At 45.5% G+C, this 72089-nt stretch overlaps 1 protein-coding gene across 3 annotated transcripts; it reads left to right on the top strand.

Moving 5' to 3' along the window:
- Positions 1 to 15569: 15569 nt before the first annotated feature.
- Positions 15570 to 69068, top strand: LOC126525109 (uncharacterized). 3 transcript variants are annotated; one of them, XM_050173167.3, is made up of 7 exons: positions 15570 to 15767; positions 33294 to 33332; positions 36674 to 36766; positions 37135 to 37219; positions 43574 to 43608; positions 52646 to 52735; positions 66866 to 69068. In XM_050173167.3, the coding sequence occupies exons 4-7, from the start codon at positions 37186 to 37188 to the stop codon at positions 68105 to 68107; spliced, it is 1401 nt and encodes a 466-aa protein (XP_050029124.2). In that variant the 5' UTR covers positions 15570 to 15767; positions 33294 to 33332; positions 36674 to 36766; positions 37135 to 37185; the 3' UTR covers positions 68108 to 69068. The 3 variants fall into 3 exon arrangements, 2 of the variants coding, with proteins under 2 accessions (XP_050029124.2, XP_054923514.2); XM_055067539.2 differs by having other exon boundaries at positions 33294 to 33356; XR_011893472.1 differs by lacking the exon at positions 66866 to 69068 and adding an exon at positions 54624 to 54702 and having other exon boundaries at positions 15573 to 15767.
- Positions 69069 to 72089: the final 3021 nt, after the last annotated feature.

Here is a 72089-nt window from a genome sequence, read left to right as displayed (position 1 = left end):
ACGACGGAAACCACACGATTTTTCAAGTAGCAACATCCGCGTGCCTCTTTCATGCCTTGCTTGAGCCATAAAAACAAAAAAAAAAACCTCACGAAGAGCAGACACTCTCCTAAAGCCCAGCTGCCCAATTGACTACTGCTCCACTGGCGGCTGACGTGGCTAAGTGAACCTTGCTTCCCGTTTCGGTTTTGAGGACGCGCACTTTCATGGAAATTTCATTGCCACACATTCAGCGGAGCTCTCCTCTGCGCGATGTGCAGTTTCATAAAATGTGAAAATGTTAATTTTGCTGAATAAAATGGCGGTTGCGGGCTTTTTGACCGTTCTTCCATTGTTGTGTCACCAAGTAAGCAGCAGTAGTTTTCGCATGAAGCTCCTCCGGAGGCATTACCTGGAAAAAGGAAATTACAAGGATGTGCGATCTTGGTACTTGCAATTTAGAGGAATACCTGCTTGTAGAGGTGAAATGTGCGGAAGCGGGAATTGGCAACATTGCGAAAAAAAAGGTAACTCGCTTTTTCTTACATGGTGGAGAAAACACCAGACGCATCTCAAATGCCATACATAAATAACTACAAATACGTGTGATTTCAATTTGTATTCCGGGGTATTGGGCGCCAGTAACACGATTTAAAGAGAAGGCACGCCGTAGTGTGGGCTGCAGATTAATATCGATCACCTTGGATCCCTAAACGTGCACCCATTGCACGGGGCAAGGGCTTATTGTACTTCATCGCCATCGAAATGCGGCCGCCGCGGTCGCTATTTGCTCCCACGACCTCGCGCTTGCCAGCGCAATACCATTGCCGCTAAGCCACTGCAGCGGGTATTTCTGATTTCCATGCCTTTCCCCGTTAACTGGGCTTTCTTATTGCTATTTAAATTTAGTGCCGGGAGACTGCGCGTCTTCAACACCAGCTGGCCCCAGTCGACCTGGTGCGACACCATGTGGTGGCGACAACGCTAGTTCCCAGCCACACGCTCGTAGGATGCGTTTTACGCGCCCTCTAGACAAATGCTTGGGTACGAAGCGTGTTTCACTTGTTCAGACGGCGCAATGTTATAGGCACAAGTTCCTGGTTTTTGAGCTCATCGATGTTTTTGTGCGCTCTCCTGGCGCAAGGAACACACTCCCATGTTATTACTTCTGGCAATGGCCCGTAGCGTTCTCGATACGCGTCAGTACTGAAAGTTGTAGGGGGTTCCTAAAGAGAGTCACAAAATTGGTTCCGTAGGATTCAGTCAACGCGAGTCTAAAACAGCTCCACAGCGGACGACCTGTCTGATACTCCAACCTAACTATCGCTAGCTGCATGCTGGCCGGTGCGGCTAGCGTGCCCTGAAAGTAGCGAAATAAGCTATATAGTTTTAGGTGGGGGGAGGGGGCGCATGCCTAGAAAGCAGCACAAGCTTGTCCCACTAAGACTCAGTACACGAAAACAGCGCCACAGTGACTGACCTGTCTTTCGATAACTGCTTCACAGCTGTCGGATCGACAAGTGTGCCCTAGGATTAGATTGTTTAAGATGCAGCGTAGGCTGCCATACAAAATTCCTCACCATGCCGTTGTCAAATACCACAGTGGTGCTGCGTCGCAGAGCATCAGGGACGCAAAAACACCCCGAGAAAACAGTTTGAAGCTTGAAGTTTATTTGTGGAAAAAGCTAAAAAGTGAAGTTTGTACCTGCTGCACGGTAAAAAAGAAAAATTACAGTACGCCTAACCGCCGACCACTCACATGTGCAGCTGCTCTAGCTCGCTTCTCTAAGTAACGAGAGGAAAAATATACAACTTCTTCTATATGAAAAGCTTTTCGGTTTAGCTGGTACAAATAAAAAAAACACCCCGCATTGCACAAACATGCGAATAAAAAAAAAACAGGAACAGTGCAACACAGGACGAGCGAGTAAACAGGACTGACCACTGACTAGCAAGCAAATGCTTTATTTGCAGAAGCAGCATATAAAGACAACATGAATATGACAAAGAACATAAAAAAAGGATAACAAGGATAAGAGTCAGCTATCCTTCATAAACTTCTCTAGTCAAAGGAATCACTTTCCACAAGGACATCTGTGAGATTTATATTTGCTTATGGCGGCCAATTCTTACTCGTTTTGCCGTTAACATTGTATTCTCATCAAACGCTTGCTTTCTTTATTACCTGACAACAAATACATGTTGGCCACTGATTGACCGCCCTTACTGCAATTTTATTCATAGAAAACGAGCATGATAGAAATTCAAAATACTAAGGGTAAAGTGTAGGTATTCATGTAATGTGCATATGAGACCTACTCTTTACAAACAACCTCATATTTTGCACTTCGCCACACCCAGGTTTCGCAATACTACATATTCAAACACGGCGTTGGGGGCTCCATGTTCTTGTAGCGTCGCGGATGGTGACCATACGTGTCTATATATGTGTATTTATAAGTGATTTGGCAGACTGATCGACTCATTCATACAATGGCATTGTGCCCTTTGTGTACTCTGCCTTATATAGTGTGTGACTCCGCATAAAAGATCACTTTATGATCAGCTCATTGTATTGTCTCTTTCCTCTGTCCCATCAAGTTTATTCAAGTTTATTCATCAGCGATGCCAATGTGTATCAATCAACGATGTCAGAATTGTATACAAAGATGGTACTACACAGGCAGCCCCAAAGTTAGAAACTGTCAGGGGGACTCCCGTACCCGGACAAAATAAAAAAAAAATCGAGAAATAGATCTAGTATTGGTTAAGGTGCCTTTAGAGATAACTTGAAAAAACTAAGGAACAGTGCAAAAAACAAGAAAATATAAAGATGTATAACAAGACAAAAATTGCAAGGAAAACTTCTGTATTGGACAAGCAATGTGAGTTTACAAAACAATAAAAATAGGAGTAATATAACATGTAGTATTATAGCTAAATCAATTATTATTACCATCACAAAAGTCAATTGCTAGAATGAAGACAGTTGCTGCAAAAATATTGCTTAGCTTGCTTCTTGAATACATGCTCTGTGGAATACGACCGCACTCGGTCGCCAAAGGGTAATTTTGTGTTTCTTGTTCAGCCGCGGTTCTATCAATGTTTGTCGTCTGTAGCGCATCCTAAACGCCATTGATTCTGAAAGAAATGTTGTATATATATATATATGTGTGTGTGTGGGGGGGGGGGGGGGTGAGAATGTTGGTGAGCTGGGAAACGCGGCAGTTTGAGCGGGTCCCCATGTAAACGGCACGCCCTCATTCAGATGCTCAGTAAGCGGTCGGGAAATCACTGCGACGTCTTTAACACAGCGTCGGAAGTAGGAGCAGAGTCCTACAAAACTTCGGACGTCTTTGACAGACTGAGTACAGGAAAAGACGTGGCAGTACGAATTTTCTCCGAGTCTTGTTGCATACCGGAAGCGTCAGCGAGGTGGCCCAGCACTGTAATCGGCCGATGACCAAAGTGACACTTCGATGAATGTAGTTGCAGCCCAGCCTCGCGGAAGACTTGGAGAGCAGCTGATAAACGCTCAAGGTGTGTCTCAAATGCAGGTGAAAATACGGGAATGTCGTGTAGGTAGCAGAGGCATGCTGACCATTGGAACCCTTGATGCAAAGAGTCCACCATACGTTCGAACGTTGCTGGGGCGTTGTATAGACCGAATGGCATATCTTTAAATTCATATAAGCCACCAGGGGTGACGAACGCGGCCTTTTCTCGGTCCTTTCCATGCACAGAAATTTGCCAATAACCAGAACGAAGGTCTATTGATGAAAAGTATTTGGCATCGTGGAGACAATCGAGGGCGCCGCAATGCGAGGCAAGGGTAGATGTCTTTCTTGGTAATGCGGTTTAGATGACGATAATCTACGCAGAAACGCCATGTGTCATCTTTCTTTTTAACAAGCACCATGGGCGACGCTCAAGGGCTCGACGAAGGTTCAACAATTCCTTCGGCAAGCATCTTGTTCACTTCATCTTGAATAACCTTACGTTCTGAAGCAGAAACTTGATATGGCCGGCGGTGAATAGGACTGGCATCACAAGTATTTAGGTCATGCTTAACAATTGAAGTCTGGCCCAATTGGCGGTCGTTGAGGTCCAAGATGTTTTGGTAGGAACCCGAAAGGCGGCACAGAGCTGCTGCTTGTTCAGGCAATAGTTCCGCAGCAATCATGGGGCGAAATGTTGCGTCAAGGCAAATAGCATCCTATGGACATGGAGGCCTGAGTAGGAGGCGTGAGAACCTTCCTCAGTCGACCATGCAGGTTACAACTCATTATGGACACCTGGGCTCCAGTATCTATTAACGCCGTCAAAGCGAAACCGTCGACGAGAACTTCAAGTAAAATCTGATTCGTTGGGAGCGTCAATGGAGGATTTCTACACGACGGAGATAATGCAGCACGACCCCCAGGAGCTGCATGGTCTAGTTTTCCATCCGGGAGAGTCCATAATTCGTCGGCGATGAACAGCGGCGTGGCTGGGGCGACGGGGACCGGCGACACCGAGGCGATGGCGAGCGAGCACGACGACTGCCATCGACGGAAACGTCACAGGTAGGAGGCATACGGCGAAGCGAGCAACGGCCCGGGTAGGCATATGGGCGAGGAGACGAAGAAAAGAAGCTCGAATACGACGACGACCACGAAGTGCGGCAGTCGCGTGCGACGTGGCCAATGCGGAGGCAACGGAAGCAAGTGGGCTTGCAACCGGAGTTCTCTACCGGTAGGGTTGCGGTATCTGGGAAGGGAATACAGATCCTTGTGAGGCGTAGCTGTCGGTCACTCGTCAGGTCGGGAGACGGAGCAGGCAGCTGGAAAATTGAGGTTGGCAAATTCTTGCCGCACAACCGCCTGAATGAGAGAGATCGCTGGGGCTGGTTGGTCAATGATGGGGTCAAGTGGGCGTGCAAGGTACAGCGCAGGAGTTGTAGCCTCGAGCTTGTGGCGAACAATACGGGTGATGCGCTAACTCAAGGGTGGTGAAGCGGTAACGTCGATGCACGTCACAGCCGTGTTAGGGAGCCGGGAGAACTGTGCAGTGACGCGACGGCTTTTGGCGAGCTCAAAGCGGCGGCATTCATTGACAATGACGTCGATGGTGGACACATTGTTGAAGACCAACAAGTTGGACGCGTCGTCCGCGATCCCCTTAAGTACGTGGCCGAATCTGTCAAACTCTGCCATCTTGTCTTCGACTTTCCGTCAAAGAGCGAGCAGGTTTTGTATGTACGAGACATACTATTCAGTAGAAGACTGAACGCGGGTAGCAATCTCTTTTCTAGCAGCCAGCTGCCGACAGGTGGGATCTCCAAAGAGGTCGGTGAGCTTCTTTTGAAAGCGTCCCAGCTAGAGATCTCGTCCTCGTCGGTCTGGAACCAGACATGCGGAGTTCCTTCCAAGTAGAATAGGACATTCGCTAGCATAATGGTAGGGTCCCAGCATTTGTTCTGGCTTACACGCTCATACAGGGTGAGCCAGTCCTCAACGTCGACAATATCTTGGCCGGAAAATATGTCAGGATCGCGGGGATTGGTAACGGTAACGAAGGCTGCAGTCGGGGTCGCAGGAATAGAAGGAGACGAGGTGTCGTCACCGGGAGCCACGCGGAAAGAAGGACGGTGCGGCCAGTGCGGAGCTCCGGGGCGAGGACGGGCAATGAAGGATTAAACGATGTTTCGCGAAGGAAGGATTGAGGCTAGAGACTATGTACAAAGTATATTTGCAAGGGCTAATTGCAGTGCACGCCAGTTCAGCGGACAGCTCGAGAGCCAGAGAGCGTTCGCCGTCTTCGTCGGGGCGCCCGCGTGCATCGGCTACAATAAACACGCAATATGCATGTATCAATATATATATATATATATATATATATATATATATATATATATATATATATATATATATATATATGTTACAATACTAGCCTAGCAGACGGGCATGAACAATTTCTTTTCCCTACATAAATACATGTGCGAGCTACACAAAGAATGAAAAAACAGCAACGTTCAACAAAATACAAAAGATAAGGTAGATAAGGTATACAACAGAACACTAAATAAAGCAGAATGAAATGAACAACAACCGGGGCATATCATAGACAAAGCAAAAACGTGAAATATTTGGGAACAAACAAGTGCATACATTTTTTTCTAGGTACTGTTAGTTTAACATAAAGAGAATATGGAACAAACATGAGAAGTCGTCAATAATCTCTTGTGATGAGCTCCAGTTGTGAAACGAACAGGGTTAAAGAGTTTGTCGTTGTTAATGACGAGTTAAGTTCATTCCATTCTCTGATTACCCGAGGAAAGAATGGAGAATATATATATATATATATATATATATATATATATATATATATATATATATATATATATATATATATATATATATATATATATTGAGATAATACGAAGCCAAGAAACACTGACACTAAGGACAACGCAGGGGAATGTACTTGTGCTTAATAAAGGAAACAAAAAACGATCAATTAATAGCAAATTGAGGATGAAATTGAAGTGGATTTTTTACGCACTTTCCTTTCCCTTGATTTATTGTTTCTTTATTTCGCTTATTAAGCCCAAGTAATTTCCCATATGTTGTCCTTGGTGTCACTGTTTGTTGGCTTCTATCATATGACTAATAAAAACTGGGCCATTCGCTCAACTACCGTTCAACTTGTTTAATAGATAGATAGATAGATAGATAGATAGATAGATAGATAGATAGATAGATAGATAGATAGATAGATAGATAGATAGATAGATAGATAGATAGATAGATAGATAGATAGATAGATAGATAGATAGATAGATAGATAGATAGATACGCGTTGGGCTTCATGCTCGCGACTGTTTGTTGCTACACAAGTTGTCTATACAGTGTCATACTCTAGTACTTTGCTTTATTTTTTGCCTGGTAAGAAATATTCACACTAATTAAAATAGGTACCATCATGAAGCTTGTGCGGGTAGATTCCGATAATATGGTTTCAAGTTGCCGGATTACCAGCCAAGTTAAAAACTGACATACATTTATCAGCATAATATATCCAAACACTTCTTAATATTCTACGGAAGCCACCACTGATATAGAGTATAAACACATACCAGCTTGCAAATAGGTGCTAGGGCAGTTTCCTAAATGCCTAGATCACACAATCATAAACCGTGATGTCCTACTGTTGCTACTGATCTGCTACTGATGCTACTAATTTGATACACTCTACCTTAGTTCTTGGTTGTGATGACATTGCCAACCCACACGGCAAAATTTTGATATGGTACATCAGAGTGCCAAAAATGAACGGTGATTTGCTGGAGAGGACAAGTGTCCAATACGCATGTGGTCTAGATTCCGTGATCAATATTTAAGGGCCTCAGATCTTGGTCTCGCACGTCGCATGATCGATGTTCAAGTTATTTTAAGCCTTTTGCTTAGGGTATGCGTACGGGCGGGGACAAAATATTCTGCTCCATGTATGTGATTGGCAGAATACCGGCCAGCGAAATCTCATGACATCCGGTAACTCGTAAATGCAGCAATTATTGAAATTTTGGAAGCCGCATTTCAACAGCCAAAAATTACCGCAAGGCGGGCTTCTGCAGCCTTGGTGGCACGTGTTTAAATAAATTGACGAGCGATGAACCAGTGCCACCACCTTTTACAATGCGTGCCTACTAAATTTCCGGGACCCAACGGGTATTGCGTAGAACATCGCCCACGTGAGACAGTTAGCATCTATTTATAATTCATCAATCGTTTTAAGGGTGAAACCGTAGAGCGCCTTGAGGCAATTTCCGAGTGTGTAAATATGGCTGCCTATAAAGTTTGACAAATCCTGTCATGCGAGTTTTAGCCTGTCCTCAAAATATCTCTCTACCATTTTGCGAGGCGCTTCTATTGTCTACAACATACTGTCCTCGCCTATATAGCCAAATGTTAACGTCCTGTCAACCTGCTCACGCGAACTCCTTCGAATGTGTCTTTTTAAACAAAAGCATTTCTAGGCTCATGGTGAAGTTTGTGCTAGCAGACCTAACTACAGGAGTGTCCGCCGAAGCGTCATCAAGCCATAGGAAGAAAGGTTAGAGAGAGATTAAAGAAATCAAACGGATTAATAGTGACAGTTAGTGAATGATAACGTTATAGTAGAGATTGGCACTGGTTAATAATGATTAGTAATGAGTATCAATTACTTGTAATGACCACTAATGACTCCGAAATGACCTATATGTCTAACGACGGCTTGCAATGACCACTATTCATACAAATGACTAAGAATGCTTACTAGTGTGCAGTAATGACTAATAATGACTGAAATGACTTGTAATGATTAGTAATGAGTATGAGATGACCAATATTTCTAACGGCAACTTGTAACGACTACAATTGATTAGAAATGACTAAAAATGCTCAGTAATGACTAGTAATGACTGATAATGGCTGAAATTACTTGTAATGGCAACTGACGACTACGATGTGACCAACATGTCTAACGATGGCGTGTATAGAGACCACAATTGATTACAAATGAGTAAATATGCTTAGCAGTGAGCACTAATGATTAATAGTGACTGAAATTGTAATGATAGTAATGAATACTAAAGAACAATATGTGTAACGAATAATTGTAACGACTACAATTGATTATAAATGACTAAGCATGCTTACTAATGAGACGAATGATAAGAGGAGGAAAAGTAGGCTTTCGCCCTTCAGTTCTTAAGAGAGAGCTTAAGAGTCCCTGCATTTTTTTTCGTTCGAGGTAATTCTGACGGCAGCTGTAGGCTGCAGGGTAACGCTACGGTAACGGAAGTCTATTGGAAAGGAGGGGCGACGCTCTCAACATCGCCATTTACGCCTGCAGGTGCCATATTTTTCAAAAATGATTGTTGCGTCGATAGCACATGGCCCTAATAAAATCAACGTAGCGCGCCAGGAACTAGAGATGGGCACCAGACAGAAGATAAGAGCGCATGGGCACGACGAAGCAATGAAGACGGCAAAGCGTACAGCTGCTAACTCTATCGCACCGGTCTGGCGATCGCCACAATTATTTGTGCCGCTCTATTCTGTCGATTTTCAGGAACTTGATTTGCAGAATTCGGTTCATTCATACGAGAAAGCGTAACCAGCCAGGAGGCGCTGCACCAGTTTCCGCGTGCAACTAAAGTATGCTGTCGCCGTCTGGTAGAGATGCCACGTAAGCTCTACAACATTAAGAAAGATAACTGACGGGCGCCTGAACCAACGTTTCCTATAGCACGAGGCGTCCAGCTAAGCTCCTTCCATGGGTGTGCGCGCTGCCAGGAACACATCAGCATACCCATTGCAGAAGGCATGTCCTCAGTCAGGTCAGGAGTCAGCCATGTGTGCCTGAAGACGAGCGGTAAACATGCTGATGCGAAATCGCAGTCTGTGCTGCTGAAAACAGTTTCGTGCACCCGCCGGACTGGGTTTTACAGGGATGCTGTTTACATGCCATGTTACAGAGCTGGTTGCCCCAAAGTGAGCCTCTGCTTGAAGCGACGGATATAGAGTGAGTGGTGAGTCTTGGTGCATGTCTCATGAGAAAAGACAGAGGAAACAGTTTCCTCTTGAGTGCCCTGTCTGGAAATTAAAAAGCGGGTCCTCGCGTGGCGGTAGTAGTTATTGATTGATCGCTTGTTATTGTGTCATGACCAAACGACGCTGTTCTCTGTGAGACTTTGCAAACCTCTTTGAATTCATGGTGCAATCCTTGCATTTCCGGAATCAATGGACGCAAATAGTAGCAATCGAAGAGGAAGGTAGAAAGCGAAATCACTCTCATAAGCGTTGAAATTCTCGCTTGGTCCTTCGCTGTTACGTATTGGTACGACAGCAGCGCGGACATTATTTATACGTAATTGCTCTTATACCAACAAGTATAATGCACCTAACTTTGTGTGATTCCGTTTGCGTGGAATATGAACAAACTCATGCTTTGTAGAGGCTCAGTGTATACCTGTTGCCTGAGTTAACCGATAGCAGGCCCTAATTATCCATTTTTTGAAACATTCCTATTTCTCTGCGCTAAAAAGTTGACTTTACACAGATTTGAGCATTGTGCAAGCGCAGTAGAAGCGACGCCTATTTTGTGCAGCGGAAATCTCAAGCTCGCTCTGTCTAAATATAAACAATACAGAACTCATGGAAGATGACAGTTCAGGAAGGCTGGTGATGGATGTAAATTACTGGAACAAGGACGTGGCTTATTTTGCGTTTTGACACTCACTCACACGTCCAAGTAGTGAACTTTGTGCATTGATTTCATGCATCACGCGCATTCGATGCTGAGATATGACCAGGGTTCAATATTAAAGTAAAGCTTTCCTTGCCTAATGCCCCGGCGTATTGCGTAGGCTGGCGACTTGCGGTCAGCCGCGTCCACCTTACGCAAACCCAGCTGTTCGACCACCAATGTTATGCCTTTGATCGCACCTGTCTTGTGCCAAACTAATCCATAAATCATAGCATGCAAGCAAAACATAATTTGTCGGCTCATAGGCTTCTTTAAAGCACACAGATCTACCTGTTTAACAATATCACGTGAGAGACAGGGTAAGTTTTCATAATTTTGCTGCGTACTTGGGCTACGGGATTCTTTAATCACTGGGCGTACACGACACTAGATATAGACACACTCGGATGCAACGGGTATAAAAGGCCGTGCAGGGAATGCTTAAATGTATTGTAGGTGTGCCTTTGTTCTCTTACATACACCTGTGGTGCGAGCACCATATATAGCCGTCGTTCTCGTGACATTGCCGTATTCACGTCTCACAATGTGACTCCGCTCGATGGGGTTGTAGCATTTGACAACATATAGCTTGCGAATGGCGCAATGTATAAATTTAAACGTTGCCTGGCGTCAAAGTTGTGACCTGTGCTGTGCATAAATGTGAACATTGGAAATGGTTGCATGCTGCAAAGGAATAAAAGTAAATGCGATTGTAGGCATCGCTTGCAGCTGTACAGTATAAACTAACCCGCTCCGCTAAACTTTTGTTTTACATAGATTCCAATGTGTGCGGTAGCTCTACGCATTTTTTGTATTTTCACAAAGCCTACTGACAAAATTAGCTATTTCGCGTTTTATCTGACACGAAAGCGCCTTTGCATAACACCCGGGAAACCACGGTCCTGTTCGAAATATTCTGTGCTTGCAACTTTCTTATTCGAAAACAACTCATGAGGTGCACTTCGTGCGTCTTACACCACCATATACATCTTAATCTTCATTTATTGTTTACTTCAATGCAAGTAAAGACACAGCACGGAATGTTTCGAACGACTTTCAGATATAGATGACATGGACGAAAATCTTTAAATTGACAGGGGAGAAGGTAATATTTGCGCACGCATATAGCAGCGGCTACAGCTGCTCTTTCAAAAGAGTGATACAATCTGATATAAAGTTTTGTATTCCTGTCGACACTGTATGGTAGGCGAAGGATCAGAGGAAGAGTTATTTCACACGGAATGGTATTATCACATAATACTCGAAACAGCAACGCGACGGTCAATGAAGCTTTCTTTTTCGAACAATGCGAACAAATTTTTTTAGCACGACGATAATAAAATGGTTGAGAGGGTAACAAATGTATGATACACAGGTGCCTTTTAAAGCAGGCTTTTACTGCGCTTCATGACAGAGGAATATCTTTTCAAGGTGTGACTTAACACGTGCGATTTTTTTGGCGTGATAACACCGATTAATAGTCATCGTTTAGCCGTTGTTTGTTTGTTCTTTTTGTTTTCTTATCACAGTTAATGACGCTTGTATAAGTAGGACATGTCGGGTTTCTAAAATCTTCAGCCATTCGAATAAACGCTAAATTGCAAGCCGCTTCCCAAGAATATGCACCCGATGCCCCACGTCCGGAGACGCAACAAACGGACAAGCGACCTTCAAAAGAAGTTTGCCAGCTGCAACGAGGTGGTGTACGTAGACGTGGTGTATGGCGGTTCTTAGTTGGTGGAGCGATTTGTCTGGTTAATTCCGATAACGAACGAGACTCTAGCCTATTAAATAGGTGCGGCGTTCCCTGCACCTTACAACCTTCTTAGACGGACAAGCGGCTCCTAGCCGCACGAAACAGAGCAATAACAGGTATGTGATGCCCTTATATGTCCGGAGCCGCAGGCACGCTACACTGAAGGAAGCAGCGTGTCATTATTCCTGTCTGAAAAAAACTGAGTAAACCGTGGAACTTCTTTCGGGATTGGGATATGGGCTTGCAATAGTTCCCTTGAGCGAGGAATTCCCAGTAAGCGCGAGTCATAAGCTAGCGTTGATTACGTCCCTGCCCTTTGTACACAGCGCCCGTCGCTACTACCGATTGAATGATTTAGTGAGGTCTTCGGACCGATGTCCTGCGTGGTCTTTCGTTTGCGCCGGTCTACGTAGGCGCCGCGCGCTATGGGGAGCGGAGAAGAGCACACGCGATCACGGTTGTAGACCGCACAGGTATGTATGTGCCTCGCGAGCGCTACGGTGACCCCGGGACACACGGAGATGGCCGAAGAAGCCGCATAACCCTAGCACTCGCCGCGGTGCCCAACTCTGCAGTCGTGATCAGCGACTCGCAGGCGGCAATCCGCGGCTTCGCGCGCGGCCGCGTCTGCCGGGAAGCGGGCCGCATACTGAAAATTTTTGACGATGGCGACTCTACATCGCTCTCGCAACCCCAAAATTCTATGGTCTTCTTCCTCTAGCCCCGGCACATACCGACGTCCCGCTAGCGGGCAACGAGGCAGCCCACGCCATGGCTCGAGGTCGTACACGCCGAGCCGCCGCAGAATAGGTGGCCGCCGCCTCCGTCCCCGAGAGCTGGGCATCGGCTCAGCCGGATCGGGACACTAAGACAAAAATGCAGTAATGAGAATTACAATAGGTGTGTGCCGATCGCCTGACCACGTTCAGAGACCTCACCCAATTCTAGAGACTCGAAATACACACATCCCCGCCACCGCACGATAAATTAAACACGAAATATGCCGTAACCTTATGCTTGCTCCAAACACACACATATCCCAGCCCCGCCATCTTACATCACTGCTACCCGGGCATATACCCAACTGATGCGTGTAAAGCGTGCGGACAGAGAGCAATGCTACGACACATGCTCTGGGAATGTGCCGACAACAACGATACTGAAACCACCTCCGTTCGCGACGCGTCCACAACCGCGGCCAGCGTGCAGGAAGCCTCGAGCTCACTTCTTCCCGACGCCGACTTAGTGCGAGGGCCACCGGGGAGATCTTCTCCATCGGCGTCGCCACCGCTGGGTGGCGGCTCTCAAAGGTTCGCAATCTGAAGACCAGCTCTCGGCCGTCCGCCAAAGATGCCGCCCGAGTCCTAGGACTTCGAGCCGCCACCTGAGCTCACTACAACAAATACTGCCGGACTATTTTAATAAAGTTCCTTCTTCTTCTGCAAGTAGTGCCGTAGCCTGTCTTTTCTTGTGTCTTAGACTGTGTCCTAGTATTTAGTGCTCTGAATTTAGCCATGCTTCCTCCACCCGGAAGTCTGATAGCAGATTTCAGCTTAGATGCCTCGCAATAATTAATTCTTTGCTCGTGAGGCTACCCATGCGACCATCCAACATACGCACAGCGGGAAGTATTCACCTCGTAATGAGTGCAAAGGAGGTGCGATGTTCAGGACTTCCCTGCTTTTTCTTTGAGACATATTATTGTCGGTACAGTGGCACGGTGCAATGAACAGTTCGCTGGTGGACAGCAATGCTTGCCAGGTGCTTCGCCGTTACGAACTAAAGGCCCGTTTATAGTCCGACGTTATCGGCGCGCGGGCGAGCGTCGTTCGCGGTCAGTCACGCTACGTCGGTTGCGCTGCGCCAGCCGAGATGCCATCCCCTCTATACTTCAACGCGCGCGCCGTAGGCTGCTATCTTCGGAGCATGCGCAGATCGTTCGCCAAGTCGCGCGCCGTCCGCAAAAGCCGTCAGCGGAGTTGTGTTGGCGCCTTTTTCTTCGCGCGCAATGCATTGTGGGTCGACGCGGTTGGCGGCGCCGGCGCGCGAATGGAGCAGGAGCCAAATATGCGCCGAGCTCGTCGGGGCGCGCTGGCAGCCGCCGGTTACGTCGGCGCTGCAGTGCGTCGGACTATAGAAAGAGTTGTTTTCGCCAACGTAACGTAGCGCGCGCGCGTTACGTCGGACTATAAACGGCCCTTAAGGGCAAAAGCGTGCTACCTGAAGTGCTCTTACACATGTTCCGCTTGTGCGACACCGCCAGGGACACGGGATTACACAATGCCATAAATAACACAGTTTGTGTGTGCCACACGCTTGGCCGGATAGGGTGAGACTAGGTGCCTTCTCGCGAGTGCGTACGGTTGGTATATTTCTTCGCATTACCGAGGATGTTGGCAAGTGCGCTGGACCTTCAATAAAGCGGGCTTCTTTACGACTGATCTCCTGCATACAGCTTTTTTTTTACAGTGACGCTGTTTATGGTTAGGATCTGGAATAAAGCTAGCCCGTGATCGTTGACAAAAACAGATCATAATTTTGGGCATCCTGGTGATAGTGCATGAAGGGTCCACGCTCAATTGCACATACTCATGCCGGCTAGGGGACCTGTAACGCGCCCTTGAACTACCCTTTTCACACGTGGGACACAAAGAGGGTCCCAGGCACAAGGCGAACAGATGTTTTTGAAAAAAATATTTACGCAGCTTTTTCGAACAGGATTATTAAAAAATTCTAGGGGCCAGCCGCGCAAACGCGCTAGTGCCACTGCTCGCGCGTTCGTCGTCGTCTTCTTCCATGGCTGGCTCCGCTGAGGAAACAATTATCATCATAAGAAATAGCTCGAGTGTCGTCGCTTTTCACTGCTGGCTCCGTTAACGGTCGTCATTCCAGCGTAGAATTTCACATCTCTTCTGTTGTTGCAGTTGGGAGGCCGCGTTTGCGAGGCTTTGAGCCATCGGTAAAAGGAGTATGAAGCATTCATTGTCTTACGTGACGGACACATTATTTACAAAGGTGATGCGCGAATGTGTTTACGTACCTATATCGCCACGATGACCTCAGATTAGAACAGTAAATGTGTTTGTACTTTTGTTCAATTTTCTGGGTCATCTCTGCGTCCTGCACTAAACAGCTTCGCTGGTGTTCCATATTCACATAGTCAAAGGAATCTTAATTTTTTTTATTCTAAAATATAGCTGACCCACTGCTTATCCCAATAATTATGTCCACAGTAAAAGAAGTGACTAATAATTTGGCTTCTTTTAAAGATTGCATTCTTGTGGCACTCGCGAGGAAGTTTCATGCTCATCGCTGTTTAAGTGCCACTACGAATAAACGTCCCTCACGCGGAAGTTTCACACGCATCGCTGTTTAAGTGCCACCACGAATCAGTGACCGACAATCATTGCTATCACCACCCGTTATCAGTTGGCCATCTGTAAACCCTTGCTCTGCCGCAAAGAGATTTTCTAGCCGTCTCAGCGTCCCGCGGGTACTAGCAGCCGATAACCCTCAAGCACAGAGCCCTCGACGAAGATAAGTGTTTCCTTAGCAACATTTGTGCATTGGTATATGTATTTCTGTGGTAAGTCGGTAGCCACTGGGCCGTTCGCATTGTCAGACGACGGCTCCACAGGCGAGCAGCCGGTGGAATAGAAGAGGACACGGTTGCCCCGAACAAGTTCGAGCTGCATGGATATAATCACAATTACTGCTGCTTTTTTGATAGTTGCCATCAATACGAGCGCCAGACCGAAAAGTAAGTGCTTGGGTCGTAGAACTAATGAAATTATTCGGCATAAGATGTGCATTTCAATTCTAGACGCTGTTTTCGCGCGTATAGTTAATGCTTATGAGAGCACACACTACATTTTTTTTTCTCTAACGAGTCTGTAACGTACTTTCCAGACATAAATTTATGCTTGGTGTATACGAATGAAATATTTGGCCATCAGATATGAAAGCACACTAAATGCATCTGCAATATTTATTTATTTATTCATAGATGCATACTGTATATCCCAATAGTGATTTACAGGAGGGCAAAAAGAGACTGATATTTTAGTACAAGGCAAAAAATAAATGAAACATTATACAACCAAATGTTGCGCAATTGACGGCAGTAAGGCATACAAGAAAATCTACAAAAGTAAATTGCAGAGACAAAATGACATTGACATATTCTTTTACGGGGACAAAGGCAAAAACTTAACCCCGTTTTAAAAATGCGACGCGATCAAATCGCTTCCAAGTAATTTAGAGACACGAGCTAAAGTTGTGCTGCTCGTAATGGAGAGGATCAGGTTATTCCATTCTCTGATCGCTTGGGGAAAAAGCGAGAATTTGAGTGCATCTTTGTGGCATTTCTAAGAAGCAAGGATATTGCAGTGTTCCTGGCGGCTAGTTCTTGTTGTTCATTGCTTAATATAACAGAACTTGTCTATATTTAGGTGGTTGTGTATTAGTTGGTACATTACCTTTAAGCGTGCCCATTTAGCCTGGCTTTTTGTGTTCAGTAATCCGGCTTTCTTAAGCAGTTCTGTGGGCGAACCTGTTTAATTAAATTATTAAAAATGTCGATAAGCGCTTTTCTTTGAACTCCTTCGAGCTTGTTGGTTGTCTTCTTTTGTGTGTATGGAAACCAAGCAGTGTTTGCGTAGTCCAGGATGGGTCTGATAAGTGCAATATATGCCAGTAACTTTGTGTCTGGTCTTGCTAGCTGTAATCGTCTTCTTAGAAAAAAAAAAGAACAGCCTTTTTAGTGCAGGTGGCCTGATGTATTGAATATGTGAATTCCATCGTAGATGTTGTGACAATATGACACACACGGCTTTATGCTTCTTAACTTTACACAGGTTACTTGAGTTTATGGTGTAATTAAAGTTGGATTAATGTATTTTTCTAGTTATGGATAACAGAGCGGAATTTTTTTTCGTTGATGTGCATTTGCCAGTAACTTCACCACACTGAAGCATCCTCTAAGGCTGTACTAAGGTGATGTGGTCATCATGGGAATTTATTTGGTTGTGCAGAATGCAGTCGTCTGCAAACAACCTGCATCCGACATTAACAGATGAAGGCAGATCGTTCACAAAAAGAAAGAATAATACTTGCACCAAAACGCTGCCCTGCGGTACACCAGAGGTCACCGCTACGACTGAGGATTTCACATGATTTAATTCTACGAAATACGATCTGTCTCTGAGGAAGTTATTGCTCCAGTCAAGAATGTGTCCAAGATAAAGCAAAGTTTTAGAATAAGTTTGTTTATTTATATTTTATTTACAGAATACTGCACACTGGATCGGTCCAAGCAGGAGAGCGTACATACATTTGTTAGTAAGCACTATGCCTTAGGATCAGCAACAATGTTGAAGTTACAATTCGCATCCAGAAAATGTAATAACAAAACTAAACAAGGTTACAATGCAAATACACTTTGTGAGAGTACATGCCCCAAACACAGGTACATAGACAAGGGAGCCCACTATGCACAGTTAATAAGCAATCATAATTTCTAACCACATATACATACACATATATATATATATATATATATATATATATATATATATATATATATGTTATGCAACTCCCGATCAAAACGTATTACAGTATTCTCCGGATATTGTAATGTTCATGCAAGGAAACTGTAGACATGTCCACGATAGCTTATGGAAACAAATGCACATATTGCAATTACCAAAACGAGTACTGGATATACTGACAAACTGCGTAATATCGCGATACCATAAAGGGCTAGTCTGGTGTCTAAGTTTAAATTGGCAGGTGAAGTTTCTTTCGTTAACGTAAAAGTAATACAGCGTGTCGCACTTCTGCATGTGATAATGAATACACAGTGGACCTGGATTCTATTCGTCGCAATTTGCTTAGGCACATAAAATAAGAAGTCTTGGTCAAAGTTTACTACCATGTCTGTGGTATACCATGGACTATGACACTTCCGCATGAGGTTATTTATACATCTTCATTGTCAGGTACAGAAAAAGACATTCGTCCATTTACCTAGTCCGTCCGGAACCGCCATATTATTTCATTTCTCAGCGCGGTGGTCACACAAGCAGGCAGACGCAGTAAAATTTAGAGCACTGTGTTACATAAGTCGCCTAGCAGTTTTCCGTACTCTTACAGCACATTAATTCAATTTGAAAGAAAGAGGCTTTCGTAATGGATAATGCGCTACAAAGACCACGGCTGTTTATCTTTTCTCAGCCCTCTCCGAAATCAGTTCACTGACCATACCGCATTAACAGCCTTCACTTCTCAAATGTGTAGGATTTACGATACTGAGCGGAATACCATTAGGCATGAACAAGTACACTGGATACACGAAGCGCTGACTTCCAAGTACAATTTTACTTATATATCTGCCGAGCGGTTCACCACAATGTATAGTGAAATTGTGTTATAGCAATTTCTTCAAATCTCCATTGTTCTCGCCAAGTCAAGCAAAGCTACCGACGTAACCGTTTGTGGAGTATGTGCTCGACTATACGCTGGACTATTTCTCATTTTATATAATTAAATATGATTTCGTTCATTAGTGGCTGCTATTCGGAAGGCTATTGTGCAATTGTTTTCAGAGCCAACGGTCTTATTTGGGCAGGTCGTCATCATCTAGCATACACTTGCGCTATATTTTGAAGCCATGAGGTAGTGATTAGGGCGCCAGTCTTGGAATCAGGAGGTCACTCGTCGAAATCACAGCATCACCAGAAGCCCGTTGGTGAAATTGGCACAACTCTCTCTCCAGCTAGCGGCAAGGCCCCAATTGATTGGACGCACACTTGGAGCTGCCGACAACTCCGCAGCGTCCATCTTCAAACCGCATTAAAGTAGTCCTGTACCACTTGGTGAAAAAAAACACATTCAGTGTGTAGCATACAATGATCTGACCACCACAGTCAAGTTTTCATATAGCCTCTTTTCGAACACATGCCTTCTCATCGCACGTATTGAAACTGCCGGCACCTTGCATATGTCGTCATACGCAAGGTTCTCGTAGCTGCTAGTGGCCGATAACTGAATTCAGCCAAGAAGGGTGTTTGGATCAGTGTCATCTTCCCTCTTTTACTGTGCGTAGTTATTGAAGCAAATAACTAAACACGCTGAAGCAAGGAAACATCTGCGTCTTGAACTCAAATAAAAATTATACACTTTTATAAAAAGCCCACTATCGGCTGCACACACTCGACTGCACTCGCCCACGTAAGAAGGATACCTTGTCAACATTGCTCATCGGTGTCTTGCCTTAAGGTCTTACTAATTCCGATTAGTCTTGAACACTCAGCTTGCCTTGGATCACGCAAAACTCAAGCCGAGTACGCTATGGCTGCCTCGCCTCATGACAAATGGCGGTCATCATCTGCAAGGGAGGCGTGCCAGCTCCCGCTCACTGCCGGCCAACGTTGCTGCCAGCCGCTCCCAGCAGACATCGCCTAATGTAGACACATTTTCAGGCATCGGCTAGCACTGAACTATTGAAACCACCCTAAAGAATTATAAATTTCGATTTTTATGAGGTCCTTTCTTGGCAGACCTTACCTGCTCGTTGCCTTGGTGCCTTACTTCCCACTTCAATTGCTGCTTCTGAAGCCAACTTTGTTACAGCCTAGTTACTGTTTCATTCATTACCTCTATGTCATCTTCATCTCTGTTCTAAGGTGGTATAATTGTTTGCAAGTACCAGCCTCAAATGGTCTGCTATAACCCCCTCACTAGGTGTAGATTGACCTGTTTCTTCATGATCAATTTTACTATTCTTCTTTTTAAATTGAGGTGAATCCTTCATCTCACTAACCTATGATCACTGCACTTTACGTTACTTAACACTTCTACATCCTGCACTTTTCTGGGATCAGAAAAAAGTATGAAGTCAATTTCATTTCTTGCTTCGCCATTAGGGCTTTTCCAGGTCCACTTTTTGTTTCTCCGTATCTTGAAAAAGGTGTTCCTCATAAGAAGCTTATTCCTTTTCGCGAATTTCGCCAACATCACTCAACGAGTGTTCCGAGAATCGGCGCCAATCGCTTGTTCAACAGCCTGCTCTTCCCCCACTTCTGCTTTAAAGTCGCCCATTGCTACAGTATACTGAGTTTGTACTTTTCTTTTAGAACTGAGCTTGAACAGCACAAATAAAACAAAGACGCGAGGAAAAAATACCGCAGACAAGCGCTGACTGCCAACAGCGACGGGGCGAGCGACGTGGCTAATGCCGAGCCAACGGAAGCAAATGGGCTTGTCGTCCGGAGTTCTCCACTCGAAAAGGTTGCGGTGTCTGGGAGGGGAATACAGATCGCTGTGAGGCGTAGCTACTGTCACCAGTCGGGCGTCAGGTCGGGAGACGGAGCAGGCTGCAGGAAAACCTAAGTATTCAAATTCTTGCCGCACAACTGCCTGAATGAGAGAGGTCGCTGGGCCTGGTTGGTCAATGGTGGGGTCAAGTGTGGCTCGATGGAACGGCGCAGGACTTGTAGCCTCGAGTGCGCGGCAAACAATACGTGTGAAGTGCTCGTTCAAGGGTGGTGAAGCGGTAAGGTCAACGCAAGACGACGTCGCTGCCGCGTTAGGGAGCCGGGAGAATCGTGGAATTACGCGCCGGCTTAGGGCGAGCTCAAAGCGGCGGCATTTTTCAACAATGACATTGATGGTGGAGACATTGTTGAAGACGAACAAGTTGAACACGTCGTCCGCGATCCCTTCGAGTACGTGGCCGACTTTGTCAACCTCGGCCATTTTCTCGTCGACTTTCCGGCAAGGAGCAAGCACAACTTGTATGTACGTGACATACCATTCACTAGAAGATATAACTCGAGTGGCAAGCTCTTGTCTAGCAGTCAGCTTCGGGCCGGTGGGATTTCCAAAGAGGTCGTTCAGCTTTTCCTTGAAAGCATCCAAGCTAGAGATCTCGTCCTCGTGCGTCCGGAACCAGACACGAGGAGTTCCACCCAAACAGAATAGGACATTCGCTAGCGTAATGGTAGCGTCCCAGCAGTTGTCTCGGCTAACACGCTCATACAGGGTGAGCCAGTCCTCAGCCTCGGCATTATCTTGGCCGTATAATATGCGAGCATCGCGGGGTTTGGTTACCGTAATGTGCGTTGCTGTCGGGGCCGGAGGAGCAGAAGCATCTGAGGTAACGTCACCGGGAGCGATGGCCGAAATTAGGACGGTGCAGCCGCTGCGGAGCTCCGTGGCGAGGACGAGGAATGGCACCCTTCACTAAAATGTCACGGGACCGAAGGAGTAGGCACTGGAGACAATTTACAAGGTATATTTACAAAGGATAACTGAAGCGCTGGCCGGTTCAGCCGACAACTCGAGAGCCAGAGAGCGTTCGTCGTCTTCATCGGGGCGCCCACGTGCATCGTCCACAAGAAACACGCAGTATGCATGTATCAGTATATTAGCATCACCACCACCATTAGCATCGTATCGTGCTACTTGTCTTGTGATGTGAAATGCGTGCCGAGTAGCGCCTATACTTGCGCCGTTTGTATTGCAGATGCATAGATAGTGGTACAAGGTACAAACGGAAGTTTTGAAGAAGAAAAAGAAGTGTAGGTAGATATATCACTATTTATTTATTGAATAACATGTATGGTGTACCTGAATAACTCAAGCAGGTTAGGTGACTATTTGTCCCTGTGCCGTTTCAAAGGGAATGCTATAAAATCATAATAATCATCAGTAGCATCGCGTCATGCCATGCGACACGCGATGAGACATGCGCGCCACGTAGCCTTAATACATACAAACTTTGCATTGTAGTTCTGTTATATTACAACAAGTGACCCGGCATGTAGCAGTTGCACATAGCAGTTGCATGCTGAATGTAGCTGGACGTGGTTTACATAGCACGCTAGGTGGCTATTTGTCACCACCTCTTCAAAAGGTCTGCGAAAAACCATCACGAGCATCATCATCAGCAACAGCCATGTACCGTGCCAAGGGATGTGATATGTGCTCCACGTAGTCTGTGTGCCTGTGTTTACTCTTCGGTACACATTATGTAGTGCGCATTTATTATGTAGCATTCGCATGTTTGCAGATGATTGGTTAATATACTGCAAAGTTACTAACACATCTGGCCACACACTCATCCAGAACGATCTCAATAATGTACAAGAATGGTGTAATCGCTGGCTAATGAACCTAACTCCAACAAATGTAAACTCGCGTCTTTCACTCGCAACCCTAACCCCCTCACATTTACCTATTCCATTGCTGATGTTCCAATAGACTCAGTCCAATCATTTAAATACCTCGGTGTCATCCTATCTTGTGATTTGTCTTGGCGCTTGCACGCTACTAACATCGTCTCAGCTGCTAATAGATCACTGGAATTTCTTAGGCGACATCTGCGTCATACCCCACAACACATAAAAGCGTTGGCCTATAAATCATTTGTAAGATCGAAACTTGAATATGCTTCTCGCATCTGGAATCGGCATCAGATTTATATAATAAATGCACTTGAGGCCGTGCAAGATCGTGCTACTAGGACTATTCAATCTTCATATTCCTATGATATCAGCATTTCGTCGATGAAAGCGAAATCTGGGGCCCTATAGCGTAAAACTATTCGAATATGTTTCTATTCCAATCTCCTGACGTCAAATTTGCGTAACCACCGACGCAAGCACCGGGCGGTCACCCGCAGGGTTGTCTGAACAGACCAATCAAACGCTCTCCTCGTTCATATGAGGTCACTTTTGTTTGCTTGAAAAACGAATAACATTGCCTACAATGAGCGGCTTGTCGTATCTAATTGGCTGACAAGAGGCGAGGAGAACGCTCAAGTGCATAAGGATTCACTGGGACAGAGCCAGTGCACTGAAAATCGATAACCGGATGAAGAGGGTGGTGCCGGCATCTGCGATTGGTCGGCTTTCCCTTACTTAGCTTGTGGTGGCTGGTCGAAAATCACGGCGGCATGCAACGGAAGCTTAAGAATGACGCTAAAACTGACCCTCAGCAAAGAAGTGTTGGCAGAATGAGCTGGTAAACGTGCCGAAAGGGCTCGAAAACGTTACACGGCCACGCAAGAAGTTTTATTATACGCAAATACACCCATGCTCTCCGGCAGGTGCGAGTAGCCAGCGTCTCAGCGATCGGCGGCAGCCATCTTTTATTTCTTTCGGAAAGGGGCAGCCCGCGGCTATTCCGAAGAAAATTCAGTTTTGTTCGGTATATCAATGCATCTTTATCGCGTATACGTCACTTTGACGCGGTGAGTTTGTGCGCTTTTGTGACGTCGCGTTACAAGCAGGTGAAGTGGGTGCAGCCTGAAAAATTTTACCAATAGCCGAGGCCTAATGGCGAAAAGGGGTCGAATCAGAAATAACTGTTTTTCTTTTTTCTGTCAGATCAGCCATAATCAGTGTGTACACATCATTTCAGATGGGGAGGTATTACGGTTTTCGTGACGTCGCGTGACAGACAGGTGAAGTGGGCGTGGTCGAAAAAGGTTTTTGACCAATCGTGGAGGGCTGATAACAGAATTGGAATAGAAAAGTTTGGAATAGTTTTACGTTCTAGCGCCCCTGGCTTCGAAACGCTTTCTTTCCGTCGACTGGTTGCCGCCCTCTCTCTCTTCCGTTCATTTTTTTTCAGCTCCCTAAATCACCCACCGTACATCACGCCCCCTTCCACATATCTCCTCGCACCGGTCATCCGCTTCATGTTGCACGCGCACGTGCCCGGACCACCACTTTTCAAGCATCATTTTTTATACGAGCATCAAGGGACTGGAACGACCTTCCAGACGCCATCGCAGCCATCACAAGCCCATCTGCCTTTACTGAAGCTGTTGTCACCCATATCTCAAAATGAACGCCTGTTTCTAATGTTTATTTTATTAACCACCCCTTATGTAATACCCCTCCAATGGGGTTTTTAAGGTAATAAAGTGAAGTGAAGTACGAACCGCTGCTGAAGAAGCGAATCGTAGAGCTACGCGCGCGGCTGCAACCAGGTGGCATCGGGCTCAGCAGAATGCTGTACAGAGAACAGGACAAGCCGGAGCTCTTTGTCCACACCGGGTGGACTGTTCGGATTGTTCTCGTGAAAACGATGTGGAGAGGCTTCGCCACGAACCCGTTGTAGGGCGTGGTGCCGAATTTGGAGCTCCTGTAGAGCCTGTAGTGTCAGTTTAGATAGTTGTCTGCAAACTAAATAACGCACCAACTTAAAATTTTGAGAAGAGGTGGGAAAAAGTGTGACAATAAGCACGGTACTTTTCAAGTCTGCTTGACAAGTAGACGTAAGCTCAAATTTCTTAAACCTTTGTTTTTGTCCTGTATGACATAAGACACGCTTCAAAATCTTTTCAGCTAGCCTGAAGGGGTAAAAAGTTGCACATAATTGACAATTTAAGGCAATGAGGATAATTTAATGGTTACCTGTAGCGACAGCTTCAAGTGTGCAGGTTAATTATGTACATTGCAAGCAATTACTGAATACGCATGTTCTCTGAAATCCCACCCTTCGTACAAGGCATGTAGTTGCATTTGTCCGGTCTCCTCCGTTCACTAGGTGAAGCACGGTCTTTATATTTCGTTGCAGTTATTTATTTATTGCACCCTCAAGGCATACAACCATTACACAGGGTAGGGTTAATCTTTCAGTATAAATACAGGCATTTGCACGTACACAATTGAAACTTTCAAAAATGGGAACGAATGCAATTCCTAATGACAACGAAAATTAAAACACTGTCATGCAAGGCTTGTACAATAATTACGCCAAGAAAATACTATTGCAGCCGATAAGGACACTAAAAGATGAAGTTTCCTACGGACATGGAGAACGTTTACAGCAAAAAAAATGATGGAATGCGTTAAATTGCGCTGGCAAGAGTTTCACGAAAATGGTGACAGTTGGTAATGCTAACTAAAGATGCGGGAAGATGGTTCCAGTGAAGGCTGGTTTTGGGAAGGAAAGAGTGCGAGTATGTTACAGTGTTTCGGTGAGCGACATTGACGTTGTGGTGGGGATCAACTCGAGATGAAACAAAATTAGGCAGTTCAATCAGTCGGGTTCTAATCATAATCATTCGGAGTTTGAAGCATATTATGAGATAACGAAAGATACATGTTTAATCTGTGCATGTTATTTATAGGCTCAGTAGAAAGTTGTCTGCTGAAGCGTTCCAGAGTGTCGCACTGCGGTTAACCGCGATGTTTCACATGTTTGTAAAGCAATTGCACGCGACACAAACTTCGAACTTAGCGAAAATAGAACGAAGGGAAAGCGTATCGTATAGCGAAAGCGTATTGCATAGCTCAGAATGGGAGCTAGGCACTACGGTTGCCGGTTGTAAGAAATTGGCGTCAGTAGCTTCTCATGCAAGAAATGGGCAAGTGTATCTTTTCTCAGGGGACGATAAGAATGCGTCAGTGGTCTACTGTTTCGGATCGCTTCGATTTATGTGCGGAACCTACTAACGTGATCATAATACGCCCCACCAAAAAAAGCATTGTCAGCAGAGAATTCCCACGCAATGCGATGAGGTCACGGGTAATCGCCGACCTCCATTCCCCGAACAGCGTCAAATACAGCGCGAAGTTCACGAGAAGCACGCTTAACGCACCGAACATTGTCAGAGTTAAACATTACAGGATGTCCACGACGTCCAACCAAACGCCGGAAAGCCTTTAAATACCTGCCGATGGTTGTGCGCAAGATAAGCTATAGGAGAACAGCATGCTCTACCGCGCAAGTCGACACAATGTAGCATTTCTATGGAGGCTCACTGTTCAGCTATACCGCTTCAGTGAACTCCACACCCTACGCTGTCAAACGGTTTCAACGCATTGACTCGCTCCGCAGCTAGCGACGCCATTGGAGGCGTGGCAGGCTTTGCTCTTAACCGTGGGCACAAAGTACACCACCCGACCGCTCTTTACACGCACTGCTTCGTCTTCGTCACCCAGAAGCGCTCTCGGAGTTCCGCGATGGTCGTCCCGACTCTCCGAGTGAAAAAAGCTTCGTTGGAAAGAACGTTGCGACGAGTTCAGTAGCGCTGCAATTACTGGGAAACAGGTTCGGGTGCTTGGTGCCTTCCTAATGCACGACAAATATCTAAAGAGAAGCCTGCGTTACAGAAGCATTACGTTTCGATGAAACGCGGGGCATTTTATCCGCAACGCTTCCCGAAACTTTCACCTTCTTTGTCTATATAAGAACACTTCCCGCTTTCTTTCCCTCTTCCCCTTCCCCCAATGCCGAGTAGCTGGCTAGTAGCTGGCAATGTCGGGTAGCTGGCCTCAGGCCGACCTCTCAGCATTTCGTATTATTAAACTTCTCTCTCTCTCTCTCTGGTATTAATTGATGAACTTTTTATTTATCTCTTTCCACGTGTGATATCCCACTCGCTTGGTGTCCTCCGGGAAATAATCGAGACAGTTTCTTTACGTTTCATTACAACAAGGGTCAAGTTGTGGGTGAGATGTAGACAAAGTTCCAAGTTGGAGGATTAGTTGGAGACTTGAAAATAAATCGCGGCTGTAAGCAATCCGGAACATTATGAGGGTGCTATAGAAGCGACGCAGAAATTAGCGCGCTGTCCTGGCGGAAAATGATATGCCACCGATATCAAATTTAGCCATTGGGGGTTGAACAGTATGGCAAACTTCTATGCGGAGGTAGATTCTTACCTCATAGGTACATAAATCTTGCTAATAAATTTCTTAATAAAGTGTTAGAGAGCCTCATACCCCTCTATAGGCTGTTTCTCAACGTCCCGAAACGGCTCTAAATTACGCCAGGTTTGTATTTCGTGGGAAAAGGAGCCGTGGACTCATATAAGCGCATTATGGGACAAAATGTTTCACATTCCAAGCCAAATTAGAGGAGTTGAAAATAAATACTTAACCTTCTTTGTTTTCTGTTTTTTAAGCGGCATACGACGATACAGTTGGTGTCTGTGGCGTTCTCAGTCAATTACACCAGGCACCTTTTTTATATTTGGCCAAACAAGTGGCCTGTTATGGCTAATGCGCAGGGAAAGTTCGAATTGTGGGGACTAGCGGCGGCCTTCGCAATAAATTACGTATTCGAGGAATCTAATGCCACAAAAGTTTTACGAACAACGCACAACTGATAGTACTGCCCTAGGTGAATCAAATTAAGCGATAGTAAGGTAGCATGTGGGGGACACAATGACTAATGTTTTGGAGGAGGAGGAGGAATGAACGTTTATTGTAAGAAACAGCGAGAAAGTGTCCTTTCTTCGCCCTAGGTGGGCGGCTCTCTTAGTCCAGAAAGCCGTTGGCTAATGCTGCAGCCCGGGCCCGGTCCACCAGACTTCGCTGATCTTCCAGGCTCTGTGCCTTTAACATTGCCTCCCACGTTTCTTCGATCGCTTGTAGCGGTTCTGAGGCATCATCTTCACTGTTTTTCTCGCGGTGCGGGCACTCCAACACCATGTGTGGGAGCGTGTCTGGTACGTCACAGTACCGGCATAGGTATGACAATTTGGTGGGGTGCATTCGGTGCATGATAATTCCATGTACAAACGTATGTGTTTGTAGTCTGCGGAGGGCGGTGGCTTCTTCCTTGCCTAATTTTGGATGAGGTGGAGGATATTGTCTTCTTTCCAGTCGGTAATGTTGCAATATTACGGCGTAGTTGATGGGAATGTCCTCCACCCTCGTCGCTTTCCGGAGACCGTGTGGCAGGAAATCCCGGCTGGTATGCTCTCGGGCGACAGCATGTGCTGCATCGTTTCCTGCCAGGTGTTCGTGGCCTGGGGTCCATGCGACGTAGGTGTCGGGTAGTTCTTGGTGTCTTGTTATTTCTTTGAGAATCTTCACTGCTGCGGCAGAAATTCGGCCTTTTCGTAAGTTTCTACATGCCGTTTTCGAGTCGCTCAAGATGATTGCTGTGTCTTTGCATGTGGCGATGCCGAGGACAATGGCCACTTCCTCCGCCGTTTCTGGATTTCTGGCCGGTATGGTGGCAGCGATTAGCTCCTTCCCATGATTGTTGGTCACGGTAATTGCGTACGCTCTTCTACCTGGGTATTTTGCCGCATCTGTATATCTCGTGTTGGGGTCCTTTGAGTATTTCTTGCTCAGCGCTCTGACTCTTGCTTGTCTTCTGTCTTTGTGGTATGTTGCATGCATGTTGCGAGGTATTGGAGCGACTGAGATAGAGTCACGAAGAAGTGGCGGCAATCGAGCTTTCGCGTCTGAGTCTGCTATGAAGTGTTCGCAGTATTCGAGCTTGCGAAGTACTGCTCTGCCTGTTTGAGTCAGCTTAAGGCGTTCCAGCTGGCTGGCTCTGTGCGCTTTGCTCATTTCCTCCCAGGTGTTATGGAGGCCAAGTTTGAGGATTGTCGTGGTTGAGGTCGTACTGGGGAGTCCTAGTGCGCTCTTGATTGCTTTTCTGATGATGATGTTGAGTTTTTCAATTTCAGCTTTCTTGAGGAGTAGATACGGGGTGCCATATGTGATCCGGCTTATAAGGAGTGCTTGGATTAATTGGACGGTTTCTTGCTCTTTAAGTCCTCTTCTTTGGGTGGTTATACGCAGAATGAGATGGGTTACTTGTGTTAGGGTCTTCTGAAGCTTCGGAAGTGTAGCTGCCCCAGAACCGCTTTTTTGTATTGTGAGGCCAAGGACGCGGAGGGAGCCAACTTGAGGGATATCGATTCCATTGAGTCTAACGTTGGGATCTGGAGCGACGTAGGCTGGTGGTCTTCCCCGGGTCCTTGCCTTGAGTATAAGTAGCTCTGATTTTTCGGGGGCGCACTGGAGACCGCATTTTGAGAGGTACTGTTCTATCTGATCGATTGCCTCTTGGAGAGTAGTTTGCTGTTGGCCGGTTGTGGACGCTTTTGTCCATAACGTTATATCGTCGGCGTATATTGCATGGCTTAAATCTTCGATGCCATCGAGTCGTTGTGGGAGCTTAATCATTGCGAGATTGAACAGCAAAGGTGGAATGACTGACCCTTGTGGAGTTCCTTTGTTGGGCATTTAGAACTTGTCGCTTCGGATGTTGCCTATACCCACAGTAGCCATGCGATCTTTGAGAAAGTCGTCTACGTATTGGTAGGTCCGGATTCCGCAGTTTGTATCTTGGAGATTTTGGAGGATTGCTTCATGCTTCACATTATCGAAGGCTCCTTTTACATCTATTGTTAAAATAGAGAACTTCTTGTGGCGCTCTAGGTGGTCTAAGAGGTCTTCCTTGAGCTGTAGTAGTATATCTTGTGCTGAGAGGAGCTGTCGGAAGCCAAACATTGTGTCGGGCATGAGTCCTGAGTCTTCGAGGTATGTGGTGAGGCGATCGTGAACCATGTGTTCGAGCAGCTTTCCAGCGCAGGAAGTAAGGGAGATTGGTCGTAGGTTGCTGATTTGCAGTGGCTTGTTGTGTTTTGGGATCATAATTACTTTTGCGTGCTTCCATTCTGCTGGGAGCACACCTTTTTCCCAGCAGTTATTCATGTAGTCGAGGAGTCCATTTAGGGCCTTGTCTGGGAGGTTTCGTAGGATCTTGTTGGTCACCTTCTCATTTCCTGGCGATGTGTTACGGGTCAATTTGGCAAGGGCGGCATGGAGTTCAGGAAGCGTGAAAGGGCTATCGAGGGTGAGATTTGGTTCGCCTTTGTACGGTCGGGGATCGGTAACCTTGGGGGCATTGTCTCCGACAAGTTTACGCTTGATTTCTTCCAGAATTTGTTTGTCTGTTCCTGGATGGGAGTTAATGATTTTCTTGAGGTCATGTCTTTGCTGGGTCTTGGTTCTGGTGGTAGCTAGAAGGGCTCGCAGTATATGCCAGGTCTTCTTCGTGCTGAGTGTGCCTTGAAGTTGGTCGCACAGTTTATGCCAATTCTGCCTGGTGAGCTGATGTCCGTATTCTTCTGCTTGCTTTGTTATGTGAGCGATCCGTCTCTGCAGTTTGCGGTTAAGTTTCATCTTTTTCCACCGCCTCAGTAGTCCTCTTCTGGCATCCCAAAGATGTAGGAGGTGAGAGTCTACGGCCGGCGTGTCCATCGTGAGTTGGATGACTTTAGTGTGCTTCTCCGCCGTCTTGACCACTTCGGTGAGCCACTCTTCAATGTTTTCGATGTTTTCTTCTATGTCGTGTTCTCGGAAGGCCTTCCAATCCGTCAGCTTTGCCGTTCCTGTTCTACTCGGCTTCTTATGGTGCAGGATTTCAAGCTGAAGGATGTGGTGGTCGCTGCCGAGATTTTCTTCCAGTCGGGTCCATTCCGCCTTGGATATTCCTACTGTAAAGGTGAGGTCGGGATTTGTATCCCTGGACACACTGTTGCCTATTCGGGTCGGTAGTTTAGGATCATTCCAGAGGGTGAGGTGATTTTGTTGTGCCGAATCGTGCACTCGCGCTCCTTTCTTGGTCGTGTGCTGGTAACCCCATGCTGTGTGGGGGGCATTAAAATCCCCCATTATTACGAGTTTATGTCCTTTAGATAGTTTTCTGGCTTGCGTGATGAAGTTTACAAAGTCGGATAACGGATCCTTGGGTGGGCTATATAAGCATAGTACGTATAGTCTTTGGTGTGTCTTCTTCTCAGGTAGCACTTCCACTAGGGTGTGTTCCACGGTTGTTCCCTGAATTGTGTGATCCTGCGTGGTCAGATTTTTCTTCGTCAGGATGGCTGTTCTGTGAGATCCGGTGTGTGTATCATATCCCTGTATGCGCAGATTGGTGTAATAAGTTTCTTGGATAGCGATGATATATGGTTGTTCCAGTTTGGTCAGTTCTTGGAGGTTTGTTCTTTTGGTTCGGATAGAGCGACAGTTCCATTGCCACAGCTTCATTGGGAGTTGTGGCTATCTCTTCTTGGTATTACTCGCCATCTTGTTCGATATCGTTCTCTTCGCCCCGGGCCATGGATTCCGGTCTGGCTGCATTGTGGAGGTCTTTACGTGCTTTCTTGCGAGCCGTGTCGGTGTTGTTGAGTAGCTTTTCTACTGTGGCTTTCGTTACGTGGTTCTGCTTGGCATAGGACATGAAGTTGCTGAGGTGTTAAAGGGTAGCATGGATAGGGGCCAGCTGAGCGGTGATGTGTTGCAGGAGCTGTTGTGTTATCTCCTTTGCAAAAGTGGCCATGGCCTCCTGTATCTGCTTCCGCTCCTCCATTGTTACGATTTCCTTGATTCTTTCTTCCGTAAGGGGCGGTGGGATGTTTGGCATTCCTTGAGGTTTCGAGGCTTGATTGGCGGTGTTTTGTTCTTTGCACCTTTGTATGAGCTTGTCAATGAGGGCTTGCTGATTTTGGAGTTGTGCTCGCAGGTCTCGTTCGGTTTCCGTGGGTTCTTGTGCTCGTGTGTTTCCTCCTGCAGCGTCTGCATACGTGACTCGCTTTTGTGGGTTGCGTGTACGGGATCCAGATCGTGATCTTGACCGGGGTCCATCGTTTGCTTGACCACTTGTTGATTTGGAGTCACTTCTGGATCTGCGTGTTCTCTGTACTATCCTGTGCGTGGACTCTGCACTATCCGAATCAAGAAGTACCTCTTCTTGATTCGGATAGTGCCGGAAAGTCTGAGTCTGAATTTGAGTTCCATCTGCGTTGCTGCTCTTGGATCTTGTTTTCCCATTGCAGTCTGATCTTGCACGGTGGTGGATTTGGTTTCAGTATATGTCGGCACCCCTTCCCTGCTGTCTCATGGGGTTGTTGACAGATTTTACAACTGGGTTGGCAGTCATGTTCTTCCGGTTGATTTTCCATCCCGCACATGTAGCAGAAGTTGATAAGGGGTTTCGGGCAGATATCTTGCCGGTGCCCTAGTTCTCCGCAGGCTCTGCAGTATTGCACAGATTTCCTGTATGGTTTGCAGCGGTAGTCACAGCATTTATATATGATGTTGTGTGGGACGTGCGGTCCGTCGAAGTAGATGAGTGCTGTTGACGATCTTCCCAGCAGGCGTGCTGCGAGAACCGTGTATCTTGCGGATACTCGTAGCCCCTGTAGTAGTTCTTCTTCGCTCGTGCCTGGCGGGATGTTCTAGAATACGCCTTTGCTGATGCCCTCTGGGGTCCTGACATGTGCTTTGACTTCGTAAATGGACCCTCCAAGCTGGATACTGGTGATCTTGAGGAGCATGTCGTACGCTATGTCTTTGTTTGGTGTACTTGCGATTATTATATTCTCGGCATGTTGCACTTGAATCCGGATGTTGTCGTAGAAGTCTTTCTGGGACAACTTGCTAGCTCGGCCGATGGCATGTGTCACTGCCACCAATGTCCATTTGGAGAGTTGTAATCCCGCCTTAGGTCTGTAGATGATCTTCGTGTCGTCCACTGGCAAAGGCGGAAGTCTCGGTTTTCTATAATGTGGCACGTTTCCCGCAATAGGTGTTGTTGCTCCGGCTTGCTGCGTTCGTAGTTGGTCTGCTTCCTCGGCTGTGGGTTTTGTATGCACCTGGGTCTTCTTGCCTCTCCTCTCCCATGTGTGCCATTTTTCCTGGATGTTTATCGCCTTTCCGCTGTTCACGTCATACGTCCACTCCGCTTCCAGTTGTTGCTGCTCTTGTATCGTCTCCACCTGCATTTCAATGCTGCTGTTTTCCTGGCTCAGTTCTCGTGCACTTGCTGCGTCGGATGCGTCAGTCATTGGTACACGGCGGCAGCGCCGAGTCGCTCTCGAAGAGAGCGAGCGGCGGCTCACGAGCGCTCACGAGCCACGGTATACGCTCCGCGGGTCACGGGCCACGCGCGTTCGGCTGGTCGCTTAGCCTTGTAGGGTTAGCTCCGTTAGCGTGGTGTGAAACCTTCAAACGGCAAAAAATGACGAGAATTCTACGTACCGCTCATAAACTTCCAAACGCTTCCGTCGATGCCACAGTTTCGATGAATAAAAGCAGGTGTCCGGAAAATTGCCGAAAATGCAGGAGCCCATGCGAAGTGCGTCAGAACTGCTTAGCCCCCTAGCGGGAGTCCTCTAATGTTTCGGAAAAAAAATTTGAACGAATTACTACTTATATATACATTTATTTTGAAGTACAGGAACGCTTTATGCTCAAACATCGTTACAAAAGCAACAGTAATCTACGGACAACGGTTTAGAGGCAGATGACTTTTATCCCAAGGGCTCGAAATACAAAACTTCGCTGCAAATGAGGCTGTGACTCTACAAGGTTGGACAAATTTATTGTTCTTTGTCTTCCGTCCCCTATGTTTACTTTCCCATTCCTCACTAGTTTTCCTCAGTGTGACTTTGATTGCTTGACTTTGTCACATTGATTGCCTGCTTTATATGAAACATGCGTAATTTCACTTCCCTTAGGAACCTCTTGGACATGGTCTGGCCAAGGGCATTGGGCGGGTAAGTTATACGAAACCAAGGAAGGTAACTATTCCGGCACATACCTTTCATATCTATCTATCTATCTATCTATCTATCTATCTATCTATCTATCTATCTATCTATCTATCTATCTATCTATCTATCTATCTATCTATCTATCTATCTATCTATCTATCTGTGTTGCGATAACTTATTGACCATAATATTTTAGTTATGCCTTGCAGTAGGTTAAAGTAAAAAACGGTCTTGTCAATGCTAAATAGATGAGGCTATTCTAATTCAGATAAAAGAAGACAGGGTCGCTGGTCAAGCTTATGACCAGTCTCCTACTCCTCACCAGGATGAGGGATCGAGAGGGGCAGATGGCCCGTGACTATGTTCTACCACGATGTCCACGTTGTCCAATATGCGGATGTTCACCATAGACGCACTAAGCGCAGTAGCAGTGCGTATTTGCCACACCGTTATCGTAAAGTTTTCACCCCGCACATATTAAGAAGACCAACATCTAAGCGCGTCTCACAAAGACAGTATATTATGGCCCGTCGTGAAGGCTCAGCCTGTCCCCAGATAGGCGAAATCTATACGTACAGCTGTGGAAGTCGTGACGGTCAAGGGTATGCTTCAGTGTCGTTCGCTCAGCCGCATATTCAGGGCGCGTGAATAATATGTGGTATGGAGTCTCTGGAGTGTGCCAGACGAAGCAGTTAGGGGTCCGTTCCTGTCTAGCGTTTAGAAGGTATCGGCGTGTGGGCATCCCACAGTTGTGAAAAATCACAAACTTTTGCGTTTCCCGAATAATGCCACACACAGTAGGATAAATGACAGTAATCCTACTCACAATAAGTTCAAAAAGAAAACGAGGAAGGAAAGACAAGGAAGAAAAGCAAACAGTTGAAGTTTCACAATAGCTGAACTATGTTCTTGCCATTCATTCGTGCTCGCAACAAATATATAATTGAATGTTTTGGACCTTCGGAAAATACATAGACATCCTCTAGTTAGCCGTATCTTGTTCCACAATAAACTACAATGTGTCTTGCGGCATTCCGCAGTCCTTTTGGAGAAAAAAACATTTATGTTAATATTTGAAGTTCCAGAAGCGGCCTAGATACTCTGTTGGAATAAACAGAAATATAAGTGATGGGAGGACAAAACGCAATAACATATGAGCATTGTTGAGAGCGACTTGTACTCAACGCCATTCAACATCCTCTTCTATTTCTCATCAATACAGCGCTATCAATGGAAGAAGAAACTGAGAACACTAATTCCGTCCCATACGGTACTGTATGCAGGGCAATGCATACAAATTATTTTCACGAATGATGTTAGGAAAGATCTAACGGTTAACAGCAATCACCCGACGTTTCTAATTCCCGTGCAAATGTATACTAAGAGACCTGGCCACACTGAAAGCACTGCCATAAAACTCTACCAGGTGTTATTGAGTTCGCACCCTTTATTGGACGTTACTTACGTGAAACAATTATCGCCCTGTAAAAATGGGGTGTGAAATTGTAATAAATGAAATTCTGAAACATGGCAAATTTTTTTGCACGTTTGCAGAGGAATATTTATTTATTTATTTATTTATTTATTTATTTATTTATTTATTTATTTATTCATTTATTTATTGATCAAACCGTTCCGCCCATATGCCTAAAAGGCGGGCGTAGTTAAAGCAAACTAGAAAAAATAAATGGAGCGAGATAATAATTTACACATGCTTCTCATATCAGGAAATCTTCACCCACAATACAACATACAGAAGAGACAAGCGAGAGGCACTACGCCTCAAGAAATCTTAACACAGCCAGCAACAAGGCAGGAAAAGAGACACGGAAGCTGCAAGATACAAGGCAGGGAGATATGTTGCCCGCGTAACCAACAAGCGGAACAAAACGATAACAGCTGCACTAGCAGTTGCTGGGAACATTGAGGTAGCCGAACAGGTCGCCATAGCAATGGCCATACGGACCCGCCGATGGGACGGGCGGGTTATCATTGTCAAGGACTCGCAGGCAGTCTTTCGCCATTGCCGGAGCGGAAGAGTTAAAAAGGCCGCACTTAACATCACCAAGAACTAAGACATCCCTGAAACGTACTACATTGTCTGCACCACAGGACACGAATTCCTTGCGCAACACCAAGTGGCTCATGCCACCGCCTGAGAATATGTACGCTGGACAACCCCATCAGGACATCGTGTAGTGCAAGAGCAGTACGAAGGAATTCAAAAGAAATAACATTTTAGAAACAGGACAGGTGGGTATTCCCGCCATAACACTAAAAGCTTAACAGAGAAGAAGCCGTCATACTACGCCGACTTCAGATGGGCAAATACCTCCACGGCACTCGACGTACCACTCCATATACCCATAAGCACGTACAAGAGACTACTAATTTGATAATACACCAAATACCATTTAGCACATGGTCCTGGAATACAAAAATGGTCCATAAATAACTCTCATCTGAGGACCAGCTACGGCTGGTGAATACGGTTAGGCTATCAGCAATGGGCCACGGCCACCTCAAACAGGGTGGCTGCCCACCTTCGGCCATGCACAGATTGGTGTCTGAAATTCATGTTTATTCACTCACTAACTTTTGACCAAGCACCTTGATTGTGTGCTTACCAAAATGCTAAACAACTAGTCATAAAATACCCAAGTGCAGTCGGTTACAAACGTGAAACAGGAACACAGAGACGTTAAGTTACATTGCTTTTATTTTTTTGAAGGTCTCTGAAATTAATTTAACTTCGCGTGTTTTTTTACGTGTATCATTACTAGTTAGGACTACCGATTCCGCACTAAACAGCAATAACGACCACCTTCTCAATGTTTATGTACGCTGCTGCGCAATGTATTCCTGTGTACCTAATCAACCTCCGGTTTTCTTTCCTTTTATTGCGAACGTGGCTGCCATGTGGGATCTGAAACGCCTTCTTTTTTTTGTTTGCGGTGGGTGTCCACTTTTCCTTCGAACATGATTAATCGCAATAGGACGAGATTTTGTGGAACACTGCACCTATTTCTTAACTTTTTCAAAACATAGAAGTTTAGATTGGCGACTAGACACCGGGTATGCGGACACCTCTTTTTGACTGTTCACATCCGTCGACCTCTGCCAACCATTATCGCTCATGCAAGTCATTTATTTTTCTTTCGTCTTCTTCGATGTCCTGAAGGAGCTGATCTTAGGGCCACCAGCATGCCTTTGCTCAAACACGTGATTTCCCGATCCGCATTCATATGTTGCATTACGAAATGATATGTTTTTGCGATTGACTGCTTCAACATAGCCACTGAGTCGCAACGTCACCATATTTTTTTTTCAAACTTTCTCTCTAGGACGAAGTCCCTTTCAACGAAAGTTGCAGCCGGTTTGACGAAAGTCAAAAGAAAGTGAAGAATGAAGCGGACGGAACACCCTGCAAGAAAGGAGTGAGCGTTGCTTGAAATCAACATCAAGTTGACACGGCTTGCCTCTTTTGCACCTACTTTTAAAAGCTATTTGATTGTGCAGCTTATGTACCGCACCTTTTCGAACAATGCATGTAGTTACATGTCTCAATTTTTCTTGCAGAATATATATTAGATTGTTGAATCATGCTGCCATTTCCATGGCGCCACGTATCACTGGAGAATTCTTAAAATTGTAGGATGACTGGCCCTTTGTGCGTAACTTATATGCATTTACCCTTGCTTATATTTGGCAACAACTTGCAACTCTGGCCATATGTTGAAACTGCTTTTTTGTCTAACACAAAGGAGTAGATTACTGTGTTCTATTTGTATTCTTGAACCTCTAGAAATCGCACGGTTCCTGTTTCCTCGGCCAATGCGTTGGAGCATTCGACTTTATGAATAACATCTACCAAGACGATGCAAGCAATGGTAAGTGTTTGTGAATTACTTACGGTGTATTACTGTATGCTTTTCCGGCTTTATCAAAATGCAATAAGAAAATAAGAGGGAACTTTCATGTTAAAGCTGAATTACCTGAAAATTAAGCTTTCGCCTTTCCCTTGTCCCCTTTCCTTGTTAGCACATCTGCGAGCATTCACTGAAGGCCAGATAGGTTGATTACCTGTAGACCCCATCAAATGTAAAGAAAACCATCGCTCTCAAATGAACTAGTTTACAGAATCGAATGTGAAGAAACTATTTCCGCCATCCTATCTTCAAACTGAGCTACACGGGACATCTTACAATAAAATAAGTTGTGTATTCAACCTTGTTCCTACTTACGCAAAGCGAGAGAACAATACTAGAAGCGAAGATTTTCCATGCTTGCCGACGACAGCTCTGAGATATGACAAAAGGGGAAGAATCTTTAACAACTAGATTATCCCGCTGCTTTACCCTTATAAAATGAGCGTGATGCATTACTTAAAGTGTTAAAGCGCTTTTATTTATTTTATTTATTTATCTTACCCTCAGGGCCAGGGGCATTATACAGGGGAGTGGTACAAAAGCAAATGTGGAACATAGAAGTAAACAAAACGCAGGGATTAATATGAACAAAATACAATGCAAGAATACAAGAACTTTCTTTTTATCCAATATTAAGTCCTGTGTCAGAAAAAATTTCCTGGTTATACAATGTTACCTAAAGTTTCACGAAAAATGCTGCTAGCAGTAGTATTTACGATACCACCGGGAAGGTGGTTCCAATCTATACATGTGCGAGGGAAAAATAACTGCTAAGAATGCTTTGTGTGGCATACATTAGTCGCAACTTTATGACAGGGACCAACACGCTGTGATACATAATAGGGTCGTGTAAAGAATTGCGTGTGCAGTGTAGGATGATGATAAATCCTATGAAATAGTGCTAGACGCGCAAATTTACCTCAAATAGACACCAAAGGAAGACAAAGAATATGTTTCATGGAAGAAATGCTCGCAGTTTCCATAGATTTAGAAAAGACAAATCCAACTGGATTAGTTTGGACACGTTCTTAAGCAGTTTCAGAATATTTTGGCCATGATCCCATACAGAAGTAGCATATTCTAATTTAGGGCGTTTTGAGTTTTATAGAGTATGTGTTTTAGGTTAGAAGGTGAGCTAGCCAAGTTACGGCGCAAATAGCCTAACATACGTTTAGCGTTGTTAATAAAGTATTCGTTGTGATTTCACCATGACAGATTTGTAGTTACCTGGACACCTAGGTACTTCTAAGTGTTAACTGTTTCTGAAGGAACGCCGTTTAAGTGGTAAGTGGCTTCTAGGCGAAAAACACAGGATACATGTGTCCAACCAGATCCGGAAATTGTTCGCGCCGTACACAGCTTCCCTGTGCCACGTTCTGCTTCTTACGTGCGCTGCTTCGTCCGGCATGTGTTCTTACTTTCGCCGTTTCGTCAAAAACTTCGCCGACGTTGCTCGGCCTTTGACAGATCTAAAGAAGAACACGCCATTGTTATGGGTCCCCGAGCTGGCTCACGCATTCGCCTCTCTCATGGAATTTCTTACAAACTCTCCCATACTTGCCCATTTTGATCCATCTGCACCGACGGAAGTCCACACTGACGCAAGCGGCCATGGCATCAGCGCTGTTCTCGCCCAAGAGCAGAATGGTACGGAGTTCGCGATAGCTCACGCCAGCCGCCTGCTGTCACCTAGTGAGAGAAATTATTGCATCACCCAGCAGGAGTGCTTGGCTTTAGTTTAGGCTGTCGCCAAGTTCCGGCCGTATTTGTACGGCCTCACATTTTCGGTCCTCTTCCCTGCGGGACCCAACAGAACGGCTTGGTCGCTGGGCTTTTCTGCTCCAGGAATTTTCATTTATTGTAAATTACAAAACTGGACGCCTCCACAAGGACGCTGATTGCCTCTGTCGTCACCTCGTGGATCCCTCTGATCCTGCTGCGCATGATCTGGTGACCTGCGTGATGAATTTTACTGACATGACCATCTTGAACGCTGAACAACAACGCGACGAATCCTTTTAGTCCATCAACGCCGGAGTGTAATCTGGCAGCACTGACGGCCCGTGCCGCATGTTCGTGCTGCAAGACGGCATCCTCTAGCGCCGCAATATCAAGCGTGACGGCCCTGAGTTGCTCCTTGTCCTTTCTCGTCATCTGCAAGTCATTGCTCTCGAACAACTTCACGATGCACCGACGGCGGTTCACCTTGGAAGTTTGCTTACATACGACCACGTACGACGCCAGTTCTTCTGGTCGGGTCTCTACCGCTGTGTGCGTCGTTATGTTGCAACTTGCGAATTGTGTCAGCGCCGGAAAAAACTTCATCTGCCACCTGTCGGACGACTCCATCCAATTCAAGTTCCCTCAGGACCGTTTCTTCACGTGGGCCTTGACCTGCTTGGCCCTTTTCCGACGATGACTAGAGGGAATATGTGGATCATCATTGCTACTGATTGTGCGAGACGCCACGCGGTAGCAAAGGCGTTGCGGACTAGTTGCGCAAAGGAGGTTGCCGATTACCTCCTCCATGATGTCATTATGCACCACAATGCACCTCGACAGTTACATACAGGCCGCGGCCACTTGTTCTTGTCTAGAGTTGTCAACTACTTCCTCCGCTCTTGTGCCACTAAGCACAAGCTGTTCACCGCCTACCACCCACAAACGAACGGTCTTACGGAACGTCTCAACCGAACGAGATGCTGTCGATGTACATCTCTCACGGTCACCGCGACTGGGACGCCACGCTAGCCTACGCTGGCTCGCGTACAACTCATTCCCAAATGACACGGCAGGATATTCACCATTTTATCTTTTGTATGGTCGCTACCCCACATTGCCGTTTGACACCATCCGCCCTTCTGTGCCACGCGTTGCAACTGAGTAAGCTCGTGAAGTCATCGATCGCGCTCGCATGGCACTTCAATCGCCCGATCTCGTTTATTAGCCTACCAGCGTATACAAAAACAGCATTATGAATGGTGTCATCGTGATGTTAAGTTCGCGCCAGGTGCTTGGGTGCTTCTTTGATCACCATGTCGTCGGGTTGGCCCAGAAGCTTCTCTCTCGCTACACAGGGCCTTGCGAAGTCCTACGTCAAGTTAACGACGTAAATTACGAGATTTAGCCGCTACAGCTTTATGAATCCTCAAGTCCGATGCCTCTTGACGTCGTGCACGTTTCGCGGCTCAAGCCATACTTCACCCGGACTTCTTCGCCCACCATGCGCCAGGATGGCGCTTCACCACCCGGGGGTCCTGTTACGGAAGTATGAACGAAGAGAGGAAGAAAAAGATCGCGCGACGCTTGCTGCTCCATGTTGGTGATGGTCAGCCATCTTAACTAGTCTGGCTCATTTTGTAAATATATTGTAAATACAGTTTTCCTGTACTCCCAACCTCCCCGTAACATATTATGGTATTTTATTGAAGCATAACTTCATCGATGACTTAATTGTAATTGTAGCGAGACAGAACACACCATTTCGTATGCCAAAGAAACTATTTTCATTAAGACATTTTAACTTTAGCTCGGATGCTTCTATCTAAATGCATGTAAAAACGGAATTCAGTTTTCGCGGCAACTACTACACCTAATTTCACGAGGTTTGTTGCATTTAAAAGAAAAACCTAAAGTCTAGTGAGTGTTTGTTTCATTCAGGTCGTCAATTTTTTATTATTGAAAATTGGCACAACTCGCAAATTTTCAGAACGCGAAACTATGAAGTTTACAACTCTGTAACTCAGCAATAAAAATAATAACACAGTTATGTTATTTGCATTTAATCGTATATTTAAAGCGTCTAAAATTGATGTGTTGCACAGGAATCTCAGGAAATTTAGTAATATGGAAATATAGCTTTTGCAGAACCCTTGTACGCAACGTAACTAATTCGCGTAAGATATAAATTGACACATTACATTTGTCCGCTTTGAAGGAGCTAATGAGTGCCGTTTATCGAACCGCGACTTCAGCACTTGATGCAGAGTTATTATTTGTAAACTTCCTGCTTCTATGTTTTAAATTTCGTACTTCTGAAAATTCTTTTACCAAAATGCAGGCCCTAAATATAAAATTCGCTTCCAGCAGTTACTAGAATTTACCATTTTCTCTCAAATTAAACACGCTTCATTAAAATCGGTCCAGGGGTATCTCAGGAACGCGTTGCTGCTTTTTACATGTATTTGAATAGGCCGAGTCAGAGTTTGGCCTGAGCTAAAGCTTCCTCTTAAGATACACAAATAGTTTGCGTAAGCCTAGATATTTCTAGACATTAAAAATGTTTTTGACTCGACCAAGTATAGCAAAATGAGAAAAATTCGAAAAAGGCAGTAAAGTGTTATTGCGTTACCGCTTATTGCACATTACTTGCATGATTGCAGAGAATAAAGCACGTTGGTGGGCTAGTTCTTGCATGGGTAATTACTACAACAGTAGCACAGCAGAGGACAAGCGATGGCAGAAGCAACGTATACCGACTTGCCTGTTGCGCATGCACTGTGCACTTGTTTGTATCCTCTGTGTTTGTCTGAAAATAAATCACGAGGATGTGTGCGTGTGTCTATGCTGCTTCTGTCATCTTTCGTCTTTTTCCGTGAAGCGATTGTTGTTTTATTTTCATTGATAACAGCTTACTGCAATGAAAAATAAAACATAGCATCTTGGTAATATTTTTGTTGATGTTCACCGGGGTTTATTTGGAGAGCGCTCTTATTTGTACCATACAAGAACAATTTAAGAAACATTCCTCTCGCCCACAATACCGTGTTATACATAAACACCACTGACATGTTTTTCTCAAGTATAAATAGGGCTATTCTAAAAACAAATTTAACCGCTGGTTAGAGAACCTAACTGAGTTCAGATCAATAAACTAAGCCAGTATATGATATTGATATAAAAACCCAGTATATAATATTTTTTTTATTTACAATACTGTTGGCCGTAAGGCAGCTAGAATGGGATTTAAGGCATCACAAATTAAAAACTGGGTTTTCCAAGAATAATTAGTGGTCAAACATACAAACTGGTTCTTATAAAAGTATATTAAAACAGCTATGTTCCAGTCATAGAAAGCTGGTAGAAGTCATAATTACAACAGTAGTTAAAAAATACAAACTGGGTGTTACAACAGTGAATTACATGATCGAAGTGTCTCTCATAAAAAACAGACAGCCTGAGAAAACAATCCGGCGATTCGTTTCGAAATATAGAGTTTTAGCTAGGAAAATAGCGAATTATAAAGCCTAAAATCCCCAAATAATTGGACTAACAACTATGCTGGAATGAAGGAGTGGCGTCCTTGCCCTTTTCTGTACCTAAGAAGACCACAAATACTTAGTGTCTTGTGTGGCCTAAAGTACTACTATACCGAAGTCTAGTAGAATCCTGACTTCAGTACTGTACCGTGTGGTTATCATGTTCATAACGTAGCCTTAATGCCTTATACATATTACTAAAGCAGGTTGGTCATGTAATATATTCTTTACATAGACTTGAACACGCGCTACCATACTTCATTAAAGCGAAGGTACTTCATTTACAAGAGTAAATTCAAATAAATATAAGTTTTGGTAAATAAGCAAGCTCGCCGTGCCTGAACTATGTATTTTAAGATCGCATTTGCGAAGCAAAGTGCATATAACCTAACAGATACAATTTATTGCTTCTAGAAAAGCTGTGGCTCTCGAAAGCATGCGCATGCACACGAAGCTTTCTATATCGTTTTCGCTTTTGCATGATTTATCACTAGCTGCTCTATCAAATACATACTTTAATAAGACGTTCAAATTATTCCTGTAAACATGCATATAAGCATTCAGGCGCACTTATCTTTTTAGACTATTGCTTCGCGGGCATTTTAGTATGACGATAGTATTCTTATTATTTTTCCTAGTGTGATGTGTGTCTATATTGCAGTTTATAGCTTTTCTTTTCCGTAAGTCATGTCAGCTGTTCTTTCTTGTGTTGTGCCACGCTCAGTGCATCATAGGAACTCAGGACCCCGTCAGGCATTCTGGATTGCATTTAGTCTGAGAGCTACTGAACACTTCTTATATCCAAATAAAATTGGAACCTGAACCTCAGCTAAAACACAACACAAATAACCCTGTCCGGAAGCTGCAGCCTGAGAATATGTACCAGATTGAATTGTATTTCTCTAACTTACGTGATTTCCTGAAAAAAAATTTAATGTGATAGAAAATTATAATAAATACCGCCTTGCGAATGTCTGCGCTTTGGACTTGTTCTGGTGAGTGGTGAATACCTTGTTAGCGGAACTGCGCCCTTCATGTTGATTTTGCTGTTTCATAGGTGTTCTATGTTCGGAGTACAAGGTGAAAACAACGGTGAGTGTTTTTGAGTGCTTTAATTTGCATGTGGGAGCCGTTTTCCTCGATTATATAAGAAACCGGCTGTAAAAACACAAAACACAAATAAAAACACAAATAAGTCCAACTGTCTTTTGGACGCTTAGGTGCTCCAAATTTACGATCTCGGTTTTTAAACGTTTACTTGGATACACCTTTGTCGAGCTCCGGAACATGTCCACAAAAGTTAGGTGTAGGTATATGCAGTTTTTTAATAGCTTAGCATGACAAAAACAGATAGAGGATAGTGACACATGTGCTTCTTTAACTTTCAGCCTGTGACCGCTGTTTACGGGCTAACAAATTTTGAACGTTATCGCTCAGCGCCGGACGTGCCTGCATGTATCGGAAGTTTTTCATAGGTTATCAATGGCTGTATCCGCTGTCTATAGTCACTACATCTTCTGTAATCTGATATTGTGCACGATGTCAATTCAGCAGTACTTTCTGGAAGAGGTGCAGACACGGGCAATTGATCTGGAACATTCGATCACTCATGCAAAAAAGCTGACGCGCTTGACCCGCAGAGCAGGTTTCAACGATCCCCGGCCGTGTTCAACGCTATCGCTGTGCTTCGAATACAGCTTGTTTGTACAGGCCCAAGTTCGCCCAATAAAAACTTAGCTGCGTCATTCACAGTTTAACTGTTGCATTATTCACCGCCATTACAACGTGAAAACAGATAGTCTTCTTTCGAACAGCCTACGTCAAGCTAGGTAGTCTCACACTTCTGAGGCCATGCAAGACCAACTAGCTGAACATCACCCACTGCTAAACATAAATGTGGTCAATTGCCCAGACACACTTCAAAAGCGAGCACGAAGCACGTGCACCGGGGCACGTGCACCGTTCGTGTAAGACGATGCCTCACTGCACGTGCTCTCGTGCCGGGAAAGAAAATGAAGAAAACAACCAATAAGCAAGTGCCGCAAAAGAACGCTCAATGAATCGGCTCATAACGCGTGGCTCAATTAGGCTACAGAAGGACGACAGACCACGTCGAGAAGACAGACGGAACTGTGTAGCGGAGCAAGAAAGACGCGTTCGCTTGGGCCGGACGTCAACGTTCGGGATGCCAACAGCTGCCGGAAGGACCCGGTCGAGCGCCAACGCACGTGAAAGGACACGTTTGTCCTGGTAAAGAAGAAGGACGGCATTCTCCGCTTCTGTGTTGATTACAGAAAACTGAAGAACGTGACAAGACGTCTATCCGTCGCCGCGCATAGATCACTCTCTCGACCGGCTACGGCGAGCCAAGTATTTTTTGCCTTCCTAGACCAGAAAAGTGCGTACTTGCAGATTGAAGCAGACGAGCGCGGCCGGGAGAAAACAGCCTTTGTCACCCCTGATGAAGTTTACAAGTTCCGAGTACTTCCGTTCGGGTTGTGCTCTACTCCGGCAACTTTCCAACGGATGGTGGACACTGTGCTAGCCGACCTAAAATGGCAAACCTGGGTCGTCTACTTTGATCATGTGGTCGTGTTTTCAGACAGCTTCTCCGGACATCTTAAGGGAATGTGATAAGTGCTCGAGGCCATCCGATCGGCCAACCTCACCTTAAAGCCTCAGAAATGTCCCTTCCGTTATGAAGAACTAAAGTTCCTTTGGCATGTTGTGAGCGCAGAAGTCGTGCGTCCCGATCCCGTGACAACATCCACTGCAGCTGCTTTCGCTACTCCTGCCGACAAGAAACGCGTTAGACGTTTCCTCGGACTGTGCGCATACTACCTGCGCTTTATGCGCAATTTTTCCAAAATTGCCGAACCACTTACTCATCTCACTACAGACGACACGCGGTTCATCTGGAGCTCTGAACAGGAAGCGGCTTTCACTGATCTTCGACACCAGCTGGCATGGCCCCCTGTTCTTGGGAATTTCGAGGAGGAAGCCGAAACGGAAGTTCATACTGATGCCACTAACGTCGGTCTGGGTGCGGTGATCGTATAGCAGCAGGAGAACGGCGAAAAGGTCATAGCTCACGCCAATCGGACCCGATCGCGACCTCAGTCCAATTACAGTACCACAGAGAAGGAGTGTCCTGCCGTTGTATGGGCACTTGCAAAGTTTCGACCTTATCTCTATGGCTGCCCATTCTGGGTTATGACGAATCATCCCTCCTTATGCTGGCTGCGCGAACCTAAGAGACGCTTCTCCAAGAGTGGCCTGGTGGAGCTTGCGCCTGCAGGAATACGACATAACCATCGTGCAGAAGTCACGCCGCACACACGAAGATGCCAACACATCGTCGCGCGCGCCTGTTGAGCCTGCCGGTCAACACACCGAAGATGACAGTGCTTTTCTCGGCGCCATAAGCGAGACAGACGTCTCTACACGGAAGCGAGCAGATTGTGAATTGCGACCTATCATTAAACATCTAGAAGGCCGCAACGTACGTCTGCCCCGACAAATTTCTCGCGGATTGTCGACCTTTTTGTTTGCAACAGGGAATCTTATACAAGAAGAATTCTGGTGCTAGCGACAAAACTTATCTGTTTTCGTGCCAGCAGAGCTTCGTGACGAAATCCTGTTCGCATGCCACGATGAGCCTGCGTCCGCCCACTTGGGTTTCACATGAACTCTTGCTAGGGTACGGAAATCGTACTACTGGCCGAAACTCGCCAATTGTATTAAAAGATACGTCACCAAATGTATAACCTGCGCGATTGCTGAATCCTATCAAGCCACCATGAGACCTCGTCGATCAAGTCGGCATGGACCTTCTGGGACCGTTTCCATTGTCCACTTCCGGAAACAAGTGAATCATCATCGCCACGCACTGTTTAACCTGCTATGCTGAAACAAAGGCACTTCTTAAAGTTCAGCTTCTGAGGTACCACAGTTTTTTTGTGCAGAACATCGTACTACGTCATGACGCCCCAACCTGTGTCATGGCAGATCGAGGGGCGCTGTTTATGGCAAGACTGCCTGAATAAGTTTCTCAAGTGAGTTGCACCACGCACCGAAAAACGACTGCCTATCATCCGCGAGCAAATGGTTTGACGGAAAAGCCTAAGAAAACGATGAATGACGCGCAATCCATGTACATAGACGTGCAGCATGAGACGTGGGACGTAGTACTGCCGTACGCCACGTTTGCGTACAATACCGCTACGCAAGAGACCACACGATTCACACCGATTTCTCTTGTTTACGGTCGTGAAGTTCAGACGCTCTTAGAAGTCGTGTTACCATGTGACAATTCTGACAGTCCTGATGAAGACACCGAGAGTTTTATGCAGCATGCCGAGGATGCAAGCGAACTGGCTCGCGTGAACATCAGGCAAGCGCAGTGTATTGACGCACGACACTACGACCTCCACCGCCGACAGGTTGACTACCCACCGGGTGCCCAAGTGTTAGTTTGGACTCCCGGACGCCATAAAGGCTTATGGCGTCCGGGAGTCTTAGTCGGTACTTCGGCCCTTACAAAGTGCTTCGGGGAGTGAGTGACCTCAACTATGAAGTTCTTCCGGATGGCATCCAGCCAGCACGCCGCCGGCAACCGCAGCCCCCGATTGTGCAAGTCGTGCTGTTACAACCATATCGCACACCATAATAGTCACGGTTTTAGGACCAGTGCATTTGTCCTGGGACAAGTCTTTCTGCCAGACAACGGTTTGTTTAGTGTCGAGTTGATGTTCTACGGGAAGGAGGGGTAATGCCACAAGCTTACTCCACGCGCTTAGGCTATTTACTCACAGAAGACGAGGACGGGCTGGCTCACGAGATCGCGCCTTGGCCTTTTGTCGGCGCAGCGCTGCCACTTCGACGGCTCGTTTTTTAACAGCCTCTTTCAGAAGCCGCCTATCAAATAAACGTGATATGAGAGTTCGTAACACTTGCTTTACACATTTCTTGCAAGCCCTGTGGTTATTTCACGCCCACTTCCCACAAAGATTTTTCATAGCCTTCCCCACAGTCACGTTCAAGTTATCTCGGTATCGCTCGTCACTACGGATAGCAGAATAGGTAGTATTCTTCGTGTTCATAATGCACTCATCATGCTCCTTGGTTATTGCATATTTAATTGATTGCATAGGTTGCAACTAATACGGCCACTCAGAATTTATCTTCGCTTCACCGATTACTCGGCTCTTATTTTCGCTAAATGTAAACAAGTTGCCTCCTTTAGTTCACCTAAACCATCGCGTGAACGTTGTATAACGAATGGAAATACCAAAATATGATTGTCAGTTTTACCAGAAGGCGAAGCATCGCAAGCGATAGCATGATTCAGCGTTGCGGTGAAGGTGTCCCAGCAGGCTTGTGGGATGAGCGTACCAGTAGCGTTGCAGGTGTCGCCACATCGGTGGCGCACGAGATGGCAATAACGGAAAACACACAGACGCAGCTCGGCGCTTTCAAGTTTGACCTTGGCTGAGCTTGAAGGCCACATTTACCGAACCAGATGTCTTCTAGGTTTGTCTGTAGTATTAGAGCTATCGCATAAAAACAAGGGTTCAGCAACTATTTGTAAATAGCGTTAACTGCAAATAAGGCCAGAAAACCTAAACTTTCCTGACACATCGCGCTTGTTTGTCCGCCCCCATCAACTAAATAAAATTCAAGTGTAACGCAGTTTTCTCGGCACAGTTGGAAACGCAGTATAAGATGCTATGCGCACTATACCGTAAAACTATTCCATACTTTTCTATTACAATTGTGCAATCAGCCCTCCGCGATTGGTCAAAAGCTTTTTTGCAACATACCGAATTCAGCTGTCTGTCACTCGACGTCGCGAAAACCGCGATAGCTCCTCATCTGATATGACGTGTACGAACTCATTATGCATGATTTGACCGAATAAAAGAAAAATGGTTATTCCTGATTCCACGCCTTTCCGTCATCAGCTCTCTGCTATTGGTCAAAAGTTTTCGGGCAGCCCCCACTTCACCTGCCTGTCACGCGACGCCACAAAACAGCAAGAGCTCACAGCGTCAAAGTGACATGTGCGCGTTAAAGGTGCATTAATATGCCGAAGACACTGAATTTTCTCCGGAATAGCCGCAGGCTGCCGCGTTCCGAAAGCAACAAAAGATGGCTGTCGCCGATCGCTCAGGCACTGGCTACTCGCACCTGCCAGAGAGCGCGGGTTTCTTTGCGTATATAAAACTTTTTGCGTGGCCTTGTAACGTTTTCTAGCACTTTCGGCGTGATTACAGCCTCGTTCCGCCAACTCTTTGCTGAGGATACGTTTTAATGTCATTCTTAAGCTTCCGTTGGATTCCGAAGCGATTTCGACTAGCCACCACAAGCTAAGTAAGGGAAAGCGGACCAATCGCAGAGGCCGGCGCCACCCTCTTCATCCAGCTATCGATTTTTATTTCAGTGGTTCCGCTCCATAGAATCCCCCTCCAATTGAGTGTGCTCCTTGCCTCTTCTCAGCCACTTAGATAAGACAAGGTGCTCAGTGTAGGCGATGTTATTCGTTCTCCGAGTAAACAAAAGTGACCTCCTATGAATGGAAAGAGCGTTTGATTGGCCTGTTGAGACAAAGGTACGGGCGACCGCCCGATGCTTGCACCGGTGGTGCGAAAGTTTGACGTCAGGGTATCGGAATAAAACATTGGAATAGCAGCATAACTGCGAGTCGGCCTAGTTGGAACATATTCATATTTATACTTTTTGTGCGCAAACAAACAGGGACGAACAGGGCAAACAGGTCCTTGTGTAGCCCCTATTCTTCGTCCCTGTTTGTTTGCGCACAAAAAGTATAAATTGGAATAGCTTTACGTTATTAGGCCACATTTCACGTGCGCTTTGAAGCATTTACTAAAGGAATATTTGACGAAAGATGCATTTCATCCTGATCCATGCGACTTCGTGAAGAAATTCGCAATGAAATTCTCCGCACATTCGATGAAGTGGATGAAATTTTGCGCCGCTTGTAGAACACTCATGACATTCCTGAGCACATAAATGCATAATTTATTGCAAAGGCCGCAACTAATTCACAAACTCTGGATGATGCGTACACAATAGCCATAATCTGCCTCTAAATTCGCCAAATATACACACGGAGCCTTGGGCCCTATAACGTAAAACTATTCGAATATGTTTTATTACATTCTCCTGACGTCAAATTTGCGTGGCCGCCTACGCAAGCATCGGGCGGTCACCTGCAGGGTTGTCTGAACAGACCTATCAAGCACTCTCCTCGTTCATAGGAAGTCACTTTTGTTTACTTGAAAAACGGATAACATTGCCTGCACTCAGCGGCTTGTCTTATCTACTTGGCTGACAAGAGGCGAGGAGCTCGCTCAAGTGGAGAGGGATTCAATGGGGCCGAGTGAGTGCACAGAAAATCGATAACTGGATGAAGAGGTTGGTGCCGGCATGGATGTCTGGTCTGGCCAATGTCTTGTGATGTCTGGTCGAAAATGGCGGCGGCATGCAACGGAAGCTCAAGAATGTCGCTAAAACGGATCCTCAGCAAATAAGAGTTGGCAGAACGAGGTCGTAAACGTGTCGAAAGTGTCGAAAACGTTATACGGCCACGCAGAAAGTTTTATTATACGCAAATAAACCCATGCTCTCCGGCAGGTGCGAGTAGCCAGAGCCTGAGTGATCGGCGGCAGCCACCTTTTATTCCTTTCGAAACGGGACAGCCTGCGGTTATTCAGAAGAAAATTCAGTTTTGTTCGGCATATTAATGCATCTTTAACATGTACACGTCACTTTGACGCAATCAGTTTTCGCGGTTTCGTGACGTCTCGTGACAGGCAGGTGCAGTGGCTGCAGCCTGAAAACTTTTGACCAATTGCAGAGGGCTAATGGCAAAAAGGCATCGAATTAGAAATAGCTATTTTTCTTTCGTTCAGTCAAATCATGCATAATCAGTGTGCGCACGTCATATCAGATGGGGAGCTATCGCGGTATTCGTGACGTCGAGCGACAGAGACGCGAAGTGGGGGTAGTCCAAAAAAAGTTTTCACGAATCGCGGAGGGCTCCTTGTAGAATTGGAATAGAAAAAAAATTGGCATAGCTTTACGTTATTGCGCCCCTTGTTTAGTTCACTGAGGAAGCCACGCTAACAAACTACAAATCTAGCATGAAACGAAAAAGGGGAAGTAACCAAGAGTTCCGTAATCTGCCGAACATTCTCCGCCGCATTTCTCCAAAATATAAACGTCGTCAATCCTCTCGTTTTTTTCTAGAGAATCCCGAGAACAGTTACATATTTTTTTTTTGTACTTTAAGACGCGTTGAGATTTTCGCAATAGGGAAGAAACTATTGAATATAATGGTATTTTTTGGATAAATACACGCATGTGACACTAAGGGAATATATTAGGTCGAGTTAAGGTTGATATACCATTAATCTGGAAACCTATAACAGCTTTCTGTATGCCATTATATGGCTTCGTTGCTTCTAATATTACCGCTGAATGTTCCGCTTTTGCTCCTCGACAACGGACGAGCTGGACTACGTAATTCCAGCGTCACCTCCCTATCCGCCACTCTCTGTAAATCACGCAGTGCTGGCGTAATATGAGAAGTTCCGTAGTCCAGAATAAGTTGCACTACTATGATGTTTCTTTTCTTTCAATTGGACAGCAATTATATAAAGACAGCAGGCGCATTTCTCTCGTTGGCATGGCCGTGGTCGTGAGGTTCCGCATGAAGTCCAAAGGCAATAAAATCGTCGGCGCGCGTCGTATGCCGTATGCGCGAGTGAAAGCGTGCGAGGGTGAACCGGTGATCGCGGCTCCGTCCCGCGTACGCAGGAGAGGAATGCTGGTAGGAAGCGTGCCGTCTTCCGTCGCGCCCAGTGCTCAGGGTGGAGGGTAAGGAGAGGGGGGGGGGGGTCTTCGGGCGGCCCGTGAGGCAGCGTGCGCCCGCTTGGGTCGCTGTACATTGAAAGCCATAGGCGGCGGGGGCAGAGTCCGCCGTCCACTGTGTTTTTGCGGCTTAGTTCGCGTTGATGCAAGACGCAGCACGAAGGCCAATATCGCTCACTGCTGCTGCCGTGCTTCCTCACTCCAGCGTTTTGACAACGAGTTTCCGCGATCATTGAGTAATATTTGTTCATGTTTGCTTGTGCGCTCCTGACGCCACGCCTTTAATTTAGTTATTATGCCTGTGCTTACAAGTTTACACGGCCGATAAAACTACTATCCTTACTTCGTGTAGCTGTCCGCCAATTTGCTATTGCATTAGATGATTCCTCTTTCAGGCGCAACTGCGACTTCTTTTTGATCGATTTCATTTACTCACTTAGAAAAGCTCTGTTCTTGCTGCCAATGACAAATTGGGTGTACAGAAACTGAGTCTTTTAATCTAGCTTTCCACCGATCGGGCGCCAACTAAAGTTTGAGCTTTTGTCATGGTCGTTTGATGCCTCAAGGAACTTCGACAAGCAAAAGAGGATGATCTTTCATATAAAAAAAAAGATAGACTGTGAAAATTGAGTATTTCGTTGTTCGAAACTTGAAAAAGTCTGCTTCTCTATTCGAAGAATGTAGACAATTCCAAACTTTTCTCGTTCATACTACCTTAAAAATAAACAACTGCTATCGAATTTGCATCTCTCATGGCAGCAGGGAGACTACGTAAGTGTTTTACAGGACATGTATAAGCATGGAAAAATAGTGAAGTTTGGCAATTTAAACTTAACCCCTTATTTACCCATGTAGTCCAGAATGGTTCTGCACTTTGCCTTCAACTTGCTTCTCATTCTGCCTAAATAACACATCTTTGAGTTAAGTAGTTCTCCCTTTACGGCGTTAACACGTGCATACAACATTATAGACTGCTTCTTGTCGCAATGACCATCTTTATGTAAAAAAAAAAATATATTGGGCCCTTTACCCGACGCTACAATCAGTTGAGGTCAAGCAACATGTGCTTCTTGTTTGACGGCTAGATTTGGAAAATTCAACGGCGGAATCAATATTTGAGGGGGGCTGCAGAACAGATTTTTCAAATAATATGCCCATAGAAAGGGACCTCCCTAATAATTGGTGCAAGGTGGATAACTAATTAACAATTCAGTTTTAATTTTTCCTTTCACAGATGGACGGTGCGGTCATGGATTGCTCCTACTGGTGCATAGACGGTCGGAATGAATACAGCGTTGACCTCTTGGACAGGACGTTCTGTGCTGTGAGTAAACCCGTATGTGACACACAATGTTTAGCTACAAGGTGCCCTGGAACACTATTTGAATATACTAAGAAAACGTTGCCGATCTGTCGTAGAGGCTGCTATGAACCAAATGTGAGCCAAATAAAACTGCACTGCATGCAGCAGAAAATTCACTATATTCTGCTGAAAACGTCAAATAATCGCTTGCTTTCGCTTCCTCAATGTCCTCTTGCAGCGTCATCGCAAGCAGCTAGACCCACCGCGCCTATTGGCTAATTTCGTGATCGCGAGTGCATTCTCAGTAACACATTTTTGCTAATTTTGAGTTAATTAAATGAAGATATGTATATATGCGAGCTCCAAAAAAAATCATGTCATCGTTCCACTGCTGGTATACAGACAACAATTGCGCGTAGCGGCATCTGCTGCACGGGGCCTGCGAGATAGCGGCTTCGCGCTGCGCAGTCTAGACTACCGCGGCCATCAAAGGGTGCCGCGGCAATCAACATTTGGCCGGGCTTGGCTATCTTGGCTTTTCCGCTGTGTAGCTTCGAGCGCGCTAGCGGAGACAATCGCAAAGAGAAAGCCGGGTAACTGTGGTAAAACTTCTCGTATTGTTGAAGGACCAGAAAAATTATTGTCGCATGAGATTCGTGAGTGGACGTAATTTAACAACGAGTCGATTCTATGATTAGTTAAAAAAGTATTTCAGGGGCCGCTCAAGCCATAACAGAACCATACCGACTGAAACGCATGTTTCTGCTCGCAGACAGTTTTGCTTGTTGGTGCTAAGCGCGGAAACGTTACCACAACCGTAATAAGCATGGAACACAAAGAAAAAGCTTTTCTGTTTAAAGACTCAGTATTTTGCAAGTGCTAGCCCTCATTTGTATCATAGAGTCCTGTCTAACCCATGAAAACTCAGGGCTCTTTCACCCTGGCCGACCAGCACACAATTTAGGTCGCAATCTTATAGAGGAGACCAGGGGGAGGTACATACAGCGAGACGCGAATAGGGTTCTATCAGGCGAACACAAACGAGAAAATTTAAAAACAAATAACTCCTTAGAACTTATTGTGTGCAATGCAAATATTCACCGACGACTACGATACTGTCTAATGAAAAGTTTGAGCGCAGGTGTATATGTGTTTTAATTTAGCGATATATATGCTGGCGCGGACAATCTGTCTCGTACGGCACGTTGCAAACGGAGCGATGTGAGAAGCGGGTGCGTCGTTAATGGAGATATCACGAGAGACGGCGTGGGGGTGACGCGTGGGTGCAATTGACAGCAGCCGCCGCAGACCGAGCTCCGCTCATGTAGCGCTTTTCTTCCATACAGACGACGCTCGGTACTCTGGCGCCATCTCATAGCATTGTCACCGCAAAGCCCGTCTCACGCGCTACTGCGGTTTTCTTATCACACATTCACCATACACTCCTTGTCCACTTTCCATCTCATAGTTACGGTGCAACCACCTCCTGCGCCTTCCTCCTCGCACTCTCTTCGATATCGACGTGTTCCACCTCGCGCTGAGCTATCCGTTCTTTCATGCTTTGCTGTGTTCGCTTGCTCCGTTACGAGGGACAACGCCAACGCTAGGGTAACGCACGTAAGAGCTGCGCTCTAAAAGGAAGATCAAATACAATGAAAACATGGCAGGTACAGCACACATTCTTCGTACATAAATGTGAAACCTAAAATGTGTCAACGTAGAATAGGTTGTACGCAGTGGCAGTAGAATTATTTCATAAACAGGGTTTGAAAATGCAACAGAAAATCGGAAATACAAACATTTACCTCTCCTAGCGTGTCATACACCCAGCGCATCAAACACGAGTGCGAGCTTAGAAGTCATTTGCCTGTTAAATGCAGGTAAGGAATCTGGTCTGTGACCTTTGCAGGGACCAAGCACCTTGCACCAACGAAGAAAAAAAATCTGAAAATCCACCGAAGTACACTGGTGGACATGAGGTCGTGCAGTTGGGCTCCACGTTGCGATGTCGTTACCGACATTGGGATGGAGGGAAAAGGCAAAAAGCGCTGTTCTGCCGTGCGTTTGGTGCACTGTAAAGAACTCCATGTGATCGAAATAACTTGGAAGCCTCAGTTTTGCGTACCTCATAATTAGACCGTGGTATTGTCTAGTAAAACCCCCGAATTCATATAAATAAGGAAATGTCTATTTTTACAAAAGTGCTTCCGCTACAGTTAATCCAGCCATTTTACCCACAGTCATCAAATCAACATCTCGGCTTGTCATGATGGAAAAAAAATAGTCAAATAGTTATAGAGAGTTCGGTACTCTGAACATTATAGGTGTACTAAAAATTTGGGGAGCCACCTGATAGAACAGTTCCATTTTGCACAAAGTCATTTTATGTGAGAAAGATCATAGATTCTTGCCGCGTTGTTATCGACAGAAACGTATCGTAAAACCCTCAGCTTTGGTACTTCAAGAAGAGGATAACCTCTATCACTGAGCTGCTAAGGTTCGGCTCCAGTAAAACGCGGGGCACATCAGTAACATCTATCCTTCAACGGTACTGGACGCTCTTCCTATGATACTTCCGCTATAGCACACAAGTTCCGTCCAACGGTGCCAAGACTAAAAACCACGTCCTACAGATGATTCAATGTCAAGCCTTTTGAACATGTCTGGGGCTACTTCAGTTTGTTGTAACTGTAGCAACGATTGTCATCGCCAGCGATCACCCATAACCAAATATATGCCTGTCCGCGCACTCTATGCCCATATTCGTCATAGAATTCGAGTCCCAGACCACCATCTTGCTCGCTTGACAGAGAAGAGTCCGAAGACAGCATTTTCCAGAGTAGCTGTGGCTAAGTATCACTCTGTGCCACTGACATTCCATCGCTAACAAGAACGCCATCTCCTCCATGGTGGCTGGCAAAGCATAGATGTACTTTGCAGCTCCAGGGATTGCATAGAAAGCTAACCTATCTTCTGCGGCTCTCTCGCCGATCACTTTGGAAATTTTACAGACTTCGTATGAAACCCACCTATCGTTACACGAATGATTCAGTTTCCGTAAGCTTGATGGTAACCTATGTTATCGCCCCACAATCTGTCGTCAATGGGTTCAAGGCTTTATATTTAACATCGACGGGTTCTGCTCTCGCCACTTTCATGCCGCTGTCGAATATGTTGAAGATAAAAAGAAACACATTGCAAACAGGCTATATTCTGCTATATTGAAGTACCTCTTCAAAGTGTGCCGCCTTTGAGACACAGAAATTACGACCGACACGTGTCCCAAATCAACATTTGTCATTGCGTTTCTGACGAAGGCCATGACATAATGTATATGTGGTCGCCGGGACATTGTGCAATCTTTGTCAACCACATCGGCGACGTCGCAGCCCGATGTACCTGTTCTGGAGAAAAGACGCTCCCTATACCACTATCAAGAGCAGACGCTACGAGAGCTTCGCCATCTCGCACGTAACATAGCGTTCAGACGCTGGCATACTCTGCAGAACTCCAACCGTCACCTACACAGCCTTCCGAGTAGCTCCCAAGAATATAGCCGCTGGTGGATTTATGGGAATGTCAATTAGACGAAACCAGCACGACGCTGCTTGAATGTGCCTTCATCAAATGTACATTATACTTTGCGTGTTTCTATAGTGATTATTCTCTTGGTGAAATGTTGTCTGCCAAAGCCAGGCAATAAAAAAATCTACACAGCCGGGATCGATCATCACCAGTGCAGTTACTACCAGATAATTCCCGTCGTCAGAGAACACTGCTGTGACGACTGTTTTTTTTAAATTTACTATGGGGTTTTACGTGCCAAAACCACTTTCTGATTATGAGGCACGCCGTAGTGGAGGACTCCGGAAATTTCGACCACCTGGGGTTCTTTAACGTGCACCTAAATCTAAGCACACGGGTGTTTTCGCATTTCGCCCCCATCGAAATGTGGCCGCCGTGGCCCGGATTCGATCCCGCGACCTCGTGCTCAGCAGCCCAACACCATAGCCACTGAGCAACCACGGCGGGTGCTGTGACGACTGTGGATCGCAGTCATCATCAGCAGAAGCAGCCTATATTAAGTCCACTGTGGGAATAACTCCTCTCCCTACGATCTCCAATTACCCCTGCCCTGTGCCAGTTTATTCCAAGTAGCACCCGCAAATTTCCTAATTTCTTCGCACCACCTCGTCTTCTGCCATCCTCTACTGCACTTCCCTTCTCTTGGGACCCATTCTGTAACCATGACGGTCAAACCGTTGTCTAACATGCGCACTATATGACCTGCCCAGCGCCATTTTTTTCTCTTTATCTCAATTAGAATATCGGCTATACCAGTTTCCTCTCTGATCCAAACCGCCTTCTTTCTGTGTGTTAACGTTATGCCTAGCATTCTTCGCTCCCTGGCTGCTTGCGCGGTCCTTAATTCTTTCTCAAGTTTCTTTGTCAGTCTCCAAGGCTCTGCCCCATATGTCAATCCCGGTGAAATGCACTGATTGTACACCTTCCTTTTCAATGACAATGGTAAGCATCCAGTGAGGAGCTGACAAGGTCTGCCATGTGCGATCCAACCCATTTTTATTCTTCTATGAATTTCCTTGTCATGATCAGGGTTCCCTGTGATTAATTGACCTAGGTAAACGTTATCCGTCACAGACTATAGAAGCTGACTGGCCATCCTAACATCATGTTTTCTTGCCCGGTTATCATCATCATATTTGTCTTCTGCATGTTAATGTTCAGCGGCACTCTTATACTTTCTCTGTTAAGTCCTTAATCATTTGTTGTAACTCGTCTGCAGTGTAACTGAGCAGAACAATGTCATCGGTAAACCGAAGGTTGCTGAGGTATTCACCGGCGATCCTTACTCCTATGCGTTGCCAGTTTAATAGCTTGAATACTTCTTCCAAGCACGCAGTGAATAGCATCGGATAGGTTGTGTCTCCTTCTCGGAGCCTTTTCTTTAAAAGTATCTTCCTGCAATTGAGGTAGCTGTGGAATCTCTGTAGATATTTTGAAAGATATTTACGTAAGCGCTCTGTGCTCCTTGATTACGTAATGCCTTTATGACTGCTGGTATCTCTACTGAATCAAATGCATTTTCGTAATCTATGATGGCTATATAGAGAGACTGACTGTACTCCGCCGATTTCTCGATTACCGGATTGATAACACGGGTGTGATCCATTTCAGAGTATCCCTTCTTGAAACCTTCCTGTTCCCTTGGTTGACTAAAGTCCAGTGTTGCCGTTATCCCATTGGAGATTATCTTGGTGAAGATTTTATATAATACTGGGAGTAAGCTAATGGGCCTATAATTTTTGAATTCTTTAACATCTCCCTTTTTGTGAATTAGTATAGTGTTTGCATTCTTGCAGCTTTCTGAGACCCTTGCAGTCGTTAGACACTTCGTATAGAGAGCCACTAGCTTTCCAAACATTATGTCTTCTCCATGTTTGATTAAATCGACTGTTAGTCCATCTTCTCTTGCCGCTCTTCCTCATTTCATGCCTTGCAGCGCCTTTGTGTCCTCATTGCTTGTCATAGGCGAAGTTTCTGTATGCTGTTCATTACTGTTACGAATGAAGTTAGCCTGAGTTCTCTGGGTACTGCACAATTCAGTACAGAATTATTCCGGTGCTTTTACTCTACATTCGAGATTGCTGACAATATTACCCTCATTATCTTTCAGTGCATACATCTTGGTTTGCCCTATGCCAAGTTTTCTTCTCACTGAGAACAGGTTGCGTCCATATTTTGTGACTTCTTCAGTTCTTCTTATGTTATAATTCCAATATCACCTATTTTCGCCGTTTTGATCAGTTTTGACAGTTCCGCGAATTCTAACGTAACTCTTCGGTTGAACACTTTCATTCTTTGTCGTTTCCTTATTAGGTCCTTTCTTTCCCAGGAGAGCTTGCCTACTGGTTGCCTTGGTGCCGTGCCTCCCCCATTAATTGCTGCCCCAGGAGTCAGCCTAATTATGGTTTGATTCATTACATCTATGTCATCATCTCTCTCTTCTAAGGCTGCATATTTGTTTGCAAGCACCAGCTTGAATTTTTCTGCTTTCCCCCGTACTGCCTCTTAGTTGACCTGTTTCTTCTTGAGCAATTTCACTCTTTCTTTCTTCAGAGTGAGGTGAATCCTAGCCCTCACTAAGCTATGAACACTGCACTCCTTTACCCTACCTATCACTTCTACATCCTGCACTATGCTGGGATCGGCAGAAAGTATGAAATAAATTTCGTTGCTTGTTTCCCCATTAGCGCTTCTTCAGGTCCACGTTTTGCAGCTACGCTTCTTGAAGAAGGTGTTCGTTATTCTCAGCTTATTTCTTTCTGCGAATTGTACTAGCATCTTCCCTCTTGCATTCCTGGAATTGACACCGTAGTTGCCGATTGCTTTCCCCACTTTTCAATTGAAGTAGCCCTTTACTGTAACGTGTTTAGTTTGCACTTTTCTCATCGCTAATTCAACATATTCATAAAACTGATCTATTTTACATCATCGTGATTGGGTATTGGGTCGTGGGTGTGTACTACGTTTAATTTATAGCTCTTATTTGGTTTCATTACGACTACTTCTACCTTCTCATTAATGCTTCTACCCTCTCATTAACATTCGTCAATTCTTCCCGCTATGTCCTTATGGATTAGTAATCCTATCCTGTATTGCTTCTTATCTGGCAGACCTCTATAGTAGAGGACATGGCCGTTAGTCAGCAGTGTATAAGCCTCACTAGTTCTTCTAACCTCACTGAGGACAATAATATCCAAGACAATGGCTGATAGTTCCTCAAAGAGTCCTGCTTATCTAGCCTCACTCGTCAGAGTTCGCCTCTTAAAGGTTGCCAGGGTCAGTTTTCATTGGCCGTCTGTCCAGGTCCAGAGATTCTTAGCACCCTTTGCTGTGTTACAGCTCTGACCCCCGCCTTGGCCCAGTGCTGTACAGCTGCTGGGGACTGAGGGCCATGGGATAATTGTAGGCATCATGAGGGAAGGGGTGGCCGAATACTTCACCACGGAGGTAAATTTCTGTTCTAGTGAGGGAGTGTCTTTGTTGAAGCTTGGTGGGCCTTCCTAATTTAGTTGTACCTGGATTAGTATAGCCTCACTCACTTTTCGCCGTGTCAGGCATTACTCCAAGCCTGCAGATGTAGTGCACTGGAGATCAAATTCAGGCACACCATTGTCCGATTTAAAAAAAAAAATTCGTACTTCCGACTATCGCTACCGAGCATTCGACATAGCTCAGTGAGACCATCCCGTATCCGACGAGGTCACCGTATCGCCGAAAAGTACAGCCCAGAGCTAGGAAGTTAGGAATGCTACGCCTCATGTAACATACAGTAGTTGCCTTCTTCAATAAGTGAGACATTGTTTGAACGTTTCGGGTGTGGAAGCAATTCACAGCACTGCAACCGCCACGCTCGCAATACAATTCGTAGTAATACAAACGAAAACACGCAAGAAAGAATAACAGAAATGTAGACGAAAGGAACGGACGCAAATACGATCGTTCTGACGTGATGAAAATTTGTGTGTTAACATTAGAAGTGTTGTGGCTACTTTCTTTTTTCCTTATTCTTTGCGTGAATAGTGTGAAACATTCCCGTCATTTCTCTCTGTTCCTCTTGGGCGGAAATTTTGCATCATCAAAGAAAGCCCCTTTTGGCAACGCGCCTCGTAAGTTCCTGCGGATAAATTCTTAAACCATTGTAGTGTTATGGAGCGTGCAGTGACAACATCTATCCGCGTATTAGTTCTGCGAATACGTTTGCAAGATCTGTATAAGCCAGGTTCTATGTATTGTAGGCTTACAAAGAGAGAATTGCGGCATGTGCAGATGTTATGAATTTGTCCGTGTTATATTTTAAAGTGCTTTAACTAGAAAGTATGTGCAAGGTATGTCAACAGTGTATTGCAAAGCCCTTTTCGTAAGGCTTTCATACCTAAGACATCCGTTGATTTATCCGCCCTCCGTGGGTTTTGCTGATCGCCATAGGTTGCAAGACATAGTGTAAATTCTCTGTGGTACTAACATCGTGTTTCCGGAATCTCACACCCGCATGCCGCCTTGGACGCGCCTATGTGCTCGATATATTTTCGGTGCATTTGAAAAGCACTTAAAACTTTTGTGAAAAAATCTAAAAAAATTAAGAAAGCTTTTAGCACTTACAGAGAAGCCCCGAGCCGCGCATCGACCGCTCGTTGTCGCGCTTGCGTTCCTCTTCGCGGCGTGCCTCTTCTCTTTCAATCGCATCAGCCTTCACTAACTCATACACCTATTGTATCGGAATGGCTGACTCACCCATGTGTGCTAAGGGAAGATGCGAAAAGACGACGCAGCATATCCTGTGCCCTTGTTCACGCTTCGACAGACAACGCCAAATTCTCCAGTGCACCCTCCCGCCTTTTACAGAAGCGCAAGTCTTCAGCCTGGTCTCATAGATGACCAGCCCAGAAAGCAAAAGAGCTCTTCTGCAGTAAATGAAGATGACTGGCTTGAGTGCTAGACCGTAGATGCTTGGAACTTATATAGTGCGCATGAATGAGTTAGACTGATGTGTCCCCTCACCATATTTTCACTACCCCGTCCCCCTCCCCACGCGTGCGTTAGCAAGCAAACTGGAAAACGCCTTGGTAGTCGCTCTGCCTTCCTTCCTTCCTTCCTTCCTTCTCTCTCTCCTCTTAAAGAGTCATATAGTTTACATTATAAAAATCAATCAGGCCAATCTATATCGCGCATCATTGGGCAAGAGCAGATTTTACTGCCTGTAGTATGTGTAAATACATACAGAAATTTCCCTAAAAGGCATACGCACTTTGAAAATAGCTATGAGGCTTGGATATATGTGCAGAATTTATGCCATGATATTGCTGCAAGTCCTCAATGCTGTGGACGAAGAACATGTTAAAGATAAAGACAAACGATAAACAGGATGAGCTGCGCCCCAGCCTGGCATTTCTGTTGTGGTGCCACTCGCTGCTAAGCCGTTTTTGATAAACTGTTTTCGACATTTCTCCGTAGCATCTTTGGTGTGGGTGCGGGGTATAAGCGAAGAAATGGCACTTTGCAGCGGGCATCTTGTGGGCACACAACCACGTTTACTGAGAGGACCGCGGCTCAGCCTCGGCTATCCCAACATCTGTTGCCTGGCCCAACTCCTAGACCCTGCTACCTCATCCGGTAATGTCGCCATTGTCGTCGAAGACTGGTTCACGGAATACGAGCTAGACAAGAACATTTGGTAGGACTAAACCTTCATGTTGGCTAACGTTATCTACTACTGCAAAGGATCGGCCCATGTTTGGTTCCAAAAACACCAGCAGGAACTGACTAGTTCGGATATTTGCAAGCAAAAATTATAGGACCTCTTCGGGAAGCCAGTGGGGCGCCAGCGAGCTGCAAAGAAGGAACTTGCTTGCGGAGACCCAAATACCAAGTGAACAATATCTAGCATTCATTCAGGAGGTGTTAGCTGTTTGTCGGGGGTTAACGAGGAAATGTCTGAAAGTGTCAAGGTAAGCCACATACTTAAATGAATTGCCCAAGACGCTCTAAATTTCTAGTATATAAGGACTACTCGACCATCGACAAGCTCATAAAAAAGTGCCGTCTCTCTGAAGAACCCAAGTGACGTCGTCTGAAGCAACAGTTCGTGGGGCTTGTAACACCGCCGTTACCTAGACGTGTGAGTACGCCCGACCACTTGGCACCGAAAGCTTGCTGCGTCTTGTGTGGCGTGAGATTGACGCTGCGTCTCTATCTGTTCCTCAGGCCCGTTCGTACGACGAGCTCCGCCCGGCAGTATCATTGATCCAAGCCGTCGTGCGCCAAGCGCTGGCAAATACAGACATACATCCAATCTTGGCTGTAAGTCGCCCTGCATTTAGCAATTTCTATCGGTCTCTCCGCCAACAATTGACCCATCCCCGATATCGCGATTCAAAACAGTGGTGCACGTGTGACGGAAGGCCAATATGCTTCAACTGCGATGGGATAGGCCATATTTACCCGCTATTGTCGATATCGCCAACCATCAACACATCTTCTCGCGTACACTTATCGCCCGGAAGAAAGTCGGTCCACTGCGTTTCGCGCTCGCAATGGCCCACCACAGCCTGATGTTCCTGCCTCAACTCTACTCTACGCTGCGACCACTCGCCATCGCCATAGAACCGGCGTTCTCGCTTCCGCTGCCCTATCGCTGACCATCATCATAGCTTCGTCGTCTATCTTTGGAAAACTCACCCTTGCAGCTCCCAGAGGTAATGCTACATTGGGCAACCGGCCAGTAAATCTCCTGTTCACTGCGGATGCCCGACAAAACCTTTTGAATCTTGAAGTGGACGGTGTGTCTGTCTCGGCGCTCATAGACACTGGAACACAACTATCTGTCATGAGCTCTCTGCTTTCTTGTCATATCCGCAACGCTTTTACGGCCGCGACATCGCCTCTTGTTCGCGTTAACGACGCCGGTACACCTTGCGTCTTTGGCATGTGCACTGCGCGTGTGAGCTTCGCTGGCCACCAGACCTCAATCTATACGTCTTTCTGTACCAGTCCCCGTGACGTCAACTTCACTCATGGCTTCTTCAGTACCCCTTCTGCGCTAATTGATTGCTCATCTGGCCTTCTAGAGTTGGAACTGCCTTCTGTACCTGACTGCAACACCGAGTCGCCACTGCTTTTATTTATCGCCAAACTTGTTCGTCTGCTATCAGCTACCACGACGTATGCCACGTTTGCGTTTACGTTTACGTTTACTATGTCATTTCCCCTTCTCCGGGCGATTTTTACGCGGTGTTTTGCGCTGACTCTATTGTGGTTTTGCCACGAACCGGGTGTGTGCACTTATTCTTAAATTTAGACGCATCCAACTATTTCTTCCTGAAGGCATCACGCTGAGCAGCATACTACTTTTAGACGTACAGGGCCTTCTGGCCCTGCATATTGACGCCCCACCACTGTCACCTGGAAGCCCGCACCAAAAGTACTATGTTTCACGACCCTCGTGACGATATAGTTGCCTCCCTCTTTCTCAGTGAGGCGGTATCTGCAGCCTATTAGCGTCTTACCGGGATGTTCTTGATTTTTCTTCCCCGCATCTTGGCCAGACATCACTCATAACCCGTCACGTCGATAATGGAGATACTAGACCCATCCATAGGCGCCACTACGGAGTGTTTGCAACAGATGCTCAGAAAATCGTGACTAAGGACATCATAGAATCATCTGCGAAATCTTGGGCGAATATCGACTATCAGCCCCTGAACAATATTGCACAAAAGGACGTGCATCCTCTGCAGTGAATGGACGATGCACTCGACTCTCTCCACGGCGCAAGGTACTGTTCCATAGGGCTTCGGCCCGGTTATTGGCGAATTGCTGTTGACTAGCAGGATCGCGAAAAGAATGCCTTTATTACAGCCGACCGTGTACCGCTAGCTTACAGGCATGTAATGCCGCAGCAGCATTTGTACGAATGATGGTGTCCCTCCTTTGCGGATCGAGTGGTCTCTTTACTTGTGTTACCTTGACGATGTCATCGTTTCTTCGTCTACCTTCTCCAGTCGTCTCCAACGACTATTGGCCGTTTTGCACCTTTTTCGCAACGCCCGGCTACAACTAAACTCCTCCAAATGCCATTCCTGCAGCCGAGAGATCACCGTACTTGGCCATCTTGTTGATGCGGCTGCTATCCGGCCTGACTCTGCCAAAGCACGCGCTGTTATCAACTTTATGTTATCAACTATATAGGTCGCACATCCACTATGTTTGGCCCCTGCTCGTACTTTCGTCCCTTTATGAAAGGCTTTGCAAAGACGTTGCAGAGTGATGCCAGTGGCCATGGCACGGGCGCTGTTCGGGCTCAGTGTCAACGTGGCCAGGACTGCGTTATTGCCTATGCTAGCCGCCTGCTTTCCACCGCTGAGCGAAATTATTTTATTACAGAAAGAAAGAGAAAGAGTGCGTCGCTCTTGTTCGCGCCATCGCAAAATTTCCGCCTTATCTGTATGGCAGACTTTTTACCGTCGTCACTGACCGCCATGCTTTCTGCTGTCTATCCGTTCAAATATCCCGCAGTTCACCGTTGACGCTGGACATTATGGCTTCAAGAATACTCATATGCAGTCATCTACAAGTCTGGCCGTTTGCATAGGGATGCCTACTACATTTCCCGTCATCCCCTCGACTACCCTGAACCTGCACCAAGCGACTACAGTCATTGTGTGCTTGCCGTCTCTGTACTCTTCAACACTGCTGCTGAACAACACCGTGACCCGGTCCTACGAAAGATTATCGACCGTCTCAACTCCCACACACCTGATGTTTCTCTCTGTCTCTTTGTGCTAAACTATGAGACTTTGAATCTTCGCAGTTGCCTTTCACGTGGTCCTGATCCCTTGTGATTGTTGCACGTCCCCGCTCGGCTGTTCTGGCCCATCTTCATGATGTGCCAACAGCTGTCCACTACGGTATTTCACGCACATATGATTGCGCACACCGTGGGTACTGCTGGCCAGGCATGTCCCGCTTGCTGTGTCGTTACGTGGCCTCTTGTAACCTTTGTCAGCCTTGAAAAAAGCGGCTACTCCCACTTGCTCGCTATATTCAGTCTCTAAGCCTTCCATGTAAGCCGTTTGATCAAATCGGCCTTGACTTACTTGGCCCGTTTCTTCTGTCTATACCATGAAACAGATGGGTCACTGTAGCTACAGACTATGCGACTCGATTCGCGATCACCCGTGCTCTCACCGCCAGCTGCGCGACCGTCGTAAGGTGCTCATTGCTCAACAGCGTCAGTCTCCAGCATGAGGCACCTCAATAACGCCTAACTACCTGGGGCAGACAGTTTCTTTCGAAGCTGATCGAAGACATGCTACTGTCTTCTTCGAGAGAACATAACCGGACCACGGTGCACCATCCATAGACGCATGGCTTGACTGGAAGACATGAGACCCTGGGTATTAGCATTATTCGCGGTATTTGGCCAAAATCCTACGTAGCCCATAGACACTTCGATGCCTTCTTCCGCGTTTCGTCCTACCGAGTATGCTAAAGAAGCCGTTGCTCGGGCCAACCATGCACCTAAAGTTGCCCGCGCTCGCATCAGCGAGTCGCAGGTCCACCAGCAATCTCGCTGCATTAGCCATCGCAGGACTACCCACTCTGCCCCTGGGTCCTTTGTGCTCCTATTGTTCTTAGCATGCCGTGTCGGCCTTTCCGAAAAGCTGCTGTGGCCGTACAGGGGCCGATATTCAGGTGTGCTTTTAAGTGACCGACGTAACGTAAGAAATCGTTCCACTGTCTTCGTCCTCATCGGCTCAACTCCTCACCGACATTGTGCACGACATCTGCCTGAAGCCCTGTTATGTCCCAGACAGATTAACCCTGTGTGAAGTGAACATTTTCCATGCTGACGTATTTCGACTGCACGGAGTCGGTCCTTTCGCCGCCCGAGGAGGGTAATGTTACGAGCGAACTGTCATGCGGAGAGACAAGACCTTGCATAGCCAATGAGAAAGAGGACGAGCTGTACTCCGACCCGTCATCTTTGTTTTTGTGGCGCATTGGCTGTCATTGTGTATAGATAGTAGGTAAACCTGTTCTGGCGTCTACGCGTAACAATAAATTGCTTGATGACGCAAAAGATATGCACTAATCCGCACTTGTTTGCCAGTCAAGAGGCTGTGGTTATAAAAGCATATAGAAACATACACATCTAGAAATATATCCCTAGATATACAAACGGATGAACGTTAGACAGTAGTGGGCTAGGCAAACAAAGCTTTGCTTTAAGAAATTGTGGCTGAAGGACTAAGCACTGTGCAAAATTAACATGATCGAAGCATACAACGAATACTACAAAAAATGTTCGTCCATTTGTTATTAAGGGTAAGCGAATATATCGCAGCATTCGTGTAGGCAGCCATCAAAGCAATTCAGTGTTACATGGTTCTCTCTACGGTCAATATTTTAAGCCTTAGTAAATTGGGCATGGTATTGATATGAGGTTAAGTTTCGAGAAATATTTTCGGCTGGCCACGCGGACGTAGTATGCTTGTACTGAAGTTCGTGTGCATAGTATATCGTACCGATGCAAGAAAGGTAACCGTTCTCTCTTGTTATTTTCTTTAGGGATCGGATACCAACCGAGGACTCTGCATGGAAGGCAGCTGCGACATGTCGCAACCGCTCAATATGGCCCTAATGCATCGGTACAGGGAGACCAAGCCAGGGGAACGAGCTCGTGGAAGTACTACTCCTAAAATTTCAACTAAGCAGGGAGTTTCAGTTGGCAACAATGCTAGCACAGTTCAATTTATTGAACCAAATATACGCTCCAGTGAAATAGGATACCCTGTTTACAGCGGCCGTTCCACTCCGCAACATGGAAACATTGCGACTAATACAGGCGTGTTAGGCACCGTAGCAACAGAGAGTGTAATGAGCGTAGAACATTCTCACTCAGCCTTGACGTTAACGATGACACCAGCGGTGAGCAAGTCCACAGCTTATAAGAATATAGCAGCAGAAAGAACCTTCTATGTAGAACAGTACATGCCTACTCAATCAGAATATGCGATACCAGCTACAACATTAGACACGACAAGCGTGGTGGGACAAAACGTTTCCTATCGAGGCAAGGACGAAAGGACAGAAAGTACGACACGTATTGTAGAAATCGAGGGGGTAAACATACCAGATGTTCCTGAAGTTGAAATGACATTTACTTCAAAGCAGAGTGGATTTGCCACGACGGTGGCTACTAATGCTCGGGCGATCGATACGTCGCAATACCAAAATTCTTTGACACGTGTTGTGGATACAGACCATGTCTCGAGCTCCGGGCCAAAAATAAAGAATGAATTCCATCTCGAGACGAGTATAACAAGCCCATCACAGCCAGTTACTGACACTTATAGTCATGAGACGGCGAGTACAAACCCGAGTTCTAGTGAAATAATGACTCTCACAACATCTAATTTTCTATCAAATGAGATGGAGGAAGTACACAAATTACCTGAATACAGGTATGAAACAACACCTAGTACACCTTGGAGTAAAGTTCCTTTAACAAAACAGGGAACTGAGTCTCGTGGCAACTCAACAACCAGATTAGAGAAAACAACGTATAGAACGACGGCGAATCCTCATTCCATGGCTAGAGAACGATCAGCTTTCACACACGCCCATAACCCACTTACCAGTCACAACGCAGAAAGTGAACCTGAAGGACCAGGTTCTGACGAGATAGAGCATTCGAGAAGATATCCATACGTTATATTCACCGACTTTTTTTACAAGTTTGCCACCACGGTAAGGATGTCAGATGTCGCATCAAATGGGCACGGCGAAGCAGCTGACGCTGGTACATGAGCAGAATGACCAACAATGTCTGCTCCCACCATTTCAGCCACCATTTATATCAGTGGTGACTGAATCGCCTCAGAAAAGAAGCATTTCGTGTTCCTTTCTTATTTGAAAGAGCAGGTAATATTACTGCACTATAAGCTCTGCACTTTTACTATCTTTTAGGTTCTAAATAGTAATATAAAACATAGCAGCTTAGAGGACTATTCTCACTTATTCTTATAGCTTCTACTGGTAAGCACCCCACTAACATGTAAATGCGCTTCTTTTTAATCATTCATCTTTTTGTGTATGAGTGCCTGTTTTTAATGTGTAATGTATAGTAACCTATAATATTCCCACTCCTGCTGTAGCCCTATGTTGGGCTGCAGTATACGTAAATAAAAAGATAGAGATTGATTGATAGATAAATGATGGACACAAGATGTCTGAAACTCACAAAGAGTTCTTCGCATTAAAAGCGAAACTTCACATTACGTCAGAGAAGCGCAGCAGCTCGTGTACCATTAACTGTATCCCACTCCGTGTAACCCCGTCCCGTTTTCCTTCCTCCCCAAATCATAACTAGCAAGAGGGGAAGTCCCAGCCTTGTAACAAAATACATCTTTGCCTCCACCCCCACCGAAAGCGGTGAGCGCTACCGTCACAATTGAAGACAACATGGTCATTAAGCCGACAATAATAATGATGATGATGAACTTAGTATCTTTGGCACATACCCACTTACGGGCAATGGACAAGAACCAGGCAGAATTTACATAGGTGTTGAATGAATGAATTTAAGAATTTCTAATCTTTAATAGGGAACGTTTTCCTGCTTCGGTCCTTTTCCTCTTATCGAAACAAATTTTTCAGCCACATTAGCAACTTTTATTTTAAATGATACATGCTGAAACACCGCAAGACTTCCCGCGTATACTATTTTGCCAGCTTCAGCGTCATTGAAAATAAAATATTTCTACAGCGATGCTGTACATGGTTACGTATTTCACAGTAATTAGAAAGCTGAAAGCTGTCGCCACTGCCATTAAGAAATAACGAAAATAAATGCATGCACCCTTGTCAAACCCTATGTGATATGCTACAGTTTCGCTAGCCATCCACCTTCATAGTGGAATGGCTCCTCATTTTTTTATTTCTTTCATACTATGAACATACATGCCAAAAAGGGGTGGCTGTTGTTGGGCACAAGGGGCAGTTACGAAAACCAGGGTGGTTCACTAAAAGAAAACCAGAAAAATTCTTGTGTAGAATTAGCTTTCAAACAATATTATACAGTCATAAGCCATAAGTCACACTGAAAGGAAATTTTATTAAGGTCACATTGAAGAATGGAGAATTTGGACTCATTAAAAACTACGCGGTACAGAACACAATCGTCTGCAAAGAGCCTTGTATTAGACGTAGCAGAATCAGGCAGGTCATTATCACAAATTAGAAAAAGGAAATACCCAATGACTAACCCCTGAGGAACACCAGATGTTACAAAGCATAATTTAGAGTCATGACCATTCACAGAAATATACTGTGTTCTATTCTGCACGAAACATTCAAGCCATTTAAGCAAGCTGCAGTCAAGATGGAGTACCCGGAGTTTCACTAATTGTAGTCAACTTAAGGCCGTGTCAAAAACTTTCGCAAAGTCAAGAAAGATGAAGTCAATCACTAGAGCTCAATCTAAAGCAGAAGTCAAATTATTAGTACAGGTTAGTAATTAAGCCTCACAAGTATAATGTTTAACGAAAGCCATGCTGCTGTTACGTTGAAAAGTTATTAGACTTGAGAAAACTAGCAAGGTTGTAGTAGATTATTTGCTCTAATAATTTATATGGGATAGAAGTTCAGGAGATCGACCGATAGTTCAAAGGGACGTTAAAGGCTGTTTAAAGGGAGACTGGGACTGTTTCTATACAATTCCATAAACTTGCAACGCTTGTTTCGTGCCAAGAAAGGACTTCAATTACGAGGAAATTGCATTTAAAGAGGCCGAATACCTTTTTCGAAATTCTGATCTCCCGCCACCCAACCTGCAGAGTGGTGACGTTACGTACGCCATAACCACCCCTTGCGGCCGTCGGTGAGTATAACGGCAACCGACCGATGGCGGCACCGAGCCAAGAGGATTCGCAGCTACATCATCTTTTTGGTGAAGAGGCGTAGACCATTCCGACATTCCTCCACATACATGGAAATTGAATTTTCTGCTACTTGCAGCTTGTGCGAGTTTCGCGAGTCAGCAAAAGCAGCACAGCACTACTCGATAACGAAACTGCTGAAACGCGAAAGCGTGGGCGGCACAGAGTCGAGCGAAGACGAAACATTTCGACCACCCGCGTCGTTGTCAAGAGTAATTTCAATGAGATCTTTTTTCTGAACGTGGAATAGAACTGAATGAGTAACATTTTATTTCGTCTTATAATACAATACAATGATCTTTTTTGCAACCACCGGTTGAGTACTAGTGACAGAATTTAACTGAGGGGTGGTTTCGTCATCGGGCAAGTGCTTGAATGTCCCGGGGAAGAGTCCAATCGTGTCCTCCATTTACTCCGTATCTCGATTAATACGGCCCTGTTCGCGATAATATTGACGCCTTGGATTTTTCAGCACTAATCTATCATTTCAGCTTGACTTAATATTTGCCTCAAGTGTCCCTTCGAAGGGTTACGAATATCACAAGACTACTGGACTGGAATCACCTTCGCCGTCTTCTAATCGTCCGGCAGTGTTGAAGTCTGTAAAGACTCAGGAAAAATATATGCCAAGAAAGCAGAGGAATATATTACTGCACTCTTAACAAATTTGTAATGTATATTATCAACACCCGCCCATGAGGACAGTTTAGCTTTTTTAATCAAATTGCATATGCGATCAACGTCGATCAAAACTCGCTCCACCTCAACGTACGTAAAAGCAAGTGCGGACGGTGAAGTATCTGTCAGAGAGTCAAAAAAAGATACTGAAAATGTGTTGTTAAAAGCCGTTGAGCAAAGCCCACAGAGGACAGGACATCCAGCATCTGTTTTCAGAACCATTTCTTTGGGTTTTCTTAAGTTGATAAAGTTCCAAATCTTATTAGGATTAGTTGTGAGCAAATGTGGTAGCGTTTCAGAAAAAGAAAGAGGTAATACTCTGCTAAGCGGATGGCCATTTTATATTCAGATGCAATAGCGATAGCGACAGAGATGCGATTTTCTTACAGTATTTTAGATGCTGGGACGAGTGTAACGGAATTCAAAAATGATTGAAGGAATGATCGCTTAAACTAGGTATGATTGATAATGAGGAAATTGAATCAGGGGATTTGGTGAGGACGAGGTCAAGGATGTTGGCAGAAATTGCTGTCCCACGGGTAGGCTCTTTAACAAGCTGCGGAAGGCTACATCTTGAACATATATCAAGAGAGGTTGAACATTGGGATGAGGATAGAGTCACTGATGGGAAGTCAACAGCCCAGACAATGCATGCTGGGAAAATTGAAATCACCGAGTAAGAATATTGGTGCTCTTGGATGTTCAACAACTATTTGGTTAAGACAGTCAATTAGTTCATTGCAAAATGTGGATGTACTATCGGGTGGTCGATAGCAACCGTCAAATATCACGCCTTGGTGACGAAGTTTGGAAATTTGCCGGTGCTAGTTGGAATAGGTTGACGCAGGACAGGAGTAATTGGATATGGCAGGGACAGGCCATCGTCCTGCAGTGGACATAAAATAAGATGATGATGAGATTGATGATGATCATGATGATGATGATTGGGAATACAATAGCGCATGAATGCAACCTGCGAAGGCACGTGTATATTAAAAGAGGCGAAATCAGATGAAACAGCGAACAAAGTCCCACTGTCACATCGTCCTATTCGGTCATTTTTATAGATATTGTAAGCCTGACTACACGCTAATAGTTCGAAGTTGTCAATGTTATCTCAATTCCAGGTCTCGACTAAAACAACTATACAAATATATACATATATATATATATAT

The sequence above is a fragment of the Dermacentor andersoni genome, chromosome 3 (assembly GCF_023375885.2).
Source record: "Dermacentor andersoni chromosome 3, qqDerAnde1_hic_scaffold, whole genome shotgun sequence".
Taxonomy (NCBI): Eukaryota; Metazoa; Arthropoda; class Arachnida; order Ixodida; family Ixodidae; genus Dermacentor; species Dermacentor andersoni.
This window is presented reverse-complemented; position numbering and strand designations above follow the sequence as displayed.

Coding starts and splice junctions, on each gene's coding strand:
- LOC126525109 (XM_050173167.3), top strand. CDS start 37,186: ATGAATAACATCTACCAAGACGATGCAAGCAATG. Junction 43,609..52,645: donor AGTACAAGGTGAAAACAACG/GTGAGTGTTTTT, acceptor TTCCTTTCACAG/ATGGACGGTGCGGTCATGGA. Junction 52,736..66,865: donor TGGACAGGACGTTCTGTGCT/GTGAGTAAACCC, acceptor TATTTTCTTTAG/GGATCGGATACCAACCGAGG.